Below are 69883 nucleotides of genomic sequence, written 5' to 3' on the forward strand. Positions count from 1 at the left end.
GATGTGCGGCCGCCTGCCCTTCTACAACCAGGACCACGAGCGCCTCTTCGAGCTCATCCTCATGGAGGAGATCCGCTTCCCGCGCACGCTCAGCCCTGAGGCCAAGTCCCTGCTTGCTGGGCTGCTTAAGAAGGACCCCAAGCAGAGGTGAGGGCTGGCGTCTGCCCTGCCCAGCCCAGTGTCACCTGCTGCCACTTCCCTCGGCCTGGAGGGGGCAGCGCCCACAGGTGCACTCGCCCGTGGGGTGCTTGATGTGTGTTGATCGTCCCCACAGCTGGCACTTAGGGAGCACTCCCTTGCCTAGGCCTGTGCTTAGCCCTCTGGCCTCCCTGCCTTGTTTCATGGCGACACTGAGGAACAGGGTGGCCCTGTACCCAGCCTAGGGTGGCAGAGCCAGGATGTGAAGCGGCCGTCTGCCAAGCCCACCCTCTCAGCTTGCAGGATGTGACCCTGGGCACAGGAGCTCCCTCCCTGAGCCTCAGATTCCTCCTCTGTGAGGTGGTGGTCTGTGGCGGGACAGAATCATTAAAGGTTGTTCAGGGCCTGCACCGAAAGCCCGTCTCCCAGGCCCTGGCTGCCCCGGGAGGCGGGTGCTGATGGCCGTCTCTGCCCAGGCTCGGCGGGGGGCCCAGTGATGCCACGGAGGTCATGGAGCACAGGTTCTTCCTCAGTATCAACTGGCAGGACGTGGTGCAGAAGAAGGTGAGCCCACTGCCTGCCTGCTCCCTGCGGGAGCCCGGCCGCTCCTGGGGGACCTTGGCTGGGGCCTCCGCTTCTCAGGGACCTGAGCCTGGACTCGTCTCCTCCACAGCTCCTGCCACCCTTCAAACCTCAGGTCACATCTGAGGTTGACACAAGGTACTTTGACGACGAGTTCACCGCCCAGTCCATCACAATCACACCCCCGGACCGCTGTGAGTGTCTGAGGCCCCCTCTCCCCGTGGGCCTGGCTGGGCGGTGGAGGGGTGGGGTCTGCTCTTGGCCCAGTTCTCCAGGAGGAAGCTCACAGGTCCCCCTCCGTGTCTGGGCACTTTACCCTGCAGTATGTTCGCCAGGGCTTTCGCCGTTGGCCCACCGGTGGACCTGGTGAGGGTCACCAGGAGCCCCTGGCTGCAGCACTCGGGGGAGAGGTCTGGGCAGGAGACACTTGAGGAGCCATCAGTGCCCATAGTTGTCTCCCAAGTTGCTCAGGTCTTTGGGGCTGGATGGGTTCAGTGATTCTGTAGCTGTTTGAGTTCTTACTCTCACCTGCCCGGTGCTGGAGACACAGCCGTGACGAGACAGCCCTGGGTCCTGCCCTCAGGGAGCTCAGAGTCCACGTTGGGTGACAGCCCAGAGTGATCAGGCCTGTGGTATTAGAAGTACAGGGTCTGGAGAAGCTCAGAGGAAATGCCTGACTTGGCCTGTGAGTCAGGGAGGGCTTCCTGGAGAAGGAGACATGGCAGCTGAGACTTGCTCTTGGCAGAAGGAGTGGCATACGGGACTCCCAGAAATGGGAGCATTGCAGAGGTCAGAATAGATGGGGGATGGGCGAGGGCATCAGGGCCAGAGCAGGAGGATATCGGGGGCCACTGGAGGAGTACGGATGTGTTGCACGGGGAGCCATGGAAGGGTCTTGGGCAGAGGAGGGAAGGGTTGCATCAGGGCTTTAGCAAGTACCCCCGCCTCGGCTGCATGTGGAGGGGAGGATTGCTGGGGGTAGGAGTGGCGCCCAGGGCAGGGGCTGGGCCATAGAAGTCTGGGCTGGACCCCGGTGTGGCCTGGGGCAGAGGAGCTGGGGGGAGCTCGGGAGGCTGAGTGAGCAGGCGGTGGGGCCTGTGGGCCAGGGCTCTGGCCTGGGGTGGAGCTGTGGCTGAGAGGAAGCCCCTGAGCCTCGGTCCGGTGGTCCCCGTTCTCGTTCTTGGGGATAGCGCGCCAGCTGGGGGTTGCACTGTGGTCTGGCTGCAGCCCTTCCTGGGGCTGGGTGGGGTGCCCGGGCCCCCTGCAGACCGCTTCTCCCCAATCCACCTCCACCGACCCCCGCAGATGACAGCCTGGGCTTACTCGAACTGGACCAGCGGACCCACTTCCCCCAGTTCTCCTATTCGGCCAGCATCCGAGAGTGAGCAGAGTGAGCTGCCTGCCGCCGCTGCCACTGCCACAGGACGCACGCGCGGCTGCCGTCACCACCGGGTTGGGGGGGGGCTTTTTTTTTAAACTTTTTATTTTGCCTTCTTTGTTTGTGTCCCCATCCCTCACCTTCTGACCCCCATTTCCAGTTTTTTCTTCAGCCCTCTGCCAAACTCACCTCAGTGGTCCTAGTGGCCCTGCCTACAGGATCCTATCCTGCCCTCACCTTTGTGCCCAGACCAGGATTTGGGAGACTCTCCACTGCCTGCCCCAGGACCAGGCCTTTGGGCGGTTGGAGAGATGCCGGTTTTTAATCAACATAAAGCCCCAGTGAGGGGTGAAGCATGGAGCCGTGGGGCCCACCTGAATTTCTGGCTGGGGCACCCATGGGCAGCCCTGCCTCTGGGTTGCTGCTTCTGTCAGAGGCTGCCTTGTGGTGGGCCACCCGGTGGACAGCGCCCTGGTGCTGCCTTCCCTGCCCTGTCGTTAGGCGCGGAGTGGCCTGGCGTGGGGCAATCCAGCCTCCTTCTCCCATGGGGGCGGAAAAGCAATAATGTCCAGGGATCGGGGGTGCGGGAGTAGGCGAGGGCCTTTGGAAGCCGCATGCAGGATTGGGGGTTCAGGACTCCCTCGTGAGGAGGGGGCCTGCTCTACCCCGTGGGGAACCGGGAGGGGGCCCAGGGGATGGGCGCTGCCTCCTGGCCCTGTCTTCCCCCATCCCCTAAGCTGCTCTTCTGACCCTGGGGATGAGGCAGGAGGAGCATCTGGGGGCTGGCTTCCCCACCCACCAGCCCTGTTCCTTACCTCCTGCTGGAGCCCGGGCCTGGCCCCGCCCCTTCTGAGGATGGGGGCCGGGATCTCCCCCTTCTCTCTGCCTGGGGCGGAGGGGCGCCAGCCTCGGCTGTTACACATCTCGCACCGAGACAGTATTGGGCCCGGTGGACTTGGGTCGAAGAGTGGGTGGGGCTGGGTGTCTGGTACGAACCGAGGTAGGGGCCTCTGAGAAGGGAGGCTCCGGGCCACCTCACTCCTTCCCCCTCTCCGGGCCCCGCGTTCTGCAGCCTTAAGGTGAACGTGTCAGTGCTGTGGGCACTCAACGTGCGTGCCTCAGGCTGTGTGTGTCTGTGGGCGTGCCTGTGCATCTGGGATGCAGATGCACGTGGGGTGTGTGTGTGTGCATGTGTGTTCGGTATGTGTGTGCGAGGGCAAGCGAGTCCCGGCCTCGAGTGTGCGTGCTGTGTGTGGGCTCGGGCCCCGCCCCTGGCTCAAGCATTTCAACCCGAGGGGGAGGGGTGCTAGCCTAGCAGGGGAGCCACACCTGAGGTCCACTTGTTGCCCTGTCCCCCCTGCCCCGTTCCCCCCAGCATCTCTGGGGTTTGGGATTTAGTTTCTGTGGTTTTGATCACCTCAGCCCACCTTCTGTAGGTAGGTCACAGAGAGACATTCTGGGGTGGGGTGGGGGGTTGGTTTAGGTGGGTGGGTTCTGACTTTTCCTGTCTGTGTGTGTATGTCCTTAACCTGACAGTTCTCCCTCCTCCCACCGGCCTGTCCGCATCCCTCGTGTTTGTACGGTACAAGCAATAAAGACACTCATTTCAGCCTGGGGCCCAACCCCCGGGCCTTTCCTTGCTTCCGGAGTCTGGCCCCGGGCAGCAGCTGCCTGCGGCTCCCGTCCTTCTGGCCCCAGGGCCTGGGAGCCACGAGGAGGGGGGGAGGTGTGCACAAGCTCAGGGTGGAGGGTGGGGGCCGCTGGGCGGAAGCTGCCCAAGAGTTTGGGGAAGGCGCCTGGGCGGGGGGTACAGAGGACAGAGACCATTGCAGTCCCTCGGAAGCTGCTTGGGAAAAAAGAGGTGGGGTGGAGAGATGGGGGTGGAAGGGGTGCGTGGTGTCGCTGGGCCCTGGAGTGGGTGTGGGAGGGAGAGGACTCATTTCCTGTGGCCCTTGAGCCCTGGAAGGGGGCACTGCCTGCTCACCCCATCTTACCTGTGGCCCCCAATTCTGATACACAGCCCTTGGTGGATCAATGGGATGTGTGGTGGCGGTCGGCTGGGAGCACCTCAGGTTGGGTTACAGCCTTCACAGCTCTGGGACCCCTCTGGCACCTGTCCCTTTAATCCTGGAGTCACCATGCTTGAGTCACTCCTCTCAGACCCCAGGGCCAGGGCTGCCCGGCACAGGTGAATTTAACGTCAGATTTTGCCGGAAGGTGTAGGCCTTCACACACACGGAGGCTTTGAGATTGTAAATGGGGGTAGAGGAAAAGTCAGATGCTACAACCAAGACTCAAGGCATTTTTTTTGTTTTCTAACTTCATATGGACTTTATTATGAATTGAGTTACAAAAGTATGTCCTGGTGGTCATATGATAAACGTCAGAGAGGCTTATGAAGAAAAGCCTTTTAAAAGCAACTATACTCCAATAAAAATTAATTGAAAAGAAAAGCCTTTTACTCTTCCCTCTTGTCCAGCCCCTGGAGGTGACCGGTGCTAGATTTTCTTGTCACACCACACTGTCACTCAGACCTTCGTGTGGGTCCACCCCCGTATCTACCTCAGCCAGTTAGTGGTTGTCTTAACAGTCCACGGAGGCCTCCCACGGGTTCCTCAGCTGCTGCCCTCAGTTGAATGTATATCTGTAGCTGTAGTGGTGCTTCTGTTTTCGGTAGGAGAACTTTTCCCAAATAGGGAGTTTTAGAGGGGAGTGTTTTAATAAATTTTACCAATTAGGAAAATTAAATTTTGACTAGATCTGTCTTTTGTCATGTGCATTTAGACAGTTTCACAAGTTTTGTGAAAGGAGGAGGAAACTCAAAACCGCCCCCAGGCCTTGAGTGGGTCATTCTGGTCCTCATGTTACCCCTGTGCCAGTGGACACAGTGCCGTGAAAGGCTGTCCCTCTGTCTGCATAACTCTTTCCTCCCAGCTGAGGTCGTCAAGCTGCTGGGCTCTATACTGCTGCATCTTCCCCCTCCCCGCCCCCGCCAGCATATGTACATCAGTAGGCTTGCTGGGTCATTGGTAGGAATGAGATCCTCCTCTCTGAGCCACCCTTCTGCATTTGGGGGGCTCCTCGTGGACACTTGTCATGCCTCCAGCCGCTTCACGAGCTTTCTCTGCTTTCTCGGCTTGGATGTGCCTCAACTGACTCAGCTGCCCCCTGTCGACAAGAATTCACTTGGCTCCCAGTTTGTTTGCTGCCACCAGCAGTGCTGTAATAAACCTTTGACAGTGTAACAATCCATCTTAGCGCGCTTGTGCTTTTTAAGTTTTTGTGGCCTGCATTCCAGAGTTGCTGTATTTTAATACATGCCAGATAGCTTTCCCCCAAAGTGTAGCGATTCACATATTTTTAACTTTAATTTTGAGATAATTGCAGACTCGTTGAAAACTTTGAAACTTTAAAAATAGTACCACAGTGATTCTAGGACTGGAGCAGAAAATGTACAAGATGAACCCGAACATCTTGTGCCCGGACCTACTAGAACCAAACCATACCCTCACTGACGGGGCGTTGAAGGGACACAGGAGCCAATGGGAAAGAGCCCCCAGTGGCCACAGCTGAAAGCAATTTGAGCGACAATAAATAGCATAGTATTGGGTTATACCCAAGGGGTAAAATAAATGAGTCTGTGCTGATATAAATGACAAATGGTGAGAACAGACATATCTGTACAGAATTCCAGATAATACCTGTAAATAGTCTGCCTTCAAAGAGGGGAAACATGGCCCCCACTCCTTTGGTATGGACTGCAAAGTGACTTGCTTCCAAAGAGTACAGTATGGAAAGGGGGGAAGGCAACTGTTTAGTGGAGAAAGTGGAGCTGCATCAGGCAGGTGGTCAAGGTCAACGTCAAGTGGTGAATCATGTCGGCAATGTGTACCTCCTACGGGAGGCGATTAGATGATACCTTACCTCTGGGGTCTTCCTGAAACATACGCTCTCAGTCTAACAAAGAGAAAACACGCATCAGGAAAATTCCAGCTGAGGGATGTTCTGCACAAGACCCGACCACTGGTTCTCAGAACTGTCAAGGTGGTTCAAAACAAGGAGAACCTGAGAAGCTGTCACAGCCGAGAGAAGCCTTAGGAAGCATGAAGACTAAATGTAGTGTCCTGAATGGGGTCCTGGGACAGAGAAGACATTAGGTAAAAAGTCAGGAAATGTGAATAGTGCGTGGACTTGAATAATACTATGTCCCTATTGGTTCATTAAATTGTGACAAGACCACACTAAAATGTTAATAGGGGAAACTGGGTCTGGGTATATGGGGACTCTGTCCTCTCTTTGCAACTTTCCATAAATCTCCAAAATTAATTTTTAAAAAGTACGAAAAATTTTCATCTACCCTTCACGCAGGTTCTCCGGGATATGCTACACTGATTTTATCCCCCCCGCCCCGATATTTATGTATCTGTCCCCAAACAAGACCATTCTCTTACATAATCACGGTCCAATTATCAAGGTCTGGAAATTAACATTGATACAATGCTTTTCTCTTGGACCTTGATCAGATTTTACTGATAGTCACATTAATGTCCCCAAATACAAAAGAAAAGTCCTGGCTAATGACTCAGTCCGGGCTCACACGTTGCATTCAGTTGTCTGGTTTGAAGCTTACAGGGCAGTTATTTTGCAGAATGCTCCTCAGAGTTTGTTGCCTGATGTTTCCTTGTGGTTATATGTAAGCTGTTTTTGAAAGGAATTCCCCCAAATGAGATGCCCCTCTCAGTGCATCCTATCAGGAGGCACATGAGGTGATCTGTCCTATTCCTGGTGATGACTTTGATTCCTTGGTTAAGGTGGCGTCTGTCAGATTTCTCCTCTGTAAAGTTACTACTTTCCCTTTGTAGTTATTTCGTACAGGCATATCTCATTGTGTTTTGCTTTATTGCACTTGGCAGATACGGCATGTTTTACAAATTGAAGGTTTGTGGCAACCCTGTATTGTCAGATGATGGTTAGCGTGTTTTTGTTTTTCTTTTGTTTTGTGTGTGTGTGATTTTTTTCAATAAAGCATTTTAAAATGAAGGTATGCACATTGTTTCTTTAGACATAATACAATTGCACACTTAATAGACTACAGTATAGTGTACACAACTTGTATGTGCACTGGGAAACCAAAAAAATGTGTGTGACTCACTTTATTGTGATACTTGCTTTACTGGGGTGGTCTGGAACCAAACCTGCACTGTCTCTGAGGTCTGCCTGTACTGTGTAGAGATACTCTGAGCATATAAATATCCAGGTTCTCATCAGGGGTTCAGGCAAAGGGAACAGCAAGTGCAAAGGTCCTGAGGCAGGCAGGTATCAGATGTGTTTGGGGAACATAAAGAAGACAGGGTATTTCAGAAAGACTGAGGAATGGGGAGAGTAGAAGGAAATGAGTTTAGAGAGGTAACAATGTGCCCAAAGGACCTTATGCTGAAGGTAAGGAGTTTGTTTTATTTTAAGTATGACAGAAGGCCAGTGGTCCGGGATCTCACACTCTTCTCTCTGCTCACTTTTCCAGCCTCACTGCCCTCTCAGTGCCTGAAAATAGCAAGCTCTCCTACCTCAGGGCCTTTGCTCCTGCGGTTCACTCCACCTGGGATATTCTCCCCTCTCTTTGTGTTTCTGGCTCCTCCTCTTACAGGTTTCAGTTTCAACATCACCTCCTCAAAGAGGCCCTTCCAGATCATTTAAAAATTACATCCAGGGCTTCCCTGGTGGCGCAGTGGTTGAGAGTCCGCCTGCCGATGCAGGGGACACGGGTTCGTGCCCCGGTCCGGGAAGATCCCACATGCCGCGGAGCGGCTGGGCCCGTGAGCCATGGCCGCTGAGCCTGCGCGTCCGGAGCCTGTGCTCCGCAACGGGAGAGGCCACAACAGCAAGAGGCCCGCGTACCGCAAAAAATAATAATAATAAATAATAATAAATTTAAAAAAATAAAAATTACATCCAGCCTGTTCATTCATTCATTCAACAAACGTTTGAGTACCGACTATGTGCTAAGCCCTGTTCTAGGCACTGAGAATACAGCAATGAAAAACAAACAAAAAACTAGATAAGCCCTGCCCTCATGGGGTTCACATTCTAGTCAGGAGGGAGACAATAAATAAAGCAGTAAGTGCTAAGAAGAGAATAAGTGCATCGAAAGAATGGGAACAGGAAATGCTTAGGATGGCACTTTTTATGGAGAAGGTAACATCTGAGTAAACACTTTACAGGAAATGAAGGGTCTCTGACAGAAGAGGTTCCACGCAGAGGGAATAGCCAGTGCAAAGGCCCTGAGGTAGGACTGTGCCTGGTGTGGGTGAGGATGAGCCAGGAGGCCAGTGTGGTGGGAGAGGAATGAGTGAGGGGGATAGGAGATGAGCTCAAAGGTGTGTTTGGGATGGGAAGCTAATATAGGGCCACTTGGACTTTCAACTTGAGGGATATGGGAGCCACATGTTCTGAAGAGAGGCAGAGTGTGATCTGACTTATTAGGTGTCACAGGGTCATTTCCAACTGCATGTGGGTAGCAGACTATAGAGGATGGGTACAGGGAGAGCAGTAAAGAGGCCGCTGCGCTAGTCCAGACCGATCGCCGGTGACTTGTGCCGGTCACCTCCACAGTAGGCTGTGTGGGCTTGATAAAGGCAGCGACCACAGGTGGTTTGCTCATCCCTGAATACGCACTACAGGGGACAGAGGCCCTCTATTAATATTTGTTATGTGATTTTATAGCTCCCATGCCTTGAGCTTTAACTGTATTAATCCCTGTGCTGGACACTTAAACCATCTTACAAATTCCTCAGGATAACTCTGTCGGCTGTTTTCAAATCCTTACTTTATAGCTCAGGAGTGAGGCTCAGAGGGCCTGCGTCAGTCATATAGTAAGTAGCAGGAAGAGGATTTGATCCAGCTGTCTCACCTAGAAGGTTTGGAGGGTGCAGAGCCAGCCCGCGTAGCGTTCGCCATTGCCTGTGCGCCTGCCCAGGTGAGGCGTGCTCAGCGCGCATGCGCCCAGGCGCATTTAAAGCGCCCACCGCGGGTCCTCAGCTCCAGCGGGAAGAGGCGGGAGTTCGGCTTGGCTCTTGACTCCAGCCTGAAGGATGCTGGTGAGATACAGGAGCCAGGTTCCCACCTCCTGGCTTGGGCCTTTCTCCAGGCCCTGACCCCACCCCCTCTCCCTTGCAGAGTCCAACTGCCCACCTCGATCCCGAGCCTCGGATCACCCCAGTCCCCGACGGCGTCCCCGCGGGCAGGAGGGCCTCCCCAGGATGCCCGGAGAGGCCCCCCGGGCCGTGCGCGCCGCCGGGGCTGGAGGAGGCTCTGAGCGCGCTGGGGCTGGAGGGAGAACGTGAGTACGCCGGGGATATCTTCGCCGAAGTCATGGTGAGTGGGACCGGGGCGGGACACTCGTGGACCAGCGGGCTTTGGGCAACTCTGGCGCCGCCCACATCCCTGGAGGGCAGCAGAGGCTGTCGGGTTAGAGGAAGCCGAAGCTGACTCGCTCGCCCAACGCCCACTCAGCAAGCATTCCCTAACTCCCACCTCGACAGCCTCTCACCTCGCTTCCCACCGACTTTGCAGCTTTTACACCACTGCCACCCACAACTTGGCTTTTCTCTCGCACTGTTACCTGTGTGGTTTCCACTGCCGGGAATGCCCTTTCCCATCTTCCCCAGGCTGTCTGCAGCCCCTCCTTTGGTATTGCATAACCTCTCGTACTTGTCCCTCACATTTACTCACTTACCAACTATTTAGCGAGTTATAACAAATGTTTCTGAGCATGTTCTAGGCACTGGGGATGCTGCGATGGACAACATGAGATAGTCTGTCCTCACTGTGCGGAGACAAACAAATGCGGGTGATAATTTCAGAAGGGCCACAAAAACCAAACACAGGCCACGGTGGTCCACAGTTAACTGTCTGAGACAGGCACTGCCAGAAGAAATACTGAAGGGATGTGTTTATTTAACAAACATCTTGTGAGCATCTCTCCTGGATCAGGGTCTCTGTTAGGAACCAAGACACAGCTGTGATCTGAACAGAAATCCCTGCCCTCGTGGTGCCAGCAGTCTAGTGGGGCAAAAAGACAAAACATTCAAGGAAACACAGGGTATCTCCAGACTGAAATACTATGAAGAAAATAAAGCAATGAGGTAGAGATGATGGGGTGCAAGGAAAAGTATAGAAAAAGTCAGGGAAATTTTAGCTGAGACTGGAATGACCGAGAAGTCAGCAATGCAAGGAGTGGGGAATGACCATTTCAGCTGGAGGGAATGGCCGGTACATAAGTGCAAAGGTCCTGAGGTACGAATGAGCTTGGCATAGTCTAGGGCCAAAAGAATGCTGGAGTAGGAGTGTGGGTTGTGAGGGGAGAGAGGGAAGAGGTGATGTTGGAGCAGGGCCTGAGAGAGTCTGAGAGCAATTGGGATTTTCTCCTAAGGGTACTGAAAGCCAAGGAAGGGTTTTAAGCAGGGGAGTTCCTTGGTCAGATTTATACTTTAGAAAGACCCTCTGGGTGCTCTGAGGAGGATGGGTTGAGGTTTGGTGACTAAGATTGGAGTCTGGGAACCCGGGAGGAGATGCTCAGGAAGTCCTGTGGCCATGGGGGCTAGACTGGAGAGATGGAAAGTGAGGCGTCCAGGGTTCTAGATGGGGACACGGAAGAGCATATTCGGAGGGGACGTCGGAGGCCAGTTTGTGTGTGGCACTCGGGACATCCAACTGGTGCGAGGAGATTGCTGCACCCAGGGCTGGAGCCCGGGAGAGAAGCCGAGGCACAGGTGAGGAGAGTGAGGCCGTTCCTGCCCGACCCCAGGTGTGCCGCGCGCTGCCCCGGAGGGCGCTGCCCCGCACCGTGACCCCGGAGATGCGCGCGCTAGTGGTGGACTGGCTAGTGCAGGTTCACGTACGTAATGGGGAGGGAGAAAGGGCTGGGCCTGCGTAGCATCCTAGAACCGTGGTGATTACCTGCGCCTCTCCCCAGGAGTACCTGGGCCTGGCGGGGGACACGCTCTACCTGGCCGTGCACCTGCTCGATTCCTACCTAGGCGCGGGCCGAGTGCGCCTACACCGCCTGCAGCTGCTGGGCGTGGCCTGCCTGTTCGTGGCTTGCAAAATGGAAGAGTGCGTGCTTCCAGAGGTACTCCCGGGGCGGGGCTTGGGAGGGTGGAGCCCTTCCTCGCCGCATCACAGATTAAATGCCTACTGTGTGCCAAGCGAGCACTTTACCTACTCTTGGAATCCCAGCATGTCTGCCTGTGGTAGAGGCTACCAGTGTGTCCCTTTAACAGAGGAAGAGACTGAGGCCCAGAGAGAGGAAGACATTTGCCCAAAGGCAAGCATTTGGGACTTGAACTCAGTCTTGAATAGTTAGAGTAGTTATAGTCCTTCTTTTTTTTTTTTTGCGGTACGCGGGCCTCTCACTGTTGTGGTCTCTCCCGTTGCGGAGCACAGGCTCCGGACGCGCAGGCTCAACAGCCATGGCTCACGGGCCCAGCCGCTCCGCGGCATGTGGGATCCTCCCGGACCGGGGCACGAAGCCGTGTCCCCCGCATCGGCAGGCGGACTGTCAACCACTGCGCCATCAGGGAAGCCCCTATAGTCCTTCTTGAGTAGTTATAGTTAACATGCATAAACTCAGTGCCGTATCAGAACTGCCTGGTGAAGTAGGGAGTAACATCTCCGTTTTATGGATGAAGAAACTGAATCTCAGAGAGCTTCAGTGGATGTCCATGTCACACAGAGAGTAAATGGTAAGGTTTGAGCTCGGGAACCAAGTCTATCTGACTCTGAAGCCTCTGCTTCCCACGATTTCCAGACAACAAATCAATGGCCCCATTTTACAGACCAGGAAACTGAGGTCCAGCACAGGGACTGAACCGATCCCAGGAGCTCAAGGGCAGGGAGTAACGAGCCGGGGTTCAAGATTCCTCCACCTCTTTCCCCCCAATTCCCAGCCCGCCTCCCTCTGCCTCCTGGGCGATGGCTCCTTCTCGCGGAACGAGCTTCTGTGCGCGGAGCGCCGCATCCTGAGCCGCTTGGATTTCCGGCTGCACCACCCGGGCCCGCTACTTTGCCTCGGGCTACTTGCTGCGCTGGCCCGGAGCGGCCCCCAGGTGCGCGGGGCAGGGGCGTGACCTGCGCGGCTAGGGGCGTGGCCTGCACGGGAAGGGGCGTGACTTGATTGCTCCCTGCCACAATGGCAGGTGTTGCTACTTGCCACTTACTTCTTGGAGCTGTCTCTGCTGGAGGCCGAGGCAGCAGGATGGGAGCCGGGTCGCCGTGCCGCTGCAGCACTGAGCCTGGCACACCGGGTGCTCCACGGGGCGGGTTCCGGGCCCGAGCCGGCGCTTTACAGGTATGGCCGCGGCGGGGGTTCTCTGTGGCTTCAGGGCCTACCTTCTTGGTCGCCGTCTTTCCCGTCTCAGAGAATGTGAGACAATTAGGTGTGTGTGCGGGGGGCTGGGGGCTGGGGTGGGGCTAGACTTGTTTGCTGGGTGCGAGAGAGAATGGGGTGTCTGCCTCGTCTGGGGGGTCCCATTTGCTTTTCTCTGGGGGTGTCTGAGAGACTGGGGTGTTTGTTCAGATGTGGGGGCCCTTAACCTTGCCCCAGGGTGAAAAATAGGATCTCCTCAGGCCCAGAAGATGCTCTAACTGCGTTCCAGGGTTGAGAACGAGAGGTCTGCCAGCCTCGAGTCCCTTAGCTCCCTTCCTGGCCACGAATTGGTGTCCCTTTAGCTGCTGGAGTCCCTCATCTCCTTGTTAACCACGCCACCGCGGGGCAGGGTGAATCATCTTTTCCTCCAGCCCGTGCCCTAGGGTAGAGCTGGATGTCTGTCCGCCCATCCTCAGCCCCAGTCCTTCCCTCTCCGCGGGTCCTGGCTCTCCCATAGCCGCGCTCTGAGAGAAAAATAGGGGGTCCGCCCCTCGTCAGCGCCCTCCAGTCACTCTAGATGATGGACCGCGTGTCCGACCTCGAGAGAACTCCTGAGAAGTCCTCGGGGACCCAAGTCAGCTTGTCTTCTCAGCCTCGAGCCCCAAGCTCCGAGGACAGGTCGTCTCCTATTCCCCGCTACCCCTGCCTCATCTCTGTTTCTCCGTCTCTCCGCCGCAGCCGGGCGGAGCTGGGCCCGGTCGAGCCGTGCATGGTCCGCGCCGCGCTCCGAGGCCCTGCGCCCGGCCTCGCCGCCATCTTCCTCAAGTACGCACGGCCCCAACGCCAGGGCACCAGCCTCGTCGCCGCCCGCCTGCTCCGCCACCCCCCGGCCGGGCCTCCCTGAGCCCCGAGACCCCAGCAAAAAAAGACTCTCTTTGTGCGTCTGTCTCTCACTTCAATAAAAGAGTTTTTTATTCCGAGCGCTCTCTATCCTCAGTGGTCGAATTCTGGCCCCTCTGTCGCTTTTGATTGGTCACTTCCCGGGCTTCTCACCCATCTGATTGGATGTTCTCACCAAGTCCCTTAATGGCTGCTGGGAGACGCGATGAGAATTCTGGACTCCGCCGCCAGGGAGCAGTGGCGGGCTTCCGCAAGCACCGCTGAGCGGGACAAAACGGGGATCCCTAACGCAAACGCTTGCGGGAGTTAGGGGTGCTGAGAGGAAAATCGCAATGCAAGCGAAGGAAACTCGGTCTTCGGGTTGGGGAGAAGCTAGGAGCAATGGCGACTGTGAGAAACTGAGAATGCCTGTCCTAGTCATGAGGAATGCTAGCTACCTTGATGTTGCCAGATTTTCAGATTTTGTTCACGAAGGAAGCTGAAAATCTGTGATTCCATAAATATCTCTGCTCTTCTAATGCTGGCAACTAATTCAATATTTTTAACGGTTGCACAAATCTAACACATTACATATACTGGCCTGTGAGGGTCATCAGTTTGTGATAGTATGGGCCTTTGATGGCAAGAGTTTGTTAAATGGGATGTGATTTACTTAACCTCTGAAGTGCCACAGTGTCGTTAGGTATAATATACCGACCTCTTGGTGGTGTGATGAGGACGTGAGTTAACATAAACCTAAAGCTTTAGGACCGTGTCTGACACTTAGTAGGTGTTGCGAATGTGCTAGCATTGCATCCTAGCAGGGTTGTGAGGTACAGTTGTCCCCTGTTTCTACCGAGCCCCTAGCACCTAGCCATTTGGTAGGTGTTCAGAAAATAATTGTTATGAATCAGTGGGTTTCCAAGTTTTTAATTAAAACAAAAACATGCCCGAGGTGCAGAAAGGTGACCAATGCTGTTCTGGAATCCAATCTCGGGAATATTAGACTCTTAACCAAGCCTGGGTTTGGAGGTGCAGAGAGGAGGAAGTTTTCACCACTGAGGTGTTCAAGTTTGGAGGATTGGGGATCAGGGAGAGACTCAGCAAAGTACAATAAAATATAGAAGCAGATACTGCAGTTGGGATGAAAGGTGTCATGTTCAGGTTTGGGCCTGTTGGGTGGGAACTGCCATGGGACCTCCGGGGGAAGGATGTGCAGTGGGAGGGGGAGGGGACAGTGGAAATGCAGGCTTGGTGCTTGGGAATGAGACTCCAGCTAGGGTCTTGGGTGTGTGTGTGGGGGGGGGGGGTAATGGTGCTAATACATAGTTACTCATTTATTCAACAACTATATGTGGATGCCGACTCAGCGTCAGGCACTTACGACCACATATCTCAGTCTCATGGACGATAAGAAACACTGGCTGTTATTTGCCCATTACTGTACCAGGCCCTGTGCTTTACCTGCATAATATAATTCAGTTCCTACAGCTACTCTGAAGTAAGCTCACTTGTTACCTCCCTGTTACACAGAAGGAAGGTGGAGGAAGACCAAGGAGCTTGGCCAAGGTCCCACCACTGAGTAAGCAGCTAAGGAGTGTTGAAGGACAATCATTCACCCTCAGTTTTTCTCTCGAAAGCCTCTCATGTATTTCCTTCTCTACACTCTTTTATTATTGTGTTCCTCACTCTGGGCTGTCACTTGACTGCTTTCCCACTGGTTTTCCTACCCAGACAGTGAGCTCGATAAGGGCAAGAAGCAGATCTCTCTTGTTCATCGAGTTCTCCCCTCTTCCAGGAAGCCTTCACTCACCACCTCAGCCTATGCTGGGTACCTCCTCTGGGCCGTCAGAGCCTGTTGTGCTTCCCGCATCCCAGCCCCGACCCCCGTGCCTGTACTTCCCAGGCTAGCCCACTCTGGGCTGCCACTGTCTGGTCATTGGTCTGTCTCCCCCACTTCCCTAGGGACCCAGTGAGGGTAGAATCCGAGGCTCTCTCAGTCCCTGCTATGTCCCAGCATCACCCAGCCCCAGAGTTGGGCACAGAAAGATATCAGTGAATATTTGTTTGTTGCATAGATAAATGAACGGGTTCCAAAGTTGCTATCATAGTCCCATGTTACTGATGAGGATACAGAGTTCCAGGTAATTCAGGTGATTTATCTAAGTCATACAACTAGTGAGAAAATAAGCAGGTATTTGAATCTGGGCAGCTTGCATCCATAGCCTGTGTTCTTATCCAATATGCCAAATGCCTAGCGGTCTGAAAACCATCCTTCCACGAGGCTGTTATCTTCCTGCTCTTTCTCCCAGACTTGTTCTTTCCTTCTAGAAAGGTTTAGGAGCTTTGGGCATGGGAGAGGAGAGCAAGCAGGAGGATTGGGAGGGTAAGGGGAGTGCGAAGAAGGGATTTGAAGGAGACAGTGGGGAAGTCTTGAGGGGTTTCTCTAGACCCATAGGGGGCAGCCGGAGTCGGCTACCGGAGGTGCGGGGGCGGAGAAAGAATGGGGACCAGCCCCGCGGGGGGGCGATGCGGTAGCTGCAGCGGCGGCCGCAGGAGTTTCCCACAATGCAGCGCGGCGCGCTGTCCCCGGTGCTGATGCTCAGCGCTGCCCCGGAGCCTCCGCCGTGCCCGCCTCCCGCCCTTTCCCCGCCGGGCCCCAGCCCCCGCCATGGGTCGGCTCGGTCCAGTCCTGCCCCAGAGCCGTCGGGGGGCCTGGGTACGGCTCTCGACAGCAGCCTGCGGGCCGCCGTGGCGTTTAAGGCGGAGGGTCAGCGCTGCTACCGAGAGAAGAAGTTCCGGGAAGCCATCGGCAAGTATCATCGGGCACTGCTGCAACTGAAGGCGGCGCAGGGGGCCCGCCCTGGAGGCCTGCCCGCTCCCGCCCCCGCCCCCGGGCCCGCCACCAGCCAAGGGCCAGCCCGCCTCAGCGAGGAGCAGCGGCGCCTGGTGGAGAACACGGAGGTGGAATGTTATGACTCTCTCACTGGTACGGGGCCGTCGGGGAGCGCAGAGGGTGCATATGTGAGAGGGGTGGGACGTGAGAGGCACTAGTCAAGCCTTGGGGGGGGGCGGCTGGAGGCTTCAAGGGGCTAGGGCTGGGGTCTGTGGTGGGAGACCTCAGAACTTGATCAGGAACAGGGGTTGGGAGTCTAGGGGACCACAGGGAATGGAAGGAGCTGGGATGCAGGAAATGGGCTTTGGGCTGCGACCTGCGAACCTCAGGTGAGAAAAACCTACCTTGGATGAGCTATTCAAGGACCCGTCCCTCACCTCTGAGATCACCCTTAGTACTCTCCCCTACAGACACCTCCCAGCTAAGCACCTGTGAGCCTCTGTCTGTGTTTTTCGCGCCTTCTAGCGGCGGTGCAGATTGATTCTGTCTTGATTGGTCAGAAGCTTGGCGGCCCCCGGTGGCCTAAGCAATTCCTTAGGCCGGGTTCAGCCGTGGGAAAGGGAAGGGGTCCTCCGCAGCCTGAAGGCCAGGCTCCTCGCGGTCAGGTGAGGCCTGGGGTGTCGACAGGCTCTGCGAGTGTCGGTCGTGGTGCCCCTGCAGCCTGCCTGCTGCAGTCGGAGCTGGTGAACTACGAGCGGGTGCGCGAGTACTGTCTCAAGGTGCTGGAGAAGCAGCAGGGCAACTTCAAGGCGACCTACCGCGCCGGCATTGCCTTCTACCACCTGGGCGACTATGCACGTGCTTTGCGCTACCTGCAGGAGGCCCGCAGCCGCGAACCCACAGGTGAGGGGGCGGGGAGGGAGCAGGGAAAGGGGCTAGAGAGGAGGAAACAAGGGCAGGAGGATCAGGGCAGAGCTGCTTCAATGAATGCTGTACCCCTCACCCCACGTCCGGCCTCCACCCATCTACTCCTTGCACACCCACTCCTCCACTCACCTGCCATTCGTTCGTGCCCACTCACCCCTCGTTCCTCTGGCGTTCACCCAACCACCTCTCATCTGTTTCGTCCTGAGCCCGTCCTGCTGCTTCCCATTTACCTACTCAGCCACTTCCCTGGCCACTCACAACCCCCTCCCCCATCGCCATTTTCCCCTCCCCCTGAATTAATTCATCTGCTCACTAACCTGTTCACACACTCACCTATTCTTTCACCTGTTTCCCGGCAGTGCCAGGAGGTTGGCAGGGGGCGGGGTTGGCAGAGCTGGAGGCTTGTTCCTTGCCCTGTGGGAGGTCATAGGGTGTGTGTGCGGTGGGGTGGCGGCAGACACAATACTCAGTTCTGTCTTAGGAGCCACTGCAGAGGGAGCACAGCAGGTGCATGACACAGGGTGTGGGAGCAGGGGCAAGATGAGTTTTCCTGCTGAGCAGTTTGGAGGGAACAGGCTTCTTACAGTTATCACTGGAGGGTAAGAAGTGTGACAGGAGTCTCTGAGAAGAGGCATTCCTGGCAGAGGGCACAGCAGATGCAGAAGTGTGGACGTGTGACACGCCCTGCTCTGCTTGCTCGGTTGGGGCTTTGGGAGAAGGGCTCTGGCTCTACCAGCCGTGGCGGGGTGGGCCGCCGAAGGCCGGGGACCATGAAGTGTGAGCCGAGGTGGTGCAGATGTCACCTGCTGCCCCGGGACATGCAGATAATGCCCTGCCCACCTCCCCTGCAGACACCAACGTCCTGCGCTACATCCAGCTGACTCAGCTGAAGATGAACCGTTGCAGCCTCCAGCGGGAAGACAGTGGGGCTGGGGCCGCGTCCCGGGGTGTCACTGGCTGAGGCCAACTTGAGGGGACCGTCCCTACCCCCACTGCCCCCCACCTCACCATGTAACTTCCCCTGACTCATGTGTTTGCTGGTAAAGCACTTGTCGCTGGTGACCATAACCTCTCCGTGTGGTGTTCTTGCGGGGGCCCGGGTGGGGACATGGGCCTGGACCTCGGAGATCCAGCGAGGCCTGGGAGCATGGTGGGGGGCGGGTGTCCCACTGGGCACGATCTAGGATCAGGGCCCGGCACAGGGAAGGACACACAGCCAAGCGTGGTAGGGGGCAGGGGTTACCTTTAATGTTGCATTTTGTGCCGAATCCCCCATGATGCCCTGTCCCTGAGTATCCCTGCCCACCCTCCCCCCCACCGCAGGGCAGGCACAGGGCCCCCCCACCCCCGGGTACAAAGGAATAAATTAATTGCCCTCCCTCCCCCCCTTCCCCAATAAATAGAGTGAGTATCCTGCCCAGGGCCTCCCCTGCCTTGTGGCACGGTGGGCTGGGGCGGGGCCTGGGGCGCTACATTCATGGCTGCCCAGGCGGGCGGTGGCGGGCAGGCCTCAGAAGGAGCCGTGGGCCCCACACAGGGGCACTGTGCTGTCCTGGCTCTGCCCCTCCATGTCCATGTCAAGCAGCGTGGGCTGCATGCTGGGGGGCCCGGGGCTCTCCGGAGTGTCCGGCCTGCTGGGAGGAGAGATGCTGAGTGTCTGGCCAAAGGAGACCAGTTTCCAGGGGTCCAGGCGGGGACGGCTGGCAGCTGGCCGGGGTCGTGGGGCGAAGGTCAGGGTGGTGGGACGGCCAGGGAACTCGGGGGGCCGACGGCGGGTGGGAAACAGGCCCTGGGGGTCGGGCAGGCGGGGGAAGTCCAGAGGATCTCGAGGGCCTGGTAAGAGAGGATCAGATGAGGTGAGTGGCGTGGGCCACAGGGTGGTGTTTAAAAGCCAGGAGCGTTTGCATGAAATTGGAATTTGACTTCTCTTGAAAAATCTGCTGATTTTGTTGGGCCCACTTTCCAGCAGGGTTTGGACCTTTACCTAGCCACCCCCCCCGCAACTGCTCAATCATCTGGGTGCAACTCTGGGCACAGTCCTTTATCTTTCAGAGCCCATTTCCTTGCTGCTACTCTAGACAAAGCCCTCATCCCTCGCACCTCTCTGACACTGGGCCAGGTTCACAAAGACCCACAGACTCCTCAGGCATGTTGCTGTCTGTGAATGGGGATGACAGCACCTTGCTCCATATGTGAGGATTAAATAAAATGGTAACAGTAATTGTAGAACAACTAGCACAGTGCCTGATAGGAAGCCCTTAGCTCCTATCCGTTCTAATCATTGTGAGTTAGTAAACTATACAGAACAGGGCATAGCACATGGGTATTAGCTCTAGTAATTGTTGTTGCCATTAATGTCACCCGCCTGGCCCCTGTAGGCATTAGAGTTTGCCAGCCCTACTGCACCCTGCGTCTCAATTACCCAGGGACTCACAATGCCTCACAAAGCAGTGGGGGCCATGGGGACACAGGCCCCCCCTCCCCTTGCTAAGCAGGGGAGGATGCCTTAGCATCCAGGGGGTCGTCGCTGGGCTGGGACACAGGGCTTTGGCGGGGGGCACGGGAGATGGGCCTTTTTCTGCGCCGTGGGCGCGTGGAGCCTCACTCACCAAGGCCAGGGCCGGTGGGCTCGGGCGCCCCCCGCTGCCCCAGCGCCCCGTCTGACGGCGTCCTCCGGTGCCCGCGGCTCACAGCGCGCGCGGCCGTGACGTGGGTGGGTGTGAGTGACTGGCGGGGGTCCTTCTTGAAGCTCTCCAGCTCCAGGTCCACCAGGGGGTTGGTGCTGGGCGCGGGTGCGGGTGGGGAGGGCGGCGGGGAGGGCGCGGCCGGCGCGGCCTCGTCGCTGTCGGAGCGCAGCAGCGAACGCGTGGAGTTGCAGTCGGACACCGACGACAGCGACACGAGGGTGGCCGAGGGCGCCAGGCCCGGGCCGGGGGCCGCGTCATCGCGGCGGCTCGGGGAGCGCCCGGGTGGGCTGAGGCCCCGCGGGAAGCGGCCGCCGCGGGGGAAGAAGAGGCCATCGAGCCAGCTCCGCGGCTCCTCGCCGTTGACCGAGCGCACCTCGGCCACGTCGGCGCCCAGGCCCACGGCGCCCAGCAGCGTGGCGCAGCCCAGCAGCGCGAGCTCGCAGCGCCGCCGGGAGCCGTGCCCGGGCCGGGCAGGCGGCGTTGGCTCCCACGGCGCCCGCGCCCCGGGGGAGGGCTGGCTGGGCAGCGGCACCGTGAGGTAGGACGGGGTGGTGTAGGGCGAGGGGGGCACGCTGCTGCCTCCGTCCGCCTCCGCGAACTCCTCTGCAACCGGGAGAGGGCCGTCACTGGACTCGACTCACTTAACTCTAGGCGCTTGGCCCCTCGGCCCACCCCCCTCGGACCTGGAGGCAAGGGGTTGCCCCAATGAAATGACCCCTCCAACAAGAGCACCAAGGCCCACTAAGCGGGGTTCTCGACTATTTCTCCCCTCAAACCCCCTCCTCCGGGGAACGATCCCCACACCCCAGGGACCGGCTGCTCCCATTCCAGGTATGTGTCCTACCCTCTGGCCCAGTGAAATCCGGCTCCCTCCTTGCAGCCCTGGGGAATGGTCACCCCTTGGTCTTGGGTTACGGTCCCCTTTGCCAGGTAATATTCCTTCCCCCTCCCTTTTAAAGGCACCCTCACCCTCTTACCCATCTCATTGAGGCTAGCAAAGCCTGGGGTGATGGGAGTGTGTTTGGGGGATTTGCCCAGGTTGGGGGCACTTGATGACCACTGTTTGCTTCCTTCTCCCAGGGCCTTCAGCCTGCAGGGGTCACCAAAGATGGGGGGTTATAGGCCTCCTGGCTGCCAAGGGCCTGGGGAAGAGGCACAGGGTGTGGGATGGGCTCCATGTAGCCAATACCTCTCCTCTCCTCCAGCCCGCTCCTTCTGCAGCGTGGAGCTGGGCCCCCAGGTCCGGCCCTTCTTCTTGCCCCCAACCAGTTCTTCCTTCTTTGGGGGTCCACTGTTGCGGCCCCATGTCCCACTGCCACCACTGCTGCTGCCACTGCTGCTACCTCCACCACCATCCACAGGAGTCACTGGGCCGAGAGAAGCCACTTGGTTAGTGGGTCTTAGTCTGTCCCCGCTGAGCTCCCAGCCTTACTCTTCTCCCCTTGGTCCTACCCTCCACCTGGAAGCCCAGGGGAGCTTGGACTCCAACTCCAATCGTGACCCTCCCCTGCTCTACATCCTTCCATAGCTCCCCACTGCTGTCAGGACGACGTCCAGCTTCCTCAGTTTCATCACCCGTCACTTCTCACAGCCTATACCTTTCAGCCATCCATTCATTCCCAAAGGTTTACTAGCACGTGCTATGTGCCAAGCCCGTGGCAGGTCCTGAGAAGACAGCAGTGGTCAAAGCAGACAAAAGTCCCTGCCCTGGGGACTTCCCTGGTAGTCCAGTGGCTAAGACTCTGCACTCCCACTGCAGGGGGCCCGGGTTCAATCCCTTGTCAGGGAACTAGAGCCCACATGCTACAACTAAAGATCCCACACGGGGCAACGAAGATCCTGCAAACCACAACTAAGACCTGGTGCAGTCAAATAAATAAATAAATAGTAAAAAAAAAAAAAAAAAAGTCCCTGCCCTGAGGAGTTTGCGTTTTAGTGGGTGAAGACAGACGATCAACAAGAGTCACACTAGGTACATCACCTGGGTAGGGGGCTAGGAGGTGATAAGCGCTGTGGGAAATACAAAGCAGGTAAGGGGTTTGGGGAGTGAGGGAAGGTCTCATGTGTGAGGAGGAGAAATACGAGCAAAGACTTGAAGGAGGCGAGGGAGCGAGTCAGGCTGATACAAGGGAGAGGAGCCTTTCAGGCAGAGGGAACAGCAGAGGCTGAGGCCCTGTGGAGTGTTCTGGAGCAGACTTGTTCCCTGCAGCGTCAGTTGCTCTCTCTCCTCTGTTCCTATCACATGTTGAACGTACCCCGATGCTAGTCCTGACTCACTGTTTGGTCATTATTTGTCTTTGCCTCCCCCCAGGAGAATGACCTCTGGGGCCTGGTACAAAGCAGGTGCCCAAACAGAAGTGTGTGTAGGGGGTGGTGTGTGGGGCGAGGCCAGGGGTGAATGATGGGGCAGAACAGACTGGGGAGCCGGCCGGGTACCCTTCAACTCATCAGCAAACCCTGACAGCTGTACCTCTGCCCCATGTAGCTGACTCACCCTCTCCCCTCTTCAAGGCCCCCGCCCTGGCCCAGCCCCCTCGTCTCACCTGTCTCCCACCTTGACTCCTGCTGTCCTCCAATCCCTACTCCTCACGGTGGCCAGAGGGAAAAGGTTAACTTTACCACGTCACTGCCTTGCTCACAGCCCTCCAGAGACTCCCCCGTCTCATTTAAAATAAAATCCAGATTCCTTATCCCAGCTCTTAAGGCCCAGTGTGATCCTCCCCTGCTGAACCCTTGACCATAAGCCTAGTGCTGTCTCTCCCATTCATCCTACTCCAGCCAAGTTGGCCTTCCCAGCTGATAAACACACCATGCTTGTTCCTGCCTCTGGGCCTTCGTCTTTGCTGTTCCCTCTGCCAGGGATGCTGTTCCTTCAGATCTCTGCATGTGTCACTCCTCCTTACCATTGCAGGTCCCTGCTCAAACCTCAGCTTCTCTGACAGGCCTTCCTTGTGATTTCAACACAGCAACTCTTCTGTTTTATCCCCTTCCCTGATTTCCTTTATAGCGCTTATCACTACAGGAAATTATCCTGCTCACCAGCTTGTTTACTTGTTGTCTGTTTCCCCTCATGAGAATGAGGGAGGGGACCCTGCCCACCTGGTCCCCTGGTGTTGCTCTGGCCTGGTACAAGGTATGTGCTCAGAGAAGTCTGTTCACTGACTGACTGGTCAGGGCCTTGGGAGATACTCACGGCGAATGGCCCTCAGCCGGGGGATGATGCTGGGGCTTGCGGGTGGGCTGACCCCATCGGATCCTTTCCGTTTGTCCAGGGTTGGAGAGGCCTGGACTGTGATCTTATGTTCAAAGCCTGCGAAAAGAAAGACTTCCCTAAGCACACGGTTCCATGGGTAGCCAAAGAGCGGTTCCCTTTGTAGAAGGATAGAAGGAATGCTACCATTTGGTATTCCTTCATGCGGTGGTTCTCAAAGTGTGTTCCCAGACCAGCAGCATCAACGTCAAGTGGAAACCTCTTGGAAATGCAGATTCTTGGGCCCTCCCTTAATCAGGAACTGTGGGGGGGAGGTGCAGCAATCTAGCTGCGGTGTAAAGGCCCCCCCGTTACCTCTGATGCACACTCGGGTCTGAGAGCTGCTGCCCTGAGGATCTAGGCCTGAGTGTCCAATACGGTGGTCATTAGCCACACACGGCAAGTGAGCGCTTGAAATGGGCTTGTGCAGCTGAGGAACTGGAGAGTTCTACCTTTATGTCATTGTAAGTAATTCAAGTTTACCTTTCAAAACAGACCCTCAGTTCAGTCATCGGAAACATTTAGGCATGTTTGGAACAACTTTGGTATGTGGATCTGCCTTTTCAACTGTACATTTTATGAAATCTAAATACAGCTCAAGATTTTCTGATGAAAATTTAGAGCCCAGATTGAGATGCACTGTAAATATAAAATACACCCTGGATTTCAAAGATTTAGTGTGAAAAAAAGAAGCTAAAATATCTCATTAACAACTTTTCTCGTACTGACTACATGTGAAACTACAACATTTTGGGTATATTTGGCTAAACAAAATATACTAAAGTTAATTTCACCTGTTTTTTCCCCTTTTTCATATGGCTACTAGAAAACGTAAAATTACACATGTGGCTTGCATTGTATTTCTGTTGGCTGGTGCTATTCTAGGCACTGCTTTAGGGCTTGTAACATCTCTTGTAACAAAGAGAGAAAAATCAGTATGATGTGCCTTCTGATGTTACCTAGGAAGCAATATTTAAAAAAAAAAAATCAAACCTGAACTTGAAACTGATTAAGCCCTGAGATCCAACTATTAGGTTGAGCCATGTGAAACTTCTGTTTCCGTAGGTCAAGAATGGCTGAACGTCAGCAGTTTCACATGGTTTAACCTAATACCAGTTTATAGGAAATTCGGGGGACAGAGCGACATGTTAAAAGATACCAGGGAGATGCAAGCAGCAAAATCAGACTGTGGGAAATGCTACAGGATAAATGATGCAGTTCCTCAACCAATTATTGGCAAGGAGGAAAAAAAGGTATCAAACAAATATTAAAAGATATTAAACAAATTGCTGGGAGATAAAACTATAAGGAAAAGTAAGGAAGTGATTGCCCTAAAAGTCAAGACAGGGGTTACTCTTAGGGAGTGGCAGGGGGACGTGTTTGGACAGGGCGTGTGGAGGCATATGGGGTGGCTGTAGGTTCTCCCTGCTTTCATGGGAGAGATTCTACTAATGTGTGATATATTTAGCAATAAAAAAGTTTAAAAATAAATAAATAAAAGGAAGAGATAAGCCCCGGGTCAGGGATGCTCTCAGAGGCCTCTCGGGGATGCTCAGGGGACGTGGGCGGGTACCGGAGGGCAGGCTGATGTGGCTGCTGCCTTCTCGCAGCTTGAGCAGGCGGCTGCGCTTGAAGTTGCCCCTGCGTCTGCGGACCCTGGGCTTCTCCTGGCTCAGCTGGCACATGAGCAGGTGCAGCTCCCGCTCCACGATGTCCATCTCGCGCTCGGCCAGCTCCTGCTCGCGCCGCCGCAGCTGCTCTTCCTGGAACCGCTGCTCCTGCGCCGCCCGTAGCAGCTCCTCCTCGCGGCTACGGAGCTCCTGGAGAGGAGATGAGGGGCTTGGGGCTAGGAGCTTAGCTACTCTGCCCCTGGGGATGGCTCCAGGGCTGCTGGGTCTGGTTGGTGTCCTGCTCAGGGCTGTCCTGCTGTGGGGCAAATGGGGGGCACAATCCAGCTTACACTTCACTAGCCAGGCTGGGTGCCAGGGCAGGGGACTGTCTTAGCTCAAAGAAAGGGGTGGCTTTTCTTTTTTCCTTCCTCTTTGATTTTTAATTTTTTAAGTCTTCAATTTGGAAAACATCCACAAAAGGAGAGAAAAGTGTGCCCCATGTACCCATTGTCCAACTTCAATAATTTTCTATACTTTGCAAATCTTTTTCATGTATCACCTTCCTTCTCTCCTCTCTCCCCATTTTTGCTGCAGGATTTTAAAGCCAGTCCCAGACCTCATGCAGTGTCACTTGTAAGTACTTCAGTGCACGGTGCCTTTTTTTTTTTTTTTTTGCGGCATGCGGGCCTCTCACTGTTGTGGTCTCTCTCGTTGCGGAGCACAGGCTCCAGACACGCAGGCTCAGTGGCCATGGCTCACGGGCCCAGCCGCTCCGCGGCATGTGGGATCTTCCCAGACTGGGGCACGAACCTGTGTCCCCTGCGTCGGCAGGCGGACTCTCAACCACTGCGCCACCAGGGAAGCCCCTGAGGGTGCCTTTTTTTAATCAACCTTCCAACAGGAGGCTGTCTTTTCTTAATATGCAAGAAAGGCTCCCTTGGCCCTGCATGGACCCAAAGACCCCTGGGCTCAGGGGAAGGGACTCTGCCCCATCCAAGGCATCAGAACTCAGGGATCTTGCTCCATCCCTCCCACCTTGCCTCCTGCCTTCACCTTCTCCTTGGTCCGGAGGTCATCGAACATGTGTTGAATCTCCAGCTTCCAGTCTTCCTGCAGTGAGTGGAAAGACTCCAGCGGCATCTGGAACAGGGCTGACTGTTCGATGACTTCAAGTTGCTTCAAGATGCTGCCAAAATCTGGCCGCCCGTGGGGGTCTGGGTCCCAGCATTCTGGGGTGGGGGTGGAGAGGACAGCAGTGGGAGTGGAAATGTCAGTGGCCATGCTCTGGGGCATCGGCCTGCTCAGTGGAGGCAGGACTTTAAGGGGCTGTGGACAAACAGCTCCCATGGAGCCGAGGGGAAGGAATTCAAAGCCAAATTCCTGGCAGTGTTTCACTTGGTGAAACTCTGGGGAGAGAAACTCAGGGACCTGTTCCCTGACTGGTGGTAGAATCGAGGATCAGGGAGGAATCCCAGGGCCAGTGAGTCCTAACAGGTTGCCCTCAAGAGCTGTGGGCCCAGCCAGAACACAGGTCTGGAGGCCACGGAGCCAACTGTGGGGGAGACTGTTCATGGTCCCATGGTTCCAGCCCCTTGTCCCTCACTCCTGGGCCCAAAGGTATGGATGGGTGTGAAAGAGTGAGGTCTGGGCCTGAGGGCCCCTGCCACCCCTAGCTGAGCCTACCCTCTCCACGGGGCCCTGGCTCACCCTCCAGTAGGCGGGCAAAGGGCTCGGGGCATGTGGAGGGAATGGGCAGAGTCAGCTTGTTCATAGCCACACCATATGCCACGGCCAAGGCGTCGATTTCACGGTAGGGGACCTCACCCGTCAGCAGCTCCCAGAGCAGTACTCCGAAGCTGCAGGTGGGGGAGAGGGAGGGGTGATGCCATAGCCCACCCTAATCCCCACCTACACCCCAGCCCTGCCTCCAGTCCCATGGTGGGCCTCCCTCCCCCCAGCAGCCAGCCCTGGCAATGAGGCTGCAAGAACCTGATTTGACCTCTATCGGCCTGATCTGGTGGGGTTGGTTCTCTGATGTCTCTCCTTTGCCCTGCCTCTCTTCTGCCTGAAAACCTTCAGTGGGTTCCCCATGCCCACTGAGCAAACCCACCCTTCTTAGCTCTGATCTTGATGACCCCTGCAGCCTCGCCTCTAAACACTCTCAGCCCCGTACCACCCCCAGCTTCATCTTGCAGCCATGCTAAACAGTTGAACAAACGCTGTTCTTCCTAACCTCTGGCCTTTGCACATGCTGTTCCCTTGGTCGAGAACACCCTTTCCTTTGCCTAACGGTCCTTTAAGTCACAACTCAGGTGCCCCCTCTACCTGGAAGCCTTCCTTGATTCCACAGCCTCCAAAGCAGGGTTGGAAGCCCCTTCACTATGTTTCCATAGAACCCTCTGCACTTACCTCTAAAAACAAGTTAACACTATTTAATATTTATAAAGCACTTACTCCAGGCCAGCACTGCTCGAGGCCTCACAACAGTCCTGTAAGGCAGAAGGCACTGGAATGACCCTCATTTTATCCAATGAGCAGGTGCAGGCAGAGAGAGGTTAAGCTGTTTGCTTAAAGTCACACTGCTCATAAGTGATGGAGCCACACTGAGACTTAGGTCTGTCTGACGCCCACGACAGCGTCCTTAATGGCTACATAATTCCAGAGCATGCATCACTGTGCTACGATCACCTGCGTGTCCATCTTCTCCAGTAAACTGTTCTCCTTCTGGATCCTGATCCCTGTTTCATGCAGTGCCCAACACGTAGTAGATCCCCGTGCTCCCCCGTTCCATGCATTCATTCAACATACACTTATTAAATGTCTGCTGTGTGCCAGGCATTGTTCCAGGTACTGGAATAAGTTAGACACCACCCCTGCCCTCATGCAGCTGACAGCGTCCCCTCCTCTCAGTGACAGCACTGGTAAATTTGAGCTGGGCAAATGCTGCCTGAAATAATTTTCCATCCTCCTTTGCATCTAAGTGTGCCCATATGGCAACGGTTCTGGCCAGTGGGATATAGAAGAGTGTGTAGTGTGCAACTAACTTCCAGGAAGTGTCCTTAAAGGGAAGGGGTCCCCTTTCCTCTTTTCTCCTTCCTCCTGGTTGGAATATAGACATAAAATCTGGAGCTCAAGCAGCCATTTTGGACCATGAAGTGGACTTGGGAATGGAGGCTACACAAGGTGGAGAAAAGTAACAGTGGCTTGTAACTGGAGGGGGCCAGACCCTCCCCTCACAGCCTCTCCCACGTCTCTGGAAACCTGTGGGGATGTTTTGATTGTCACAGTGACTGGGGAGTGCTACTGACATTTGGTGGCTGGGAATCATGGATACTTAACATCCTGAAAGGTACAGGACAGTACCACACAAGGAAGAATTATCCTGCCCAGTGTCAATGACACCACAGTAAAAAACCCTAATTTAGGACTCAATCCCTAATGCTGGGGGTACTAGATCGTGTAAAAGCCATGGGCTTTTACATGACAGCAAAAACATCAGTCTTGTTTTTATTTTGGGTTTTCTGTTCCTTGCCACTGAAATATGGCTCCTATAAATGTTTGGGACCATAAATGAATGCCTTATGTGAAGCAAGACTAAACTTCCCCCCAAAGGACTGCGCTGCTCTAGTTGAGAATTCCTGTCCTATTTGTTTGCCCCAATACCATGACTTTGCAGCTTGGTCCACCTGGAGCCTCAGCCGGGGAATGATCTTGGTTTGGCTGCCCACCGCAAGGAGAAGGTTAAGTTTCTGCTGTCACCAGGTCTCGCAGGCAATGAACAGCCTCCTCATTGGCCTCCTGCCCCAACTCCTGTCCCCTACAATCCATCAGGCGAGGGAGCCTTTGCGATGTTAAATCAGATCGTGTCGTTCACAAAGGCCTCTAATGGCTTTCCAGTGCACTTAGAATCAACCTGGATCTACTCCCTCACCTGCAAGGCCCTCCGGCTCTCCCTCCCCCATCATTTCCTACTACTTTCCTCCTTGCCTGCTCTGCTCCAGCCACATGTTCCTTTCTGGAACACACCATGCTCCTTCTCACCTCAGTTCCTCCTTTGTGGAAGCTGTTTCCTCTTCCTGGAAAGCCTCTTCTCCTAAACTTTGCACGATCGGCTCCTTGTCATTCAGAACTCAGCTCAAGTACCACTTCTCAGAAAAGCCTTTCCCAAAGTCACCTGCAGCCCTCAGAGTGCCTTTCAATCAACCTCCTAGCTCGTAACACTGTCTAGTACTTTTCTGGTGGATTAACTTACTACCTTTTAAAAATTATTTTTATAATTTCAACTTAAAAACAGGCTTTTTTAGCTTCTGAGGTATGTATTATTCCCGTGGGCAGGAAATGGGTCTGTTTTTATATACTGCTGTATCCCTAGCTCCCAGTGCAGTTGGATGGATGAATGAATGAATGAATGGTTACCTTCAAAGGTCTCAATTTCCTGTTTGATGAGTGGGGGCAGAGTAATGGATGGTGTTTGAGGGGTCTTTGGTGCTGACCACCTATCTTTATACTCCTGGAATTTTCAAACGTAATCCAAGTCCTCCTCAGCTGCCACTTCTGCTGGCAGAGCAGCCGCCTGCTTTTGTGCTTGTCTGATGGTCTGACCTTGCTGGCGGGCCCCTTTGCCAGACTCGGATCCCCGCTGCAGTGGCAGACCGTCCCTCCCACTCTGCCGTTTCCCCCTTCCTCCCTCCTCCCTTCCCAGGAGGCCTCCCCTGTCCCACCGTCAGCACCTCCAGACGTCACTGCTTTTGGAGAACAGGGAGAGACGGATAACCTCCGGAGCCATCCAGGCGTAAGTCCCCGCAGCGCTCATTTTGGTGGTCTTGTGCCACTCACGGGCGAGGCCGAAGTCTGTGATTTTGAGCACCGTATCTGCGAGGTTGTGGTTCTCGATGGCCTCCAGAATAAGGACTGTGGGTAGGAAGAAAGGTGGGTCACCCCAGACCTGCTGGCTGCAGCCCCGTGTGTCCTGCCCCCGCCTCAACTGGAATCTCCTACTTGTTGTCTCCCTGTCACCTGGGGTCGCCCCCCTCTGCAGCAGCTCCTTTCCTGGCCTCGAAGACCATGAACGCTTTCCTGATGGTCTAATCCCTGCCTCAGGCTCCCATGAGGCGTTGGGGAGCTTCTCCTGAGTTCACTGGCCTCCTGACTCCAACTTGGGCTCAGGGGAGCTCAGTGAAATGTCGATCGCCATGGCCTTGGTTCTCCTTGGTCCAGGCCTTGAATTCCCAACCACCGCAGAAGTGACAACTACAAACCATAAGCAGAAGGGGATGGTTTTCCTTTCTTTTTTATCACCTGCTGTGGGTAGCTGCATTCATGGCCCCAATTCTGCTCCTTTCTGTGTCACACTCTTTGTATCTCCACATCCTTTACTCTGGGTTGGCCGTATGACTTGCTTTGTCTGATAAAATGAGGCAGAAGGGACAGAATGCTAGTTCCAAGCCCAGGCCTCTCATGTCTGCTTGCCCTCTTGCCCTTCTGCCATCACTATGAGAACATGCCTCGGCTAGCCTGCTGGTCCAAGGAACATGAGAGGTACTCGGAGCAAAGCCTTTCCAGCTGAGCCCTGCCTAAATCAGTTTACCCTCCATCAGGCCTGCAAATGTATAAGCAGTAATAAAGGACACTGAGTTTTAAGACACCAAGTTCAGGGATGGTGGGAGGGTTGTTACACAGCATTATTATGACAAAAATCTGACTGATATATCCCTCAAGCATACTGAATGGTTCCAACTTACTTGCTGTCTAGGGTTATTACTAACAACAATAACAACCATGGCTAGTGTTTATTAGGAGCCTATTATATGACAGGCACTGTGCTAAGCCCTTTATACAAATTAACTAGCAAGCAACCCACTTTATTGACTAGCAAACTGAGGCTCAGAGAGATGAAGTCACTTGGCCGAGATCACACAGCTAGAAAATGGTGGGGGGAGTTCGCGGGTGGCCTAGCGGTTAGGATTCCGGGCTTTCACTGTTGTGGGCCGGGTTCAATCCCGGGTTGGGGAACTGAGATCGCGCAAGGCGCACAGTGTGGCTAAAAAAAGAGAAAATGGTGGGGCAAAGACCCAAACTAGATCTGTCATCAGAGTCCAATCTCTTAACTGCCATGATATTCTGCTACCTTCTGTCACAGAAGGTAGTGTACAGTAGTATCCTGCCTGGGTTTGAATCCCAGCTCTGCCACTTATTCGTTGCATAATCTTATTTACTTTATTTTTAACACTATGATTTCTCCTCTGTTAAATGGAGATGATAATGGCATTGACCTTCTAGGGTTGTAGTAAAGAATTATTTCCTGAAGCAATAGTAGGCCCTCTAAAAGCATCAGCTCTCTTTATTAGTGTGTGATGTTGCCATAACTGTTCCTTATGTCTCCACCTTTATCTTTGGCCATTCCTGGCTACTTCTCCAATCATCATAACAATGAGGCAATTCTGCTGTCATACCTATTTGGCAGATGAAGAGACTAAGTTTTAGAGAGCTCAGACCACTGCCCAAGGTAACACTGTTGGTAATCTTGTCCCTTCTTTAAAACCCAACTCAAATGTCACCTCCTCCTGGAAGCCTCTCGAGACTCTCTAGCATGTGACTCTACCTCCCAGAAGTTCTCCCTTCTCGAGTCACCAACTTTCCTGTTTGTGGAGTGACCCTGTGACAGAGGGAACACCCCATGGTCTTACACTTTATTTCTGCATCTCCCAGGCTGGGCCTAAATCAATTCACTTTAAAAAGTATTTATCTGATTATGCTACCCCTGCTTAAGGCCCTCTAATGGCTTCTACTACATTGAATAAAATATCCAAAGCACTCACAGTGGCCCCCAAGGTTAATGGGATCTGGCCCATCTACTTTTATGACCTCACTTCCTTCCACCTCTGCCTCCCTCCTGCTCTTCCGACCTCTTCGGTCTCCTTGCTGTTTCTGCAACAAGGCAGCTTCATCCCCACCTCAGGACCTTTGCCATGCCTAGATCTTTGTAAAGCTGGGTCCTCTGGGTTCAGGTCTCTGCTCAAGTGTTGCCTTCCTGGAGCTCTGATCTAAAGAGCTCCCTCTGCCTCATCCTTAATCCACTTTGTTTCCTTCAGAGTCCTTGAAACTCTCTGAAATTTTGTTATCTATTTAAATATCAACCATCTATTTTTGTTCACTAGACTATAACTTCTATGGGGGGGGGTCTTGCCTCATTCACATCTGTCTTGTCTTGTTCACATCTGTAATCCCACAGCCCAGGATAGTGCCTAGTACACTTAATTCTGCTTCAGAATTATTAGTTGAATAAAACAATGAATGAATGGCATCAGATGAGGATCTCCTCAGGGGAGGCTGAATGGGGGAAGCTGTACTGTGGAGGCCCTGTTTCCTCTGTCTCAGGCATGGAGCAGTTCCATTGCCCAAGCAGGAAGCCCTGGCCTAAGAGCCCCACCGACCCTTTGTCCAAGTGGCATTGGCTACAGAAAAACTTGGGGGCGTGGGAGCATGTCCTGATACCCCACCTGCAGGCTGTGAATCAGCAGGGATGAGGCAGGGCTGAGAAGGGACCCCAGCCTTCAAGAGGAGTGTGTTGGCAGTCCTGCCTCCATTTACCCAGCATTTCAGGAGTCAGAGCACCAGCATCAATGGAGATGGGGACCATCAGTCTGTCTTGCTCAATTCTCTGGGGCTGGTGCAGGGCTTGGCGCACCCCGGGCACTTGGTAGCTATCTATCTGTTGAGTGTATGAATGCCAGGCCTGTCAGGTAAGGAAGACTCTGTCCCTCTATTCTAGGGGCTTGCAGTTGGTGGTGGTGAGGCCTAGCAACGAACATGAAACAGGGGGATGGGGGACAAACAAACTTCAAGATGTAGAACTGACAGGAGTCAGAAATAGATGAGATGTGAGGGCTGAGGACAAAGAGAAAACCCTCACATATCACGTGAGGGCAGGGAACACGCTGGCCCCACTCACTACTGATCTCTCTTGCTTAGTATATGATTTGGCCCAGTAAATACCAAACGAAAGAATAAACTGAACAAATAAATGCAGAAATGAAAGGGAGTGACATGAGGCAGAGGAAGGACGGGACAGCCAGGAAGGTAGGATTTTTTTCCCTGCTGTATCGTAAGGGTCAGGACAGGGCCTAATACACAACAGGTGCTCGGGAAATATCCGGGAAATGAATGAATATCTGGGGAATGACTGTGAGTGCTGTAAGGGCAGAAACCACGGCTGTTTTGGTCCCTGCTGGGCTTCTACTTGATAGGTGCTCAATTAATATTTGACATCATGAGAAGCTCCTTGAACTAGATGTAGGTTCTGGGGAACCTTGCCTTCCATCTGGCCCCAGACCTCATTCAACCAACCAATCAACTTCTGAAAGTCTATGACAGGCCAGACAGCTTGGATGTTTTTACATAAGCTGCATCCCTTTTCCTCCTCCCTCATCCTTCCCAGTGTGTCTTGGCTAGCTGGGGCAGAGGCCTAGGAGGACACCAGGAAATGGTTCTCAACTGAGGGCTAGTCTGCCCTCCAGAGGACATTCGGCAATGTCTGGAGACATTTTTGGTTGTCATAACTGGGGGATGGGGGGTGGAGAATGCTAATGGCATCTAGTGGGTAGAGGCCAAGGATGCTACTAAGTAACCTACATCACACAGGACAGCCCCCTGCAATCATCTGGCCCCAAATGTCAATGGCGCTGCGACTGAGCAACCCCGACTCCAGGCCAGGTTCCATCTGTCTCTGCCTGGTGGACTCTGGCAGCGTGGCTGGACAGTGCGTGCCATGAGGGCAGGCACTGTACCTGTCCTGTTTACAGCAGGGAGCACAGGGCCTGTCACACTGTTCATTTATACATGTTTATTGGGCTACTGTGACTGTAGCCTAGGAGGCAGGTATTCCTTCAACCTTTCTGGGCCTCCTTTTCCTCTCTTAATGGGGCAAGGACTGCCTCACCTGGCCCTGAAGGTATACTGCTGCCCCTTCTTGCCCCAGGCAGTGTCTTCTGGCGTCCCCATCCCGCCACCTAGGCTTGTCCTCACAAGGTTCTACGGAAGCAAGTTTTTTGGGGAGGACACCACTTACTGTTGATGGACTTGAGGTCCCGGTGGATGATGGGCACCGGGGCATCATTGTGTAGGTAGTTCATGCCCCGGGCCACCTGCACAGCCCAGTTGACCAGCACGTGAGGGGGCACCCTGCGCCCTGCCAGCACCCTGCTCAGTGCGCCCCCTCTGGCATACTCCATCACCAGGCAGAGGTGTGGGGGGCTGAGGCAGGCGCCCCTGAGGGCAATGATGTTGGGGTGCTGCAGGGCTCCGAAGAGCCGGGCCTCCTGGCGCACCTGCTCTGCTGTCACTGCTGGGTCCCGTTCAGGGTCCAGCCGGGCGGCCTTGACCGCCACCTCCTCGCCATGCCACAGGGCCCGATAGACCTTGCCAAAGCCCCCTACACCGATGATCTCCTCCAGCTGCAGCTCGTGGAAGGGGATCTCCTGGGGCAGCTGGAGGTCCGCGGGCGCGGCGGGGGTGCCAGGGGCCACGTAGTTGCTGGGGAAGACGCCCACACGGCCGCTGGGTAGCCGCCCGGTCCACCAGCCCTCGTCGCCCGACACGGCACAGTCCTGGGAAAGCACCTGGACGCGGTCACCCCTCCGCAGGGTCAGCTCCTCCTCGCCCGCCGCCTCGTAGTCGAACACTGCGGTCCAGACGGGCCCCGCGGGGGTCGTGCCCCACTCCTTGGCCGCCCCCAACTCCTCCTCCTCCATGGGGGTGGGGCCAGGGGCTGCGGGAGGCCGCTTCACACAGGCTGCCCGCGGGATGCAGAGGGCGGGCCCCGGCGGCCAGGATGGGGGGCAGTCCCTGCGGGTTCTAGGGGGCTCCTGGGGGCCATGGCTGGGGGGCCCTCCGCAGGAGCAAGAAAAAGCCTCTTTAAAAGGGCAGGGTTGTCCCCTCTGATTCAGCTGTCCAGGCAGGGTGGGGTGGGGGAAGGGCGGCGGGTTCACCTCTCCCCCCTAAACGTCAGGGCGCTAAGAAGGCCTGGCCGCGCGGCTGCCGAATTCCTGCCGGGGTCCGCCGGTGGGGGACGAGGGTGAGGGAAGCAGGCAGCCCCCTTCCCCGCGCCTCTCACCCCGCGCAGCTCCACCGGCGGCCCCCGGCTCCGCATCCCGGGCCACGATCGCCGGGCGGGCGGGGCTGGCGGAGCCCCCCCCACCCAGGACGGGGTGGCGCGCCCCTCGGCCTCCTCACGCTCGGGTCGGCCGGGCGGCCCCCATCCTCAGCATCGGGCTCCCGGTCGGCCCCAGCCCCTGCCCCCGCCCGCGCCGCTTCCCGGGGCCGCAGGCAGTGCCTGAGTGACGTGCACGCTGCCGCCGCGCCGCGGTGCCGCCTGGGAGTTGTAGTCTCCGGCAGCGCGACTTCCTGGTCGGTTCCCAGTCCCCCAGCCTCCAGAGCCCGGCTGCGGGCCTCGGGCCGAAGTGAGGAGTGCGCGTGGGCGAAGGAATTCTCCCGGGGAGATAAGCCTGGCCTCAGGCCCTCCCTGGGACGCCGTGGGCCGGACGCCTGGAGGAGGAGAGGAGGAGAGAGCCGAGCGCTCCTCACAGGCCCTGCGGGGGCCGCGGCCCAAGGTGGGGTTGACGGTGACTGACGCTCTTCGCAAAGCGAAAAGTAGCAGCTGCGTGAGTGGTGGTTACTGTCCGGAGCCACTAACGCAGGCCAGGACTAGGTCCCCGCAGTTGGACTGCCCCTCGGGGCCCCGACCCGAGGTGCACGCCGGGAAGTGTAGTCCGTTCGCGAACCGGCGCCGTGGGGCAGTCCCCCAACCGCGGGCAAGGGAGAGCTGCTTGGTGGCTCCAGGAAGCTGGCGGGGGGCGGGGGTCAGGCTGATGGTGAGGCCTCTGGGGGAAGACAGGGCTGGGAGGATGTTTGTAGAGTCCCTGGGGAAATCACAACCACGTCTGCTTTCCCCTGGGTTCCTCTGCCTCTGCAGTCAGAACTCGAGAATCCCCGCCTTCCATAATGGGAATTTCAATTTTGTGGGGCTTAACGGTCATCTTATGCTGAGTGCTTTGCATACATGGTAGCGTTAAATCCTCGCAAAGCCCCTAGTTTACAGATGACGCATAGAGAAATAAAGTCACTTGTCCAAGGTCACAACTATAAATGGCAAAGCAACAATCAAAGGCATATATTTCTCTCTCTCTTTTTCTTTTTTCTTTGGCCGCACCGTGCGGCAGATCTTAGTTCCCCAACCAGGGATGGAACCGGTGTCCCCTGCAGTGGAAACTCGGAGTCTTAACCACTCGACCGCCAGGAAAGCCCCTCAAAAGCATATTTTAAAATTAAAAACAACTACCACCACGACAATCATGATTTTTAAAAACACTGCCTTCCCATTTAAAGAGTGAGGAAACTGAGTCCTGCAGAGGTTCGATGACTTGCTCAAGATCTGTAAGCTTGTAAGCAGCAAAATTCTGCGTCTTTTCACTTAGCCTCTCCTTAGTGGTCTGGGGGTCTGGCGGGAGGAGAGAAGAGGGGAACTTTGATGGGCTCTGGTGCCCACATTCCAGAGAACTGCCCCACAGTATCCTGGGAAATTGTTCCACGCTCAGAGGGAAGTGGGTACCTGCTCTCCTGTGAGGGAAGCTCTGGACCTCTCAAGAATGCTTGTTGGAAGAGAGGCCCCGCTTCATTCTGAGTACAGGCGTTTCTGCTATAACCTGATACATGCTTTCCTGAAAAACCTGTAGTTCTGCAAAACAGTGCACTAAAAATGACAAGGCTTTATGGGAAAAATAGAATTAGGGACAGATTGCTCAAAACGTATGCAACTTAGTAATCAGAGTGCTACAAAACCAATAACGTTTACTTATTTATTTATTTTTTAATATTTGTTTAGTTGCACCCGGTCTTAGTTGCCACACGTGGGCTCCTTAGTTAAGGCATGCATGTGAGATCTAGTTCCCTGACCAGGAATGGAACCGAGGCCCCCAGCACTGGGAGCACAGAGTCTTATCCACAGCACCACCAGGGAAGTCCCAATAAGAATTCTAATAGAAATACTAGTACAGTTAAATATACACGGGGTATTTGTGCTTAGCAATCAATACTTTAAGTGCCTTCTTTGCAGTCTTAAAGGCTGGGGCTTGTACTTCCTTCACAGAGATGCCGGCTGGAGATACTAACTTCTAATGGAGACCATTTTCTTCAAAATTAAAAATCTGATCCAAGGTGTAGTCTTCCTCATTAATCTGTTATTTTAATGTGGGAAAATATCATTGCAGTTTCTTCATCTGCTTTCACAGCTTTGCCACATACCATACCATTCTAGCAAGCAATGGGTCTTTGAAATCACTAAACGATCCACGGTGGATCTAAAGGAAGACGTTTCTATAGAGTTGCAGCTTTTCCCCTTAAGATCTTCTTTTATCACTAAGGCTTCCTCTTTGCCTGTGAGAAACCTTGCCCTTGATTGCTTCAAAACGTTAACTTCCTAGAGAAAATTGCATATTAACCAACATGGCTGTGGTATGCTGACATCCTTACTCTGTTTACCAATTGTTTATGGGGTGATTCAAGTCAAAGAAGGTGGGCAGCAGAACAGGTGGTCTCCAAGCAGATGCCTAGACTTAGGTGAGGAGAGGGACCCGGCTTGGTTCTAAACCTGGTAGGCTCTATAATGGAAATGGAGAGTGGAATAGCATTTGTCAAATCCATAAAAAAGTCCTTCGGATTTTGATTGGGATTATAATGAATAAATTATTAATTTGGGGAGAATATGACTTTGTAATATTGAGTCTTCTATTCTTGGACAGGTATAATTTTTTTCCTGGGATATCTTATATGGCTTTCTTTGGTTCACTCACTGGATTTTACTGTTTTTACTTATTTACTTGTGGCCGGGATTTTGTTATTTTTTCCTAATCAGTTACTGCTGTTTTTAATGCTGAACTTGGATGTGGCTACCTTGTTGAGTTCACTCTTATTTGTTCTAGAATAGCTTGACAGATAATTCTCTATACTGTTCCAGTTAGATGACCCTGGTGTCCAGGGAAAAAAAGACAGTTTAGTTTTTCCAATCTTTATAACTCATTTCTCACCCCTCGCCCTTTGGCCGAGGGTTCCAATACAATGTTGAATGACAGTGGTGATAATGGACAATGCTTGTCTTGTTCTAGACATTTTAAAGGAATGCCCCTAAGGTTTCATCATTAAGTATGATGTTTTCAGTAGATTTCTAGTAGATTTCTAAATTTTATTCCTAATTTGCTGAGAAGTTTATTTTTTTTTAAAAGCAGGCATTGACTTTTATCAGATGCTTTCTATGCATTTGTTGATATGATCAGATGACTTTTCTGCCTTAATCTGTTAATGATGAACCATCCTCTGTTTCACTATTGCTGGATTTGATTTAATAACATGTTCTTTAGGGCTGTTGTGCATTTGTTTTCATGAATGGAATTGACTGACTCATGGTTTTCTTTCTCGCGCTGTCCTTGCCCAGTTATGACATAAGGGAAATGCTAGCTCTGTTCTACGATTTGGGGGAACCACCTACCTTTTCCTGCAGTCTGGAATGGTTTGTGATATATTGGAGTTATCTGTTCTTTGAACATTTGGTGGAATTTGACTGTAAGATCATCCATGCTTGGTGCCTTTTTGGTAGGTCTTTGGTTGTAATTTCAACCTCTTCTGTGGATATTGGTTTATTCAGATTTCTTACTTTCTCCTGAGATAAATTTTTGTAATTTATATTTGCCTAGAACAATATTTTATCTAGGATTTCAGATTCATTGGTACAACTTTATGCATTTTATTTCTTATGAATCCTATGGATCTGAAGTTATAGTTCTTTTGACTTTCCTGATATTTATTTGTTCCTTCTCTTATTTTTCTGGATCAAATTTGCCAAAAATTTAAATAGAAAAACATTTCTGTTTTTACATTTTTTGCTCAATATTGTTTTATTGGTGTTTAAAAAACTCCCAGCTTTTTGTTCTATTGATGATCTCGTCTACTTATTTGTTTTGAGGGGGGGTATTTTATTTCATTAATTTCTTCCTCAATTGTTGACTCATTTTTTTGCATTTTAGTATTTATTTTGTTGTTATGTATACCCAGGTTTTGATTTGTAGCGCTTTCATTGTCATTCAGTTCCAAAAAAAAGTGTAATTTCAATTCCCCTTAACCCCCAATTATTTAGAAATGTGGTTTTTAATATCTAGGTATATGGATTTTTCCTTGATTATCTTTTGTAGTTGATTTCTAATTTTATTTAATGAATGTATTTCAAATGACATAAATTCTTAGGAATTTGTTGAGATTTCCTTTATGACCTAGTATGTGGCATTTTTTTGTTTTGTTTTGGAAGTGTCCTGTTTTTTTGTGTTTTTTTTTTTGCGGTACACGGGCCTCTCACTGTTGTGGCCTCTCCCGTTGTGGAGCACAGGCTCCGGACGCGCAGGCTCAGCGGCCATGGCTCACGGGCCCAGCCGCTCCGCGGCACGTGGGATCCTCCCGGACCGGGGCACGAACTCGTGTCCCCTGCATCGGCAGGCGGACTCTCAACCACTGCGCCAGCAGGGAAGCCCGGAAGTGTCCTGTTTTTAAAGGATGTACATTCTAGTTGTTGGGATAAGAGGTCTGACTATACAAGTTTATTAATGATCTAATTCTTAACTATTATATCCTTACCTTTTTTTTAATCTTGTTTTTTTTTTTTTTTTTTTTTTTGCGGTCGCGGGCCTCTCACCGCTGTGGCCTCTCCCGTTGCGGAGCACAGGCTCCGGACGCGCAGGCTCAGCGGCCATGGCTCACGGGCCCAGCTGCTCCGCGGCATGTGGGATCCTCCCGGACGGGGGAACGAACTCGCGTCCCCTGCATCGGCAGGCAGATTCTCAACCACTGCGCCACCAGGGAAGCCCCTTTTTTTCCTGTTTGATCTATTGGCTTCTGGAAGGTGTAATAAAGTCTCCCATTATGAGTGAGGATATGTTCATTTCTCATTTTAGCTCTATCAGTTTTTACTTTATATATTTTGAAGTTATGTTGTTAGGTGCATAAGGGTTTATGATATTAATATGACACCAGTGAATTATTCCTTTTATCAATATGAAATATCCTTTGCTGTCCTTCGTAATGATTTTTGCTTTTAATGTGTCTTTTTTCGTAACATTTCCTTGGTACTTCTGTTCTCTTTCATTCATTCTTCTTTTTTTTTCTTTTTCTGTGGGTTGATTTTATCATACTGCTTCATTTCTGACACACTATAGCAATAGTTTGTGTAAAGCTATCCTCTTATTTTTTCTCCATATCCCCATTCCCACTTTTATTTCTTCCTCCACCTCAAAGACACACTTTCTGATTTATGTTTAATTTATGGTTCTTGGATATGTCTATATTTCTAAAACATGTATAGTGCTTTCTATTTGTATATGTTTTTAATTTACAAAAATTATACTAAGTACATTTCTATTTTTACATTTTTTTGCTCAATATTGTTTTAAGAGCAGTCCGTGTTGTTTGTGTATCTAGTTAATTGTGTCTGTTTGCTGCACAGCACTCCAATTTATTAGTTCACCATCCTTAATTATTCACCTACTAATGAAGAAGACCTACATTGCCTTGAATTCTTTGCTACTACAAACAATACTTCAATCAACAATCTTGTACTTATATCCTTTGGGACTTGTGTGAGAGTTTCTCTGGATTATATACCAAGATTGGGATTGCTGGATCATAGGATATACATACTGCATTATGCTAACCAAAGGTGCATGATAGTTCCAAATTCTATATGTCTTTACTAATACTAGCTCCTCTCTGACCTTTTAATTTTGACCACTCTGATGAATTTAAAATATGTTGTAATTTTCTAACTGATTTTGAGGGAGGTTGAGCATCTCTTCAGACTTGTTAGCTAGATAGATTTCCTTTTATGTTAATTGCCTATTCATATCTTTTGCCCCGCCCCACACGGCATGTGGGATCTTCCCCAACCAGGGATCGAACCTGTGTCCCCTGCATTGGGAGCATGGAGTCTTAACCACTGGACTGTCAGGGAAGTCCCTCCATTATTTTTTTTTTTTTTTTTTTTTTTTGCAGTACGCGGGCCTCTCACTGTCGTGGCCTCTCCCGTTGCGGAGCACAGGCTCCGGGCACGCGGGCTCAGCGGCCATGGTTCACGGGCCCAGCCACTCCGCGGCACGTGGGATCCTCCCGGACCGGGGCACGAACCCGTGTCCCCTGCATCGGCAGGCGGACCCTCAAGCACTGCGCCACCAGGGAAGACCCGTCCCTCCATTTTTATATTGGGATTCCTACTCCTAAATATTTGCAGGATTTTATTGTATATTCTGGATATTAATCACATTTTTTTTTTGAAGCTGAAAATATCTTCTCCCGGTTTGTCACTTATTAGTTAACTTTTTCAATCATGTCTTTGGAAGAAATCTTTAATCTTAATATAGTCAAATTCATCTCATATAGTTTATATTTTCTTGGTTTAAACAACTTTATTCACTCCAAAGTCATAAAAATATTCTATATTTTTCTACTAGCTGTTCTGGGTTGAACTGTTTCTCTTAAAAACAGATATGTTGGGCTTCCCTGGTGGCGCAGTGGTGGAGAGTCTGCCTGCCGATGCAGGGGACACGGGTTCATGCCCCGGTCTGGGAAGATCCCGCATGTCGCGGAGCGGCTGGGCCCGTGAGCCATGGCCGCTGAGCCTGTGCGTCCGGAGCCTGTGCTCCGCAATGGGAGGCCGCAACGGTGAGAGGCCCGCGTACCACACACACACAAAAAAACCAAAAAACAGATATGTTGAAATCCTAACCGCCCCCCGCCCCCATACTCCAGAATGTGCTCTCATTTGGAAGCAGAGTAGTTGCAGATGTAATTAGTTAAATTAAGATGAGGTCATACTGTCATAGGATGGGCCCCTAATCCGATATGACTGACGTCCTTATAAGAAGACAGTCACTTGAAGACAAACACAGAGAGGGAGAATACCATGTGATGAGGAAGGCTGAGATTGGAGTTATGCAATGCAGCTGCAAGCTGAGGAACTCCAAAGATTACCAGTAAACCACCAAAAGCTGAGAAGAGGCAAGGAAGGATTCCCCTACAGCTTCCAGAGGGAGCATGGCCCCACTGACACCTTGATTTTGTACTGGTAGCCTCCAGAACTGTGAGACAATACGTTTCTGTCGTGTTAAGCCACGCAGTTTGTGGTACCTTGTTCTGGCAGCCCTATGAAGTGAATATACTAGCTTTATAGATTTATCTTTCATATTTAGGTCTCTAATCCATTTATTTGACCTTCATATTTTGGTGAGAGGTAGGGAACCAACTTTTCTTTTCTCCTTATAAGGAACCAGTTTTCCCAATACCATCCTTTAACAATCCATCTTTTCCTTTCTGATTAGGATGCTTATTCTGAAATATCTCAAGGTTTTTTATGTACACGTGTCTCTTTCTTTCCTCTCTGTTCTGTTGCTTTGATCAGTTTGTCTGCTTATGTGCCATTCCACTTTTGTCTTTTTTTTTTTACTCTGGCTTTTGGGTATATCTTATCTGATACAGAAAATTCCTCTTTTTTGGGATCAAACTCTGGGCCTTAGCAGTGAAAGTTCGGAGTCTTAACCACTGGACCGCCAGGGAATTCCCTAAACTTTTTTTCTTCATAAACATCTTGTGGCTTGACAGGTGAATTCCTAGATTACTTTTAAACTTTTGTTACTATTCTGAATGGAATCTTATTTTTTGTTAGAGTTTCTGGTTGTTTACGATTATGTAGAGGAATGTTGTTCATTTTTCCAGTTTGATATTTTATTTGGCCAATTTGCTGACTTACAGTTTTAATGGTTTTGAGTTTCTGTATGGAATACCAAATCACATCCAAATAATGACAGTTTTGTCATTCTCCCTCCCATTCCGTATATACATATTTATAATGTCTTATTGCAATGGTCAGGACCCCTAGGAGTGAACAGTAGTAGTGATTGTGTTCTTCCTGATCTTAAAGGGAATGAGCTTAAGGTTCCGTCTTTTTTTAAAAAAATTATTTAATTTATTTATTTTTGGCTGCGTTGGGTCTTTGTTGCTGTGCATGGGCTTCTCTCTAGTTGCGGTGAGTGGGGGTTACTCTTCCTTGCCGTGCACGGGCTTCTCATTGTGGTGGCTTCTCTTGTTGTGGAGCACGGGCTCTAGGCGCACGGACTTCAGTAGTTGTGGCATGCGGGCTCAACAGTTGTGGCGCATGGGCTCAGTAGTCGTGGCTCGCGGACTCTAGAGCGCAGGCTCAGTAGTTGTGGCACATGGGCTTAGTTGCTCCGCGGCATGTGGGATCTTCCCGGACCAGGGCTCGAACCTGTGTCCCCTGCATTGGCAGGCGGATTCTTAACCATTGCGCCACCAGGGAAGCCCAAAATTCTGTCTTAATTGTGTGGTGTGTGGTAGATTTTTAGTAGATAGTCCTTATCAAATTATGGAAGTTCCTTTCTATCCCTAGTTTTCTGAGAGCTTTTATCATAAATAGATGTTGAAGTTTATTAAATGTTTTTTTCAATCCATGGAGGTGACCATATGACTTTCCTCCTTTATTCCATAATGTAGTGCATTACATTGTTAACTTTCTGATGTTTATTAAAACCTACTCAATTATGTTTTATTTTTCATACATTATTGTATTTGCTTATCTAATATTTTATTTAGGAATTGTATTTACACTTAGAAAGTAAAATGGGCCTCTAATATTCTTTTCCTAAATTGTTCCTATTCACTTTAGGAATCAAGGATATACCAGCTTTGTAAAATGAATTTCTCTTCTTCTCCCTGTAATAATTTGTATACAGCAGGTATTACTTGTTCCTTGAAAGCTTGGTAGAATTCCCCTGTTAAACCTTCTGGGACTTCTTTTAACTAAAATTTCAGGTTCTTTAATTGTTGTTGGTCTTTTCAAAGTTTACTGTTTCTTGTTTCAGTATTGGCATTTTCTATTCTTGTGGAAATTTGTCCATTTTGTCAGTTTTCAAGTGTATTGGTTTATGTAGTTCAAAAATTTACTTTATCATTTAAGAATATCTATATCTATAGTTTCCCCCCTTTTTAGTTATGCATTTTGTTTTTTATTTGTATGTTTCTTTTTTTCTATCAGTCTTGCCTGAAGCATTTCTATCTTATTAGAATTTCAAGTTGCCAAGTTTCGGTTTTTGTTGATCTTCTCTATTTTTCTACTTTGTCAATTTCTGCCTTTAAATTTTTTTCTTCTGGTTTTTTTTTTTGGATTTTTCTCTGTTGTTTCATATTTAAGTTCCTAAAATGAGGCTTCCTTCATTTGTTTTCAATCTTTTGATAAGAAATATTCAAAGCAATAGATTACCGTTGAATCATTGCTTTGGTAGTGCTTTTGTTGCCATTCAGTTATAAGGATTTATTTCTTTTATGTTTTATTTTTTAACTCAATAGTTATTCATATTATATTATTTAAGTTTCCAGGCTTCTGTATTTTTGTTTTTTAGAGTCATTTACACTGATATGGATAACTATGGTATAATGAAGAGAGTCCAGAATGCAGTGCCTCAGAAGACATTTATTTATTTCACAAAACATCCCAGAGTAGGTAGGTGGCCTCGCCCCAAGAGGTCATCAGGTCCCACCTTTCTTATTGCCCTGCTTTGAGCATCATCCTGACTCATACGGTTGAAGCCATCTTAGGGTCACCAAATCTGTGTTCCCCTCTGTGAGAAGACAGAATGAAGACGTATGGAACAATTAGCTTCATTTTAAGGACATGACACAGAAGTTGCCCACCTTACTTCTGCTAATATCCCACTGGCCAAAAATTAGTCATATGGCTACAGGAGACAGAGTACTAAAAACAGAAAGTGAACCAGTTACGTTAGCAGAGAGAATTTAATAAAAGGAATTGGTTGAGTTAGTGAAATAGATGTTGAGATGACAAAATGGGGATATTGTATTAATCAGAGATAATAGATGCAGAAATTAGCTTTCACCCCCTAGGACTGGGGCAACAAAGGGAATAGGTTTCTAGTTGTTTACTATTATGTAAACATAATAGAGTTATTAAAATCATGGTAGGGTTATTAGAATCTAGAAGTTTGAAGGAATACTCCAGTAGAGCTGGAACCCAGGCCTCTGACAAGGGGACAGCTGGTCTTTGTATGTCAGAGAGAGAAAAATGAGACTAAGAGTATGGAAAAGACAGGAGTCAGCTGCTGCCATCAGGGGGAAGAACCACTGCCGGGGTGATGCTAACAGGAAAGGGAAGCAAAACACGAAGAAGCACGTACTTTCCCCTTCCAGCCTTTTGTCTTTCTTTCTTGTGCTTCCTCTGAAAAGAACCAAGTAGGGAGCTGGCGGCCTCAGAGCCGCAAAGCAGAGTGCAAAAGGGTGGGTTTGAGTTAAGAAACAATGGACTAGTCACCAACACAGTTCACCCACCCGACCACTCAGCATCCATACATATCTTTCTACACATATTTGAACTTCCATTTAAGAACCATAAAACATCATGTTTCACCTAATCTTGAACAAAGATGTTCTCATCTGCTCTCCAAACAGGGGAGATACAGAATTCCTCCAGTCATATTATCCATTCCTGTTTTGCTTTCTTCTGTTATTCTCCTTATGGCATTCATTTGGACTGAGTCTCCTCCCAACATTTCCATTTTCCCCTCTATGCTAGTTGCAAGTTTTACACTTACTTGCTGTTCTTTTAGTGTTTACTCTAAAAATATCTTCATGTGTATTCAACAAAATCCTCTCCATTTATAAGTTTTTCAAGATGTTAGTTCTTTTTTAAACACCTAAATTTGACATTGTTACTGTACTTTTGATAGAGTTTTGATATGTTTACCTTTTTTTGTTTATTTTTCCTTTTCTTATCATTCCTTCTTGTATTTCAGACCTTCATTCTAGGATTAGTTTTATTCTTCCTGAAGTATATCTCTTAGAAGTTCTTTTGAAGAGGGTGTCCTGGGAATCAATTCCTAGTTTTTGGTTTGTCTAAACAATAATTTTATTTTTGTTCTTGAAAGATTCTGCTGGACAAACAATTTTAGTGTGACAGTTATTTTATTTTGGCACTTTGAGGGTCTCATTCCACTATCTTCTGGCTTCCATTATTGCTGTTGAAAAATAAAAAGTAATGCTTTGGCTTTGTCTAATGATTTTCTCTTTAGTGTGCTAAAGTTTACTATATATCTAGCATGGATGTTTTAAAATATGTTCTGCCTGGGATTCATTGGGTTTCCTGAATTTGAGGAAGAATCTTTCATCAATTCTGAAAAATTCCCAGATATGATCTCTTCATATATGCCTCTCTCCCTTCTATTATCTTTTTTGTTCTTAAACCATGAATTAGGGACTTCCCTGGTGGCACCGTTGTTAAAACTCTGTGCTCCCAATGCGGGGGCCTGGATTTGATCCCTGGTCAGGGAACTAGATCCCACATGCATGCCGCAACTAAGAGTTCGCATGCCACAACTAAGGAGCCAGCGAGCTGCAACTTAGGAGCTGGCGAGCCGCAACTAAGACCCAGCGCAACCAAATAAATAAATAAATATTTAAAACCATGAATTAGATGTACGTTGGACCTTCCCACTCTGTCCCATATTTCTTAACCCATTGTTTATAATGTCCGTCTTTTTTCTCCCTGGGCTGTGCTCTGTGTAATTTCTTTCTTTTTTTAAATTAATTAATTAATTAATTTTTGGCTGCATTGGGTCTTCGTTGCTGCATGAGGGCTTTCTCTAGTTGTGGCAAGCAGGGGCTACTCTTCGTTGTGGTGCGCGGGCTTCTCATTGCGGTGGCTGTTCTTGTTGCGGAGCATGGGCTCTAGGTGCGTGGGCTTCAGTACCTGTGGCACGCGGGCTCAGTATTTATGGCGCATGGGCTTAGTTGCTCCGCGGCATGTGAGATCTTCCCGGACCAGGGCTTGAACCCATGTCCCTGCATTGGCAGGCGGATTCTTAACCACTGTGCCACCAGGGAAGTCCCTGTATAATTTCTTCAAGTACATATGTGTTCTAGTTTCTTCTCCTTTCAGCTGTGATATAATCTATTTAATATGTCCACTGGGTTTTAAATTTTTCATATATGTAATTTCTAGTTTTTCTTGTTCAAATCTTCCTTGCCAATCTTGATACTCTGTTTTTCCTTCAGTATTTTTTAAACGCCATCTTCAATCTCTTTAAACATTTATTTATTTTATATTCAGTACCTTATAATTTCAATATTTATACCAACTCTGAGTATGGTTCTGAGGTTTATTGCTTCTGCTTGTGTGGTTTGTGGAACTCACATTCCTTGGGATTTTATCTGTGGAAATTCTTTAAAGCCTGGGTTTAAAACGCATTTCCCTGGATAGAGTTAGTGTTTGCTTATGCCGTGTACCTATGGGAATAGCCAACTTGGGACCACTCTAAAATTTTGTCTTTCAGGTTACACAGATAGTACAAATTTAGGCTTTAAACCCACAGGAATATGGACTTACTGTTAGGAACTCTCAGGGGAAATCTTTTTCTCTTGATTTACTCATCATAAAGGCGGAGACAAACATATATTCCCACCATCTTTTTCAGATGGAGAGCTTTTTAAAAAAGTACCAACTGAAGGTTTGCCCTCAGGTTCTAGAATTTTTTATATAGGTCTCTGATCTTTCCTCTCACTCTGCTTAAGTCCCAGGACTTCTCTCCTGTGAACATGGTTCATTAACACCCAGGCTTCATGCAGTTAACCCCAGGAAAAGTGCTGAGTCTAGAGCTCTCTTTACTTCTCTGGATCCATGTTTCTTGGTTTTGGTCTGCAAGGATATACTTAAGGCACACTGTCTCTCCTTCAAGAATGGCCCAACCAAGAGGAAGTGTCTGGGCCTCCAGGCCTCACCTGCTCTCGTTGAATCAGAGAGCTAGTTTACATACAATTAACTGTACCTATTCATTTTTAAATTAATTATATCCTGCCCCTAGCTTTCATGGACAGCAAATTCAATTACTCATTAATCTGATAGTTCTCTTATTCAGAGAACACTGAAGAACTGTTAATATCCTAAAACTAAGGAATGTTTCTTACGGGCTGAATTGTGTCTCCCCCCACCCCACCCCCAAAGTCATATGTTGAAGGCCTCATCCTCAGTACCTCAAAATGACTGTATTTGGAGCTAGGGCCTCTAAAGAGGTTAAGTGGACAACAAAACAATGGTAATTGTGTGAGGTGATAGAGGTGCTAACGAACCTGATTGTGGTAATCATTTCGTACTATATGCATGTATCGAATCGTTCCATCATATACCTTAAACTTATACAATTGTTCTATGTCAATTATATGTCAATAAAGCTAGGAAAAATAAAAATAGATGCAATGTGGCATCCTGCTTGGGATCCCGGAAAGGAAAAAGAACATTGGTGGAAAAACTAGGGAAATCCAGATAAAGTCTGAAGTTTCACTTAAAAAACATAAAAATAAAGTAGGATAAGTGCCATTAAAAATTTCCAAAATACAGCAAGAGGGAAGAGATATGGGAACATCTGTATAACTGATTCACTTTGTTATAAAGCAGAAACTAACACACCATTGTAAAGCAATTATACCCCAATAAAGATGTTAAAAAAAATTTAAAAAATAAATTTCCAAAATACAATGAGAGGACACACCAGGAGCAACTAATCAGGACACAAAGATTTCAAAGCAGAGTAAAAATCTGGATGTAATTTTTTCAGTGAAAAACCCAAGGTACCTGCCTCTAGAAACAGGCAATTATTCTAAAGGTTAACTGACTTGTTTTATGGTTGCTGTTGTTATTATTATTATCATTTATCATTTTTGTCTCTCCCTTGCTACACACACATACACACACACACGTGCACACACACACACACACACACACGGACACTAAGCTTCATGATAAAGAGGTCAAATCTATATTATTCACTTCCTTACCCCCAGTATCTAGAACAATGCCTGGCATACAGTAAAACAATGCCTGCCTCGAAAAATATATATGGTGAGTGAATGAATGAGCCATAGAATTGGAAATACCATAATTTAGTCAGTCATTTCCCTGTTAACAGACGTTCAGATGGTCTCCAATTCAGATTGGTTTTGTTGTGATTGCCTTCTAGTGCTGTTATATACAACATATCTTTAGCTACTGAAGCATATCCTTAGCTACTAATCCCTTCGTTCCTGTAGTATGGATTCCTCAAGATAACACTTTTGTCACAGCTTTATGCCCCCTTTTAAAAAACTTTTAACAGGAAATGCCTTTCCTAAAAGGTTGTGATGATTTACTGTCACGTCAGCAGTGTATAAAACTTTATTTCTTTCCCCACTCTAGATAATGTCAGTTGTTTTAATATTTTCCAATTTGTTGAATGAATAATTGTATTTCATTTCAAATTAAATTTAAAAATCTTAAAACACTGAAAAAAAAAGAGGTTAAGTGGAAACGAGGCCATTAGGGTGGGTCCTAATCTAATCGTGACTGGTGTCCTTATAAGAAGAAGAAAATTGAACACACAAAGAGACACCAGAGGGAGTTCCCTCGTGGTCCAGTGGCTAAGACTCTGTGCTTCCAATGCAGGGGGCCTGGGTTCAATCCCTGGTCAGGGAGCTAGATCCCATATGTTGCAACTAAGGGTTTGCATGCCACAACTAAAGACCCTAAATGCCGCAACTAAAGATTCTGCAGGCAGCAACTAAAAGATCCCACGTGCCCCAACTAAGATCAGGCGCAGCCAAATAAATAAATAAAATATTTAACGAAATAAAACAAAAAAACCCCAAAGAGACACCAGGGATGTGTGTGCACAGGGGAAAGAAGGCAGTCATCTGCAAGCCAAGGAGAGAGACCTCAGAAGAAGCCAAATCTGCCCACACCTTGATCTTGGGCATCTAGTCTCCAGAACTGTGAGAAATAAATTTCTGTTGTTGTTTAAGCCACCCAATCTGTGGTACTTTGTTATGGCAGCCCCAGCAGACTAATACTGTCTCCAATGCTATAATTTCAGACACCATCTTAGTAGCACAGAAGGAGGAACTATGATTTGACACTGGGGCCTTTCCAAAGCTGTTCCCATCACACCCATTGCACAGCCTGGTTTGGCAGACAGACTCAACAAGCCCAGGCCTAGGATGTGTCTCACTCATGTATCATGTTTCTTTTTTCAGGGTCCTTCTGCTCAGGAATGAATCTGAGGCCAGGCAACATCTTGGTGATGCTCCAGCCTTTCCAGCTGACTTGGTGTAGAGGACCTGTGGGATGTGCTGAGGAGGACTGAGGGAGAGGTGAGGACAGCAGGAGTTAGGGAGGGGGAAGGGGGGCAGAAGCACTCTCTCAGGCCCGAAACCAGATTCTCTGAATAGGTGTGGGTGAGGAAGGCATTTTATGACGTCTAGAAACACAGGGGGAAATGCAGGAAGGGAATGATGTCCAGTGAGTTTAGGACTAAGTGATTCAGCGGTGGCGCAAGCATCCCAGCCCTCTTTTGCCTCTCTTGATTACCTCGGGAGGCTCATTCAATCATAAATAATTGCATCTATTCACCTTTATTAATTCCCTCCCCCAGACTTCAAGTATGACAAATTCATTCTCTCACTGGAAAAATATTTCCTGAGCACAGTCAATGTATTGGGCATATAGCAGCTGAGCAGGCAGTCTCTGCCTTCACACAGCTCCAAATCTGGGCGAGCAAGCTCTCACAGGAGTGAATGTTTCACAAAATGGTTTAAAGACTTAAACATAAGACATGACACCATAAAACTCCCAGAAGAGAGCATAGGCAAAACATTCTCTGACATAAATGTAATGTCCATCAACAGATGAATGGATAAAGAAGATGTGGTACATATACACAATGGAATATTACTCAGCCATAAAAAAGAATGGAATAATGGCATTTGCAGCAACCTGGATGCAGCGCAACTAGAGATCATCATACTCAGTGAAGTATGTCAGAAAGAGAAAGACAAATACCATATGATATCACTTCTATGTGGAATCTAAAATGTGGCACAAATGAACCTATCTATTGATCCAGAACAGAAGCAGACTCATAGACATAGACAACAGACTTGTGGTTGCCAAGGGGGATGGGGGTAGGGAGAGGGAGGGACTGGGAGTTTGGGGTTGGCAGGTGCAAACTATTACCTTTAGAATGGTTAAACAACAAAGTCCTACTGTATAGCACAGGGAACTCGATTCACTATCCTGTGATAAACCATAATGGAAAAGAATATAAAAAAGAATGTATATAAGTGTACAAATGAGTCACTTTGCTGTACAGCAGTTATTGGCCCACATTGTAAGTCAACTATACTGCAATAAGAAAAAATTGAAGAAAAAAACATTAAATACATCTACAATATCATTAAAAAAAAAAAAGAATGAGTGTTTCAGAAGGGGCAGTAGGGGTGCTGCGGGAGCACAGGCACAGAAAGAACCAACTAGACCTGAAGGCCTCAGTGAGGAAGCTGAGACCTGAAAGATGAGGAGGGGTGGGAAGGGAGAGAGTTTCAGATTCAAGAGAACTGGGTTGTGAAAGCCCTAAAGTAATTAAAGTATCAGTTCATGACACTGAGGAAGCCCCCCGTGGCGGGACTGTGGAGTGACGGGGATGGTGGCCCAGGCTGAGGCAGCAAGCAGAAGCCTGCTGGGAAGAGGGATCTGGGAATGGGAAAGGGTAAGGATTTTAGACTCTCCCTGAAGGACAATGGTCTGGTCTCTGTGTGGGGTTCCAGTGGGGGACCTGATCTGACCGTGGAGTCCTGGTGGGGCCCTTGTCTGTCCATGGGGTCCTGGTGAGGCCCTGGTCTGTCCGTGGGGTCCCGGTGAGGGCCCTGGTCTGTCCGTGGGGTCCCAGTGGGGGCCCTGGAAGGGCCCACAGAAGGATTAAGCAGGGAAGTGACTACTAGATCATGCATGGATTGTAGAGCAAGATTTGGAAGGTTGCTGTTGTAGTAGTACAGGAGAGAGATGGTGATGGCTTGGAGGAGGGTAGCTTCTGTGGGGACCGAGAGAAGTGACAGATTTTGAATCTCTGGCACATGGGAAAGGATCTGATATGGAGTGAGGGAGCAGGTGGAGGTAAGTGTGACTCTCAGATTTCTAGGGAGACAGAAGAGCCAGGAGAGAAGAGAGAGGAGAGAAGAGGTCTAGCTGTTACTCTAGGAGGTCTGTTAAGGGGAAGAAGGATCTTTTTTTTTAAGAGTATGGAGAAGGAATAATAATATCTGGACATAGCTTTGGGACGCCAAGGAATGGCAGGGTGTATTACTGTCCACAGTGTTTGCTGTCTCTCCTGAAATATCCCCACTTGATATCAAGCTTGGCCATATGACTCGCTTTAGCCAATGAAATGTGAACACCGTGATGTACATCTCTTCCAAGCTGAAGCTTCAAGAGCCAGCTCATGGCTGTCCATGTCTCTTTTCCCTCTGCCAGGAGGGTGGCAGTGTTTCAGAGGCTGCCCCATCAGCCCAGGTTAATGAAGGAAGAAGTGGAGCAGAGCCCAGCCCACCCATGTTGGACATGGCACAAGTGTGAGTCTCTACCTTTATGTGAGTCACTGGGACTTGGGTTCATTTGTTTCCGCAGCATATCCTGATTACTTCTCTCCTCCTCCAGACCTTGAGGTGTTTGGCAAGCGGGGGGGATGAAGAGCCTTCAGTTAGGATTGTGGGATTATCTTTGGAGAATGGTCCTGTTTTAGTTAAGATAAGAGTTGGAGGGAACATCGAGGGAAAGGTTTACAGGGGTTGCAGTGGAAGAGTTTGGGAAGGATGGAGTGAGGCAGGAGCCGGTAGAGCAAAAGACAACACAGAGAATGATGGAGATGAGAGAACCTGAGATGACGAGATGAGCTTGTGTTTGGGGGGATTACCAAGGGAAACAAAAGAGAGGAAACATGATGAATTTGGTCATGACACCCCTTGGAGGGCAGTGGGCTCTCAAGTTCAGAACCACATATTGCTTCAGAAGGTAGCCTCCTAGTCCCATCTACTCCCTCTCACTTTACTCTCTTAATGTTCCTCATCATTCTCATCACAATCAGCTCACTTCTGAGTTGTTGGTGTCCTTCTGATAGAATGTGACTTCCATGCTGTAAGAGTCCGGCCTGAGTTGTTTATCACTGTACCCTGAATTCTAAGCACAGGGGCCCAGCCAGCTGTGAGATGAATGAATGAATGAATAAAACTTACGGATCCATCCTGTTCGTCATGGTCTCTCCCATCAGTAAGAAGGGTGGTTCTCAGCAGTCTGTAAACCTAGGTTTGACTCTTGGCTCATAGTTTTCTGTCTTAGTCATTGTGGGCAAGTTACCTAACCTCTCTGACCTTGGTTTCCTTAGCTTTAAAATGGGATACTCATAGATATCTAAGTCATAGGGCTCTTCTCAGAATTAAATGAGATGATTTATCTCATTTAAAGGACTCAGCGTGTTGAACAACTAGCCAATTCTTTGGGACTTCTTCTGTCCTAATTTTAGAAAGGCGTCTATGCTGATACCCAGTGCAGACAAATATGCCAGTCCTCTCCACTAGAACTCCACACAGTTTTCCCAATCTCCTTGCTCCTCAACAGAGGAAAAGAGATTTGTCCAGAGACCCACAGGGTATACTGAAGACCGAGCCAGGGCTGTCCCCACTACGCCTTAGAAGGAAGTGGCTCTCTCAGCTAGTGAGGAGTGTGACTCAAAAGAAATATCCAGGAAAAAAAAAGAGGGGGAGAGAAAAAGAAAGAAAGAAAGAAAGGGAGGGAGGGAGGGAGGGAGGGAGGAAGGAAGGAAGAAAGGAAGGAAAAAGACAGAAAGAAAGAAAGGAAGGAAGGAAGGGAGGGAGGGAGGGAGGGAGGGAGGGAGGAAGGAAGGAAGGAAGGAAGGAAGGAAGGAAGGAAGGAAGGAGAAAGAAAGAAAAAGAAAGAAAGGAAAAAGAAAGAAAGATCCAGCAGGCAAGTGAGTGGATTCGTTTCCTATAGCTCCTATAACAAATTACCAAAAACTTAGTGGCTTACAAGAACACGAATTTACTGTCTTACAATTCTGGAGGTTAGAAGTGTAAAATCCCTCTCACTGGGCTAAAATCAAAGTGTCATAGGGCTGCATTCCTTATGGAGGCTTGAGGGGAGAACCCATTTACTTGCCTTTTCCAGCTTCTAGAGACCACCTGCACTCCTTGGCTCGTGGCCCCTTCCTTCATCTTCAGAGGCAGCGTGACATCACTCTGAGCTCTGCTTCCATCCTCACATCTTCTCTGACTCTCCTGCCTCCCTCTTTCACTTATAAGGACGCTTGTGATTACATTGGGTCTACCTGGATAATCTGGAATCCTCTCCCCATCTCAAAATCCTTAGCTTAATCATATTTGCAGCGTCTCCCTTTTGCCATGTAAGATAACATATGGACAGGTTCCAGGCATTAGGACATGGACATCTTTGGAGGGTCATTTTTCTGCCTACTACAGAGGGCAAGTTGGAAATGTGCTCTCAGGCCTCAGAGCACTCTTTGTCCCTCTCTGGTCTCTCCAGCTGTTGCTGATCTCATTTCTTTCCCCCCTTTTCCCATTTTTTTCCCCCATCCTCACAGCTTACTTTAAAACAGCTATCATCAGCTAGAGGCATTTGCTCCAAATTGCCTAATCCTTAAGAATGGTGGTCCAAGTTAAGGTCCCCTCTGATTATGTCCATTAGAAGGAGCTTGATCAGAGTCTCCAGGTGGAGCTTCTAGAACAGCACAGTCCAAGAGAAATAGAATGTGAGCCACAAATGTGAGTCACATATATCATGTCAAATTTCCAGGAATCCTGTTTAAAAAAAATACGTTAAAAAGAAATAGATGGAATTAACTTTAATAATACATATTGTATTTAATACAATGTATTGGACATACGATTTTAGCATGCATTTAATAGAAAACTTATTAATGAGATATTTTATATTGTCTTTGAAATCTGGTGTGTAGTTTATACTTCAGGACATCTCAATCCAGACTAGCCACATTCCAAGTGCTTAATATTGATAATATTATACTGGACGGTGCAGGCCTAGAACCTAAACTCTGCGAGAGCCCCAGGGCCTAGAACAGTCCCTGGAGCAGTGGGCACTCAGATTTGTGGAATGCAGGAATTAATGGACTGCTCTGTTCAGGTTTAGGCTCTTTTTCAAAAGCCCTGGGCCACTGACTCAAAGAAGGAAGCCTGGTACTTCCCTGGTGGCACAGTGGTTAGGAATCCGCCTGCCAGTGCAGGGGACATGGGTTTGAGCCCTGGTCCGGGAAGATCCCACATGCCATGGAGCAACTAAGCCCGTGTGCCACAACTACCAAGCCTGCTCTTTAGAGCCTGCGAGCCACAACTACCGAGCCTGCGAGCCACAACTACCGAAGCCCGCTCGCCCTAGAGCCCATGCACTGCAACCACTGAAGCCCGCGTGCCTAGAGCCGGTGCTCTGCAGCAAGAGAAGCCACCGCAGTGAGAAGCCCACATACCACAACAAAGAGTAACCCCCTCTCGATGAAACTAGAGAAAGCCCACGTGCAGCAACGAAGACCCAACACAGCCAAAAAAAAAAAAGGAAGCCTAACTGGGGGGGGGGGAGTGGGGGGAGGGGGGAATCCTGTACATCTAATTTGCATAATCCCTCCCGGGTGTGCTTGCTCTCCAGGCAACTTCCCTCTAGTGATTTCCACTGGATCTGCTCTTACCCAGGCAACCCTTTTTAATTTATTTTTTGGCTGTGCCATGCACTTTACAGTATCTCAGTTCCCTGACCAGGGACCGAACCCAGGCCACGGCATTGGAAGCCCAGAATCCTAACCACTAGGCCATCAGGGAACTCCCTAATCCCAGGCAACCTTGAAAAATGCACCGTTGAGCTGTGCTTAGTCCTGTCTGGAAGGTAAAGGACAGAAAGAGACTCTCCATGGAGCCAATTCCCAGGAGACCAGGGGTGGGTGCGTGAAGAAGAAAGCCCCCAAGCCAGCCCTTTGTGATCTGGTTCTGGTCCCTACTCATCTCCTGCCTTATCACATTGTTCTGGACTGAATAATGCCCTCCCCCCTCAAATCTGTACATTGAAGCCCTGACCCCCAAGTGTGGCTGAGTTTGGAGATAGGGTTTTTAGGGAGGTAATTAAGGTTAAATGAGGTTATAAGGCTGGGGCCCTAATCCAATAGGACTGGTGTCCTTATTGGAAGAGGAAGAGACATGAAAGGCATGTGCACGAAGAGAAAAGGCCACGTGAGGACACAGTGAGAAGGTGGCTGTCTGCAAGCCAAGGAGAGAGCCCTCAAGAGAAACCAACCCTTCTGGCACCTTGATACTGGACTTCCAACCTCCAGAACTGTGAGAAAATAAATTTCTGTTGTTAAGCCACCCAGTCTATGCTATTCTGTTATAGCAGCCCCAGCAAACTAACACCTGCCTCATCTCTCACCAGTCTTCAATGCTGCCCTTCAACTCCACTCCATTAGTTCTGGCGTAAACCAGTGTTCCTTCTTTCGGAGAAGAACTTTTTCTCCCCCTGGGTGATACACAAGAAGTAGCAGAGCTAGCCACTCAGCTGGGTGCATTCTGGGGAGACAGAACTGCCCCAGAATAAGTAAAGGAGACAAGCAGGAGTGCCTGCTATATGTCAGATCACTGTCAGTCACTGACCACGTCACTCCATTTAGTCCTTAAAACAAAACACTATGAAGTGAGTACCACTGACTGCGTTTCAAAGAAAATAACTCCAACAGTGAATATTTACACTCAAAAGTGTCAAGCACTGTGCTCTGGACCTAACATGCATCACCTCATTTAATCCTCACTGCGACGGAGGAGGAGGTGGGAACCATCATTACCACCACTATTCTATAGGAAAGGCAGGCAGGCCCTGGGCAGTTCAATCACTTGCCCAAGTGCACGGAACGGGCAACTGCCAAGTAGAGCAGTCTGACTCCAGAGCGCTCACTCCTGCCCCCTGCACTCCGCCTTCTGTCCACGAGTCACCGGAGAGTCAGGCAACCATTGCCCAAGTCAAGCTTGCCCAGGGTTAAATAACGATCATCTGCATTGGGCTGCATGGGAACTCGGTTTCATCAAAAGTGCTGTTACATTCACTCACAGGTGTCCATCCTACGAAAGATATTGTGCTACCAGTGTGGAGTCTGAAGACCAAAACCCACAGTTACTGGCTAAAAGGAGGATCAGTGTAGGGGAAGGATGGTCATGCAAATAGTTATAATCCAACTCACTGGAGGAAGATATTGAATCCAGTGGGGTCCTATAAACAGCTCAGTGTTTGCCTTGGAAGTCGTTTTTCACGGGGGAATTTATGCTGGAGAAAAACCAAACAAGACTGGTCATAAATCACTTAATTAAAAAAAAAAGTATTGCAGTAGAAACAGAAAAAAAGCAAAATCTCTCTCTTAACCACATAACCACATAAGGATCTTAATAGACTTTGAATTTAAGAACAAGCTTTGTAAATTATTACTGAATCTTTTTTTATCATCTTTATACGACTTTATAACCGACTCTAATTTTTACGACTTTATAAACCGTCTCTAATTTTTAAAGCAACCATTGCTTTTCACTTATGGATTTCATCTAAAAATATTCCAAGCCTTAAAAAAAATTCAAGTATAAATATCTTTAACAGGACAAAAAAACTAACAAGTTTCATTAACACTGGAAGTGTTCTTATCTTTTTTCTCCTTGGGTGTTAAAAACTTGAGAACAGTAACTACTGTGGAATTCAAAAAACTCATTTGCTTTGAGATTGTCTTTGGCCTTCAAATCCAGCTAACATTTTATGGGTTGAAAACTAACTTCCATTCTTAAAGGGGAAGCACATATTCTGATCTTCTGTTTTCCTCTGAAAAAGGAATTTATGTGCTTTTCGACAGATGAGGCAATAGTATATTCAAAGCATAGCGACTTGAGAACACGATTTGCTTTAGGAAACTCAAAAATTTCTGTATTTCAGGAACATAAAGTTCAGGAAAGGAGATGAGACTGCACTGAAGATAACCTTGAAGAGCCTTTTATGCTACATTAAAAAGTTGGGGGACTTCCCTGGTAGCGCAGTGGTTAAGAATCCACCTGCCAATGCAGGGGACACGGGTTTGAGCCCTGGTCCGGGAAGATCCCACATGCTGCAGAGCAGCTAAGCCCATGCCCCACAACTACTGAGCCTGTGCTCTAGAGCCTTCATGCCACAACTAATGAAGCCTGCGTGCCACAACAGCTGAAGCCGGCACCTAGAGCCCATGCTCGGCAACAAGAGAAGCCTGTGCACGGCAATGAAGAGTAGCCCCCGCTCTCCACAACTAGAGAAAGCCGGCGTACAGCAACGGAGACCCAATGCAGCCAAAAATAATAAATAAGTAAATAATTACATTTAAAAATAAAGTTGGAATTTCACCCTGATTGGCTGGCAGGCAGTGAAAAGGAAAAACGCTGTTTCCTCCTCTAGTCACCACTCAGCTCTCAGTACCAGTCAGCAAACCTGTGGAGGTTTTTCCCACACCGAGAAATTCTCCAATTCTCTGGGGACACCAACTGCATGTCTTAGAATTCAATTCAATTCTGACACCACCTACCTGGAGTTAGCTTGAGATCCCACCCAGGTTAAGGGCTCAGTCCCGCAAGCCTAACCCCCAACTCAGATACCTATGGCAAGCAGTGGGCCTTCAGGTTACCTGCAACCTCTGTCCCACTTGGCTACACATCGGGGGTTCCCATCACCCCCTCCTCGGGTTCGATCATTTGCTAGAACAGCTCACAGAACTCAGGAAAACAGTTTACTTACCTGTAAAAAGGATGCACCTCTGGAATGGTTGAATGGAAGAGATGCACAGGGCGAAGTGTGGGACACAGTGAAAGTTGGCAACAGCCACTGCATTACCATAAACTCGGGTGTGGTTGAAAGGGGCTTGTGAAGAATAAGACACTCTTTTCACTTTTATCGCTCTTATCACTTAAGAAATCCAAGGGTTTTAGGGACTCTGTGTCAGGAAAGGGGACAAAAACCAAACGTATCTTTCTTAATATGAATCACAATATCACAGGCAGCTATTGAAAAAACTTTGGCAAGAGTCTGAAGTGATCAGTTATACCTATTTATAAAGTTTCTCTTGACGGCGCCCCTGAGGATGGATTGCAGAGGACCGGGAAGACCACGTGTAGTCAGCGTCGATTATGAAGTTATTGTCTCTGAGCTCCCAACCCACCCTCCTATGTTTTGCTTTGTGATGCTGAGCTGGGAAACCACATTTCTGCTTTACCAGGTGGTTCTGTTTTAGACCCTGGCAATGGGGTTTACTAGGAGGTTGCAGAAGTGGGGTGATTAACTCATCCTGGTTTTCCCAGGACTTCTCCAGTTTTAGCACTGAAAGTTCTGCTTCCTGGGAAACTCTTCCCAGGGTGCTTGGTCACCTTATGCAGAAGGGACTGACTTGCCTGCTGTTCTTGTGAGTGTTACCCAGCAACACTTCACTCTGATGGTGGTGGCAGTGGCAGCAGCAGCAGCAGCAGTACTGTCTTCCTGTAGCAGCTGCTGAATCCAATTTGTAGTTTTCTAACTCTGGCAAAACCAGTCTCATCAGAAACAGCAGCGCCAGCTGGCTAGTGCCCCTTCTTTTGCATCTGTGTTTCCCCAGCTCTAGGTGTGGTCCCTGCTTCCTGCAGTTGCTACTTCTCTCCTATCTTAGAGCTGTAGTTCTCAGAGTGTGGTCCCCAGACCAGCAGCATCAGTATCGGCTGGGAACTTGTGAGAATTGCAAAACTCCAAGCCCCATCCCAGACCCATCAGAGACTCTGGTAGCTGTCCTCAACAGTCTGCCTTTTAACAGGTCCTCCAGGTGATTTGGCTAAGGTTTAAAAACAGCTAAGCTGCCTTAGAATTCTTTTTTTTACCCTTTCAGTTATCTAGATAACAACTTTATACCAAGTTGGCAGTTCCTTGCATTATAGTCCATATGTTAAATTCCCTCTGTTAGAGTACCTGGTGTGGTTTCTCTCTCCTTACTGGACCCTGACTGACTGATCCAGAGCCTGCTGCAGTAATACAAGTTAAAGATGAAGACTGTCCAAACTAGAGTATAGTGGGAGTGGGATGGAGAAGAGGGACACACAGAAGATATTTAAAAGGTCTTGATTACTATTTGAGTAGAGGGAGGAGTCTAGGACAGCTCCCACTTTCCTGGCCTGGGTCGCAGATGGACTGTGGTGCCCGTTCACACAATACAGGCAATGTAGGAAGAGGGATGGGGTGATGGTGGTGGAGATGATTGATGTGCTTTTGGATTTGATCAGGTTCCAATAGAGATACTCAGGTGCAGGCATCCCATCAGCAGATGGCCATAGGGTCTTGGTGTGTGTCTTTGCGTTAGAATCCGTGGGATTGTGGGGACAAAGGGTAAATCGCTAGATATTGCCAAATTCTCCTCCATGGAGGCTTTACTTTTTTGCGTTCCACTAGCAAGATGTGAGAACCCCTGTGTCCCCATGGCATTGCCAACAGAGTGTTGTCAAACGCTTGGAGTTTTGCTAATCTGATAAGCGAGAAAAAGAATCTCCGTGTGGTTTGAATTTGTGGTTTTTAAAAATTATGAGTGGGGCTGAGCATATTTTTGTATATGTCGAGGACATTGGCATTTCTTTTTATGTGAACTTCTTCATGTATCTTGCCCACTTTCGATAGGTTTCTTGGTCTTTTTTGCCTCAATTTTTAGATGCTCTTTATATTTTAGGGATACTAACCCTTTGTGATATAAGTTGTAAATTTTTTTCCTTCATTTTGTCATCTGTAGTTTTTAGTTTGCACCTAGTGGGTTTATGTTTTGAACCTGCAAAAGGTTTTCATTTTTGCTTGGTCATTTGACAAAATTCTCTTTCATTGCTTCTGGATTTTTTTTTGCGGTACGCGGGCCTCTCACTGCCATGGCGTCTCCCGTTGCGGAGCACAGGCTCCGGACGCACAGGCTCAGCGGCCATGGCTCACGGGCCCAGACGCTCCGCGGCATGTGGGATCTTCCCGGACCGGGGCACGAACCCGTGTCACCTGCATCGGCAGGCGGACCCTCAACCACTGCGCCACCAGGGAAGCCCCATTGCTTCTGGATTTTGATGACCAGTTTGGCAAATTTACCCTGTTCCCACATTCTCAGGTCATTAGGAGACTCACCAGTGTTTTATTATTTATGAGGTTGTATTTTTCCACTTAGTTCTTTGATATACTTCGAATTTAATCTGGTATCCAGTGTGAGGAACAGACTCAAACTTTTCTTTTTGTTTATCTAGTTGCTCTAATACCACTAAATTAAAAACTTCCCTAAAGTTCCTTCCTAAATTAAAAAGTATTATATGATCATGTTAATTTCCGTAAGCAATTGTTTCTATTTCTCGATTGATCTGTTTACTTATTGATGCACCAATAACACATTGTTTTATACGGTTTTTTTTTTTTTTTTTCGGTACGCGGTCCTCTCACTGCCGTGACCTCTCCCGTTGCGGAGCACAGGCTCCGGACGCGCAGGCTCAGCGGCCATGGCTCACGGGCCCAGCCGCTCCGCGGCATGCGGGATCCTCCCGGAACCGGGCACGAACCCACATCCCCTGCACCGGCAGGCGGACTCTCAACCACTGCGCCACCAGGGAAGCCCTATATGGTTTTTAATATCTGTTTTCTCCTCCTCCTTCTTATTTTTCAGTTTCCCCCCCCCCCATATTTGCCTGTTTTACTTTCAAATGAACCTTATAATCAAGTTGTCTAGCTCTAGGAAAAAACCCCAATGACATTTTTATTAGGCTTGTGATACATTTACAAATGAACTCAGGGGCAATGACCTCCTTATAATGTTGACAGTCATTTTTGTTTCCATCCTTGGAATCCGGGCGCCATCTGGTGACCACTGTTCACAACAGCAATTATTTTCTCTAAAAAAGCTGCTCAAAGCAATAAACACTTGTCACCTCACACACACTTTCTGTGAGTCAGGTTTTGGAGGGAGGCTTATCTGAATGTTCCTGGCTCGAAGCCCTGGCTCATCCTCACTGCCAGGGCCTCACTCATCAGAAGGCTTGAATGGAGCTGGGGGAATTCCCTCCCAAGGCGGCTCAATTCCACATCTGGAAGACCAGGCTGGCTTGGTCATGTCCCTCTGCATTTCGTTGTCTTTCATGACCTTGACACTTTTAAGGAGTATTTATCAGCTCTTTTATTAAATGTCCCTAAATTTGGGTTTGTCTGATGTTTTTCATGGTTGAAATGAAGTTATACATTTTTGCCAGGAACACCACACAGATGATGCTGTGTCTGTCTCAGTGCATCATATCAGACATGTCAGTATGTCTTGTTATGGGCGATGTTGACCGTCACTAGGTTAAGGCACAGTCTGCTGCACTTCTCCACTGTAAAGTTACTGTCTTTCCCTTTGCAATTAATAAGTATCTTGGGGGAGATACTTCATGACTATACAAGTCTTGATTCTCCTCAAACTCGCACCTGCTAATTTTAGCATCTGTTGGTGGATCTGGTCTGCGACAGTTGTTACTGGGGCATTTGCCTAATAGTGATTTTTCATGTCCCTTTCTCCTCTACGTCTATTAGTTGGAATTCCATTGAAAGAAAGAGCTGTTCCTTCTCCCCGTTACTTATTTGATTATTTACTTAGATCAACATGGACTCATGGATATCTGTTTTATTCTGTGGGTTAAAACCTCATATTGAGAGTCTTTTAAAGTTTTGACAGCCGGCTGGATATGAAACGGTATGCTATTATGGTTTTAATTAGAATCTTTCTGAATACTGAATTCTAATGAGGTTGGGCATCTTTGGCTCTTTCCCTTTGTGGCCTCTAGGAAATGCTTATAGCAGCTATTTTTTTTACATTTCTTATTATTAAAAAAAAAATTTCTTTTGGCCGTGCCGTGTGGCTTGTGGGATCTTAGTTCCGCGACCAAGGATTGAACCCAGACCCTCAGCAGTGAGAGCATGGAGTCCTAACCACTGGACTGCTAGGGAATTCCATACGCTTTTTTAAAGTTAAAAAAAAAATTTATTGAAGTGTAGTTGATTTACAATGTTTCAGGTGTAAAGCAAAGTACAGGAAAAAAATATATATATATATTCTTTTTCAGATTCTTTTCCATTATAGGCTATTACAAGGTATTGAATATAGTTCCCTGAGCTATACAGGTCCTTATTGTTTATCTGTTTTATATATAGTAATGTGTATCTTTTAATCCCAAATTCCTAATTTACCAACCCCACCTTTCTCCTTTGGTAACCATAAGTTTGTTTTCTATGTCAGTGAGTCTATTTCTGTTTTGTAAATAAGTTCATTTGTATCATTTTTTAGATTCCACATATAAGTGATATCATATGATATTTGTCTTTCTCTGTCTGACTTACTTCACTTAGTATGACAATCTCTAGGTCCATTCATGTTGCTGCAAATGCAATTATTTCATTCTTTTTTACAGCTGAATAATATTCCATTGTATATATGTACCACATCTTTATCCATTCATCTGTCGATGGACATTTAGTTTTCTTCCATGTCTTGGCTATTGTAAATAGTGCTTCTAGCAGCTATTTTTTATTCTTCTCTTGTCTTTCAGGTCAGGATGTCAGGCTCACAGTACAGGTATGAGTCTGTACTGAAATACAGGCCTGAAATACACTAGGGCTTGTCTATATGTTAAATCCAACTTCTAGGCTTCATAGTCCATCCATATGCCGATAAATCCTGTTGCAGTTTGACACTGAAATGCAGTTTGAAGTGCAAGACACGTGTGGAAGGGAGAGGGAGGCACGAGGGTTGCGTGGATGGAGAATTTGAACTGTGATGCAGGTACAACATTGACCTTGGTTGACCCCACAAGGGGCTCTGGAGTATAGATAGCCCATTAGAGTTGTTCCCTATTTGGCACTAATTCCTGGACCTTATATTTTTTCCCCTTTCACTTTCACTCTCTCACGAGGACTTACACTCTCCCATGAGGACTTAGTGGAGTTTTCCAGAGGTTACATGTATGGTGGTGTCATTACTCTGCCAGCTAATGGAATGTGTGCATAGTTTTTTTTTTTTTGGTGTGTGTATTATTTTCAATAACAGCTTTATTGAGATATAATTCACATACCATATAATTTGCCTATTTAAAGTACACTATCCAAAAGAAAAAAGTATACCATCCAGTGGTTATTAGTATGTCCTCAAAGGTATGCAACTATCAGCACAATCAATTTTAGAAACTTTTCACCTCCCCCCAAAGAAACCCCACACTCATTAGCAGTTACTCCCTGTTCCCCCGACCCCTAGCCCCTGGCAGTTACTAATCTACTTTCTTCTCTATAGATTTGCTTATTCTGAACATTTCACATAAAGTGGAATCATTCAATATGTGGTCTTTTGTGACTGACTTCTTTTACTTAGCATAATATTTTCAAGGTTCATCCACATTGTAGTCTGTATCAATACTTCATTCTTTTTTATTGCCAGATAATATTCCATTGTACGGACAGACCACATTATATTTATCTATTCATCAGCTGAGGGGAATTTGGATTGCTTCTACCCCTGAGCTATTATGAATAATGCTGCTGTGATCATTTGTGTACAAGTTTTTATGTGGCCATATGTTTTCATTTCTCTTGAAAAAAAAATATATACGTCTGAGAGGAATTGTTGGGAATTCCTTGAGAGGAATTGTTAACTCTATGTTTAACCTTTTGAAGAACTTCTCAACTATTTTCCAAAGTGGCTGTATCATTTTACATTCCCGCTAGTGGTGTATGAGGATTCTGATTTCTCCACATCTTCGCCAATAACTATTTTCTGTCTGTTTGATTATAGCCATCCTAGTAGGTGTGAAGTGGTACCCACTGTGGGTTTTGTTTGTTTGTTTGGTTTTGGTTTTGGTGGGGTTTTTTTGGCTGCACTGCGCAGCATATGGGATCTTAGTTCCCTGACCAGGGATGGAACCTGTGCCCCCTGCAGTGGAAGTTCAGAGCCTTAACCACTGAACCACCAGGGAATTCCCCTCACTGTGGTTTTGATTTGTATTTCTTTCATGGCTAATATTGAGTACTGTTCTTGTATTTTAAATATTTATCAGTTTTAATTTCTAATATAGTAAATATTGACAGACAGAACTCACATAAATAAAAGTGCATTGGGGTCCTCAATAATTTTTAAGAGTGTAAAGATAGCTTAAAGATTAGGCTATCTAATGGCACAAAGTTTAAGAACGAGGAATTGGGGTTTGGATTTACCAAACCCATTTGGTTCCTGACGGTGGTATCAGATACTGACTCAACCCTGTTTAATAATCTACCCGCAAACTTCAGCGGCTTCACCAAACACTTAGCTTCCTGATCACTGGACTGAGGTCAGCTGCAGTGTGTCTGATCTAGAGCGGGCTTCAGTGGGTGACTCTGCACCAGCCCCCATGTTAGCTGGGCTTGGCCCTGAGCTGTTGGTTGGATTCAGGTTTATTCTGTATGTGTTTACTCTGCAGCTCAGGCTGAAGGGGGCATAATTTCCTCAAGAGCTAGAGTGTTTAACATCACTAGAGTGTTTAAACCTTTGTGCGCCTAGGTGTCTGCTAACATTCCTCCCTTGGCCAAAGCTAGTCATGCGGCCATGCCCACCATCAACTGGGAGGGAAACTAAATTCTGCCCACTGCAGAAGTGGGAGGAGCCAATGTATGCTGGTGCCTAATCCCAACCTCAGAGATAGGGGCTCTGCACTCCAGTGTATGCACAGCTGGTTTCCTTTTCCAGTCAGAGAGCTGACTTGCATCCCTCGCAGAGTGTGTCACCGTGTAGGACACCTCCCTGTGCCTGGTCCCTGTCCCTATATACCACATTCCTAGAGCTGGCTGAACCCAAAAGGTCACCTGCTGCCAAAGTTGTAAACTGGGGACCTGCAGGCCCACATTCTGTTTTTAAAAGCCTCACTTACTTGCCACATATCCAAATGGGTTGTTTTCACATGAAATCCCTATTTCTGTCTTAACTTGAGAAATTCTGAAATCTGACCCACATTCTCCCATGGTGACAATCGATTGAGCTGAGTAGTGATCACCAGCCTGACCTTTTCAGGGGTTGCCCCCGTCCCCTTCCCTCCTTATTGCCCTACACTTGCCTTTCTTCATCCATTTACCCTTTCTCTGTGTCCTTTGTGAGCATATTAAAAAAAAAAAAGGTAAAATACACATTACATACAATTTTACCAGTTGCCAGCTTAACCACTGTAAAGTGTACAACTCTGTGGCATTAAGTACATTTATAATGTGGTGCAAGCATCACCACTATCTAGTTCTAGAACTTACTCATCACTCCAAATGGAAACCTGGTACCGATTAAGCATCCCTTCCCAATCCTCCTTCCTCCCAGCCCCTGGCAACCACCACTCTGCTTTCTGTCTCTATGGATTATGAACTACTATGAATTTTTTTTTTTTTTCGGTACGCGGACCTCTCACTGTTGTGGCCTCACCCGTTGCGGAGCACAGGCTTCGGACGCGCAGGCTCAGCGGCCATGGCTCACAGGCCCAGCCGCTCCGCGGCATGTGGGATCTTCCCGGACCGGGGCACGAACCCGTGTCCCCTGCATCGGCAGGCGGACTCTCAACCACTGCGCCACCAGGGAAGCCCTCCATATATGTTTTACAATCAACGTAGCACCTTCTACAAAAATGCCTGTTGGGATTTTGATTACCTTCCATTGAATATACAGGTAAATTTGAGGAGAATTGCCTTTCATACATTTTTGGGTCTTCTCACCCATGATTATGGCATATCTTAGCATTTATTTAGGTATTCTCTAGCTTCTCTCAGCAAAACTGTATAATTTTTAAGCAGTAGTCCTGCATGCATTTTGTTAAACTTATTGCTATGTATTTTATGTTCTCTAAAAATGGAACTTCTCTCTTTTACAATTCATTTTCACTAGTTTGGTATAATATAAAAATTCAATTTGGGGGCATATATTGTCGTTGAAACTATAAATCTTTTCCACAAAGAAAACTGCAGGCTCAGATGGTTTCAATGGCAGTTTGACCCAGAATTTAAGAAAGAAATAATATGAATCTTACAATATTGCTTTCAGAATATAAAGAACACTTTCCATCTCATTCTATGACATCAACTTAACTGATAATAAAACCTGAAAAAGAGATCATAAGGAAAAAAAATTACAGATCAATATCAATAATAATCATACACACAGAAATCTCCAAAAAACAATCAGAAAATGGAATTCAGCAATATATATATATAAAGGATAATACATCATGACAAAATGGGGCATAAGCTAGGAACACAAGGCTGGTATGACATTCTAAAATTAATCAAAGCGATTCACCACATTAAAGATGGAGGGAAACCAAAAGATCGTGTCAGTAGGTGCTTTTTATGTATTTGACAAAATTCAACACTGTTCACGATAAAGCTCTCAGTAAGTTAGTAATGGAAAAATCTTTCACAATCGGATAAGGATATCTATGAAATGAACAGCTAACATAACACTTTATGATAAAATACTGAATGCTTTTTCCCTAAGGTCAGAAACAAGGTCCATTCTGAGTGCTTCTTCAACACTGTCCTTGCCTGTGCAATAAGGCAATTGAAGGACATAAAAGGAAATGAAAATGAAAAAGGAATTATCTTTATATTGATATGTGTCTTGATTGTGTTTATAGAAAACTCTAATTTATTAAAAAAAATAAACCCTTCTAGAACTAAGTGAATTTATAGCAAGGATATCAAATACATAGTCAATATATAAAAAATTCAACAGGGACTTCCCTGGCAGTCCAGTGATTAAGATGCTGCATTCCACTGCAGGGAGTGCAGGTTTGATCCCTGGTCAGGGAACTAAGATCCCGCATGCCAATTGGCATGGCCAAAAAATAGAAAACAAAATTCAGCATATTTTAGAGACAAGTTTTTTCTAATTTTTAAAGAACAGTTAATTTGAATTCTAAAATCTTATCAAAGAAAAAGGAAACTATAATACTGCCTCACATATGATTATAGATGGAAAAATTCTAAGTAAGATATTACCAAATGTACTTCAGCAGTATGACAAAAATCACAGTATATGACCAGAATTGTTTAAAATTCAATTTTAAATAAAAACAAATCAGTGCATCAATAAATTTATATCAAGGAACTAATAAAAACAAATCAATACATCAATAAATTTAAGGTTAGAAAACATAAGATTATACCAATAAATAACAAAATGGCCTTGGACAAAATTCAGCAATCACTACCAAACAAAGTAGATATCTTCTGGTCCCCTACAAATATTGAAGGAAATTATTTAGAGGCAACAAAGAGAATTTATCTCCAAATAGAGTGAACATTACGGTAAATGATTAAATGTTGGGAAATTTCCATTAAATTCAGAGAAATTGATGACGGTTATCACCATAATATTCAATTTTGTTCTGAAGAGTCTATCTCAAAAGAAAAGTAAATAAAGTAATAGACATAAATATTAGAAAATAAATAAAACTTATTATTACACAATGTATAACCTAGAAATCTGTCTCATAAAAATAGAATGAGTGTTCAGTAGATACATAACTAATGCTATATTTAAGGTAGGAGAAAATAATTGCAAATGAATTATCCAGAATGCCATTCCAGTCAATTAGAAAACAAACAAACAACAGAACAATAATAATGGAGAAAGTCAAGAATTGGAAATTCAAAGTAAAGGAATAATGATTGGCCAAGAAACACGTTTGAAAAAATGTGCAACTAAAATTGAAATTTGTGAAAATATTTATTAAAACTTATACCTAACATAAGGCTGTAGGAATACTCAATTTGATAGGAGTCTAAGAGAACAATTTGGCAATATCTAATAGAATTGGAAGTGTATGTGACCTATGATCAATGTAGCAATATCTAACATAACTGAAAGAATATATAACGTATGAGCAGTTCTACTTCCACATGTGTAAAGAAATTCCAGCTCACAGAAACGAACAGTCACAGACAAGGATATTCACTGAAGTATATCTGAAATAGTAAAAAATTGTTAAACACTAAAAAAGAAGAGAAGGTTTAAATATGTCATGGTATGTTCATATAAAAAACTAAACCAAATGGGTTTTTAATTTTGTAGAAAGTATCAGCCCTACATTCAGAGGGCAAGCAACTGACTGCAGAGGAAGAGATGTGAGCAGCAGAGAAATACATCACACATTTCCTTTCTCAACATAGCTAAGCATCTGCCATGGTTATCTGGAGTGTCCATCTTTAGGGTCACTGTTTTTCAGTTATGGCAGCCTTGTCAGTGTGGGTTCACATCCCAAAGAAATTAGGTATTGTGAATGGGACTTCCTTAGTAAAGTTTAAGATACAGTAAGATAAACTAAGTTAAGCAAATTTTCTTTATTGTAGGCCTCTTAAGTCCTTTGCTAGCGTGATAATTAACATTTTTTTCTTGGAAGGGATTTAGTATTTAGAAGTTCATAAGTATCTCTGACCACAGAACATTTTTCAAGTACCATTAAATACTACTGTTCCCAGAAACATTCTTTTAGATATGTTGGGTTAAGGCACTGCTTATCTATCTGTAATATTACAGATATGGTACTGCTGTTACTCTCCTTCGGTGTGAAGTTATATAGTGATTAAGTAGGAGGCAGCCTTTATTCTTAGGAGTTACATGATATATATAGAGAGAGGTGAAATGTTATAATGTCTATATTTATACTTAAATAACACAGCAAAAAATGTCAAAAATTATACAGAAGCAAACCAAATATGACAACGTTTTAACAATCACTGAATCTAGAGAGGGCATACAAGTGTTCCCTGTACTATTATTTTTTTCCAAATGGACAGTGGCCTTTTCATTGTTAGTTTCTCATTTATCATGAATTTGGGGCAGAAAAAGAAGACTGTAACACGTCTGCTTTGTGGATTATAAAAGAAAAAGCTTTACAGATCTCCCTGATTCTTCAAAAGCTTTCTCTCATAATCTCCATATCCATCAACTCTAGAGATTCCTTTCTCACGTTAGTTTTCAGAAATGACTTCTGAATTTTAGAAGTGAAAGTTTATTTTACTAAACTTTATCCATAATTAATTATTAATTTAAGTAAACAAAATGAAAGGTAGTGGACAGTTTTTACAAATTCTTTATATTCACAGGGTCTTCCTCTCACATGAACTTACTAATATCACTAATAATAAAATAATATTTATTGAACAGTGCTCTTCT

General features: G+C 48.4%; 5 protein-coding genes and 1 long non-coding RNA gene across 11 annotated transcripts in view; 4 read left to right on the plus strand and 2 right to left on the minus strand.

The window, feature by feature from the left end:
• Positions 1–4846, plus strand: part of AKT2 (AKT serine/threonine kinase 2) — a 49431-nt gene extending 44585 nt beyond the window's left edge. For all 5 annotated transcript variants that reach the window (XM_082677697.1, XM_082677701.1, XM_082677700.1 and 2 more), the window contains exons 11-14: positions 1–147; positions 615–702; positions 812–914; positions 2026–4846. The exon at positions 1–147 is cut by the window's left edge and continues 68 nt beyond it. In XM_082677697.1, coding sequence (XP_082533823.1) covers positions 1–147; positions 615–702; positions 812–914; positions 2026–2105 — 418 coding nt within the window. In that variant the 3' untranslated portion in view covers positions 2106–4846. The remainder of the gene's footprint in view (positions 148–614; positions 703–811; positions 915–2025) is intronic.
• Positions 4847–7510: 2664 nt separating this feature from the next.
• On the plus strand, positions 7511–13365 carry CCNP (cyclin P; the record flags this gene model as incomplete). Its single annotated transcript, XM_082676796.1, has 7 exons — positions 7511–7537; positions 9272–9469; positions 10902–10991; positions 11070–11225; positions 12043–12201; positions 12292–12443; positions 13200–13365. 7 exons carry the CDS (start codon positions 7511–7513, stop codon positions 13363–13365), a joined length of 948 nt encoding a protein of 315 aa, XP_082532922.1.
• A 2543-nt stretch (positions 13366–15908) lies between these two features.
• TTC9B (tetratricopeptide repeat domain 9B) lies at positions 15909–18064 on the plus strand (the record flags this gene model as incomplete). Its single annotated transcript, XM_082677048.1, has 3 exons — positions 15909–16329; positions 16897–17079; positions 17955–18064. The coding sequence occupies 3 exons, from the start codon at positions 15909–15911 to the stop codon at positions 18062–18064; spliced, it is 714 nt and encodes a 237-aa protein (XP_082533174.1).
• Positions 18065–18486: 422 nt separating this feature from the next.
• Positions 18487–34482, minus strand: MAP3K10 (mitogen-activated protein kinase kinase kinase 10). Its single transcript, XM_082677495.1, has 10 exons — positions 33718–34482; positions 29381–29561; positions 26358–26506; positions 25704–25879; positions 24614–24860; positions 22984–23100; positions 20980–21157; positions 20768–20880; positions 19713–20393; positions 18487–18936 (listed from the first exon to the last, which is right to left on the minus strand). Exons 1-10 carry the CDS (start codon positions 34397–34399, stop codon positions 18614–18616), a joined length of 2847 nt encoding a protein of 948 aa, XP_082533621.1. The 5' UTR covers positions 34400–34482; the 3' UTR covers positions 18487–18613.
• Positions 34483–35073: 591 nt separating this feature from the next.
• Positions 35074–52200, plus strand: LOC309836497. The gene is made up of 3 exons (XR_014298155.1): positions 35074–35257; positions 49821–49937; positions 52093–52200. It is a non-coding gene; the product is annotated as an uncharacterized lncRNA (long non-coding RNA).
• A 16129-nt stretch (positions 52201–68329) lies between these two features.
• Positions 68330–69883, minus strand: part of ZNF546 (zinc finger protein 546) — a 12427-nt gene continuing 10873 nt past the window's right edge. For both annotated transcript variants that reach the window (XM_082676572.1, XM_082676571.1), the window contains one exon: positions 68330–69883. This exon is cut by the window's right edge and continues 2881 nt beyond it. The gene's annotated coding sequence lies outside the window, so the exon portion shown is untranslated.

Source organism: Grampus griseus (genome assembly GCF_964374135.1).
Source record: "Grampus griseus genome assembly, chromosome: 19".
NCBI lineage: Eukaryota > Metazoa > Chordata > Mammalia > Artiodactyla > Delphinidae > Grampus > Grampus griseus.

What these genes read in the sequence shown, in the direction of transcription:
- MAP3K10 (XM_082677495.1), bottom strand. Translation starts at nt 34,399, where the DNA reads ATGGAGGAGGAGGAGTTGGGGGCGGCCAAGGAGTGGGGCACGACCCCC. An exon ending in AAAAGCAGTGACGTCTGGAG is followed by an intron (nt 26,507 to 29,380) that starts GTGCTGACGGTG and finishes CCCCACCTGCAG; the next exon opens with CTTCGGAGTACTGCTCTGGG. An exon ending in ACCTCCGGACCAAGGAGAAG is followed by an intron (nt 24,861 to 25,703) that starts GTGAAGGCAGGA and finishes TCTCCTCTCCAG; the next exon opens with GAGCTCCGTAGCCGCGAGGA.